The following is a 72,089-nucleotide window of genomic DNA, read 5'->3' on the forward strand; positions in this document are numbered from 1 at the left end:
ACTCCCCTCCCAGAAAAGATTTAGGGCTATCCCTTTAAAAAGAAGTTATTTGGTTTACTCTAAGCTGAAAAGGGGACAGGCCTTCTTAAAAGTTATAGTTATCATTATTTATAGTGTTCCCTGGATTTTTCTTCTGGTTCTTGGAGATTTGTCACTTTTGGTGGTGTTTGTTTTTGTTTTCTAGCCAGAGTGTGTGTGTTTATCTGGCATCCTGTTGTAATTGTCTTTGTGTGGTGTGTTTAGTGGACCCTCTATAATGAGAGCAAGGTGGGGTTTCCCTGGACTTCAGGGGCCTCTCTGGTTTGAAATGCTCTGACTCCATTTATGTTTATATGTGTTTGTTTTAAATTACAGGTAGAAGGAAGATCTCAGCTGTCTCTACATGGTGAAGCCTCCTTTCATGTCTCTGTTTTGATTGGCCAATCTTCTTTCCAGTCTTTCTTTTCAAAATTAGATCTTTTTTTTTCCCAAAAATTTGTAATTTGGCTCCAAAAAAGGAGTTTTTCCTGAAAATCATGTTGTTTTTGGAGGAGAAGGGGTTCTATTATTTTTTCTTATTTTCTATTGTTTCTTTTCTGGTCTGACTGTCTAACAGAATTTTATTTACTGTTTTGGCAAATTATAAATTAAAACTGTCCATAAAAGTATTTTTTTTGACTGGTCTTAATTAGCATGTTAAAAAGAGGGGTTTTTTTTTATTATAATGTTTTATGGCTCCTCCAGAGTCTTAAAGAAAAGGAACTAATGATATGCTAAAATTATTAGGGGCAGAATGACCTTGACAGAGGCTGAGAACCTGCCAAAACCATTGTCAGCACAGACTTCTGAGTCATGTGCTCGTAATCAGGTTTTAAAATTGCTAAAAAGATAATTTTTATATAGATTCAAAATATGCTTATATGCTATAGTTCATATAATAAAAAATTGGGGGGGTGAGTGAGGAATGATTAACAGTAAAGGTAAATAATTAGTGCATACTACCTTGATATCTCAAAATGTGAGGAATCTCCAATTCCCAGAACATCATTTTGTCAATGAGGATAGAAAGCTCTTATAATTTATTATTGAGAAGTTAGAATAGCACTGATACAGATAAGAAGAATTTGCAAACTTTTATATTTTGAAAAGGAAAATAATTTAAAGTAATGTTGAATATGTTTTTGTAAATTATAAGATTATTAAGAGAACTATAAAGAAAATCTTGTAATCATAAAAAGGGATTTTTAGAAATATCTAGTCTCAAGAATTTTTATGTATTGCACAAGTTTTAGGGAGTAAAGGGAATATACATTAAACTGAAATGTGTAACATATAAAATTAGTAAATTTTGTATAAGAACAGATTCAGACAATATTTTTTGAAAATTTAAAATTGTGTTACAATAACAAACAATGAACGAATTGAAGTGTCATCCATCACTTTTGTAAAGATTTGTTATAAGAAAATTAGAGAATACCTTGCCAGCAGGTCTTTTCGTCCAGAGAGTTTGTGAAAAGTTGTGTTCTTCCACCTAGTGTTTCTTAAAGGGAATACTTATATGTAAGATCAAAGTAGCTTACTTAATATCTGTTTTTTAAGAAGAAGAATTTATATATGTATCCTGTAACACTGGCATTGGAAAAAGTTTTACATTGGATTTTTGAAATTATTATATATATATATATATACATATATATGAAACCAAATTCATAGAGAATCTTCTTTTATTTTTGAAAATAGGAGTGTATTTGAACAAGAGAAAAATAAACATAAAACAGAGATGTGAAAGAAATTTGAGTGTAATAGATATTTAGTTATAAGTTTAACCTTAAGAGAATGAGATGTCAGCATGGAAACCTTATGTTTCTTGTAGGTTAAGAATTTAATATTCAATTCTAAAGAAGCAAAAATGGTAAACACAGAAGAAAAGTGTATAAGAGATTGTGAAGTATATCTTAACTGCAGTTATTTCCAATGATATTGAATAAATGTGAGGGGCTTTGAAAAATGATTGGGAAATTGAAAATTATGTAACCCATAATTAGGTAACTTACTGAGGAGCAAGATGTTGAAAAGTTTATGTGACCTAGTTTTGCCACTATAAGCTATTTTACTGTAATGATGTCAAAGACTGGAATTAATGAATGCTCGCTTTGTAGAGGTAATGAGTGAAAATATCTGAAGTTATGACTCTCTAGGTTTCCTGAAACTTTAAACAATGTTAGACCTGTAGGTCCAAGTATGACTGCAATAATCAAAAAGAAATTACAAACTTTTTATATCAACACAAAAGAATGAATTATATGCCCAATTAATGGTATTAAAGAACATCTACAACCCCTTAACATTTTTACAGATAGTAAATATAGTTATCATGTGGTCAGACACATAGAAACAGCTATTATTAAACATAGCACTGATGAACAATTATATCAACTCTTTAAAGAATTACTAGAAGTTATAAGAAATAAATACAATCCATTTTTTATTGAACATATAAATTCCCACACTGGATTGCCTGGGCCTCTATATGAAGGTAATTATAGGGCTAATGAATTAATCCTTCCACTTCTTATAAGCCTAGTAGAAGAGCAAGCTAGACTGTCTCACAACAAATTTCATCAGAATGCCTCTTTACTAAGGAAAGAATTTAAAATCACCAGAGAGTAAATGAGGAATATAGTAATCCTATCAACAATGCATTCCATATTTACCTCCCCCTCCAAATTATTCTAAGAATCCTAGAGGCCAGGCTCCTAATGAATTGTGGTAGATGGATGTGACTCATTATGCACCTTCTGGAAAAATGAAATTTATTAATGTTACTGTAGATATATTTAATTCATATTCAATGGCAACAGCACAAAGTTCAGAGGTTACAAAAGGTGTGATTGATCATTTATTCCATTGTTTTGCTATTGCAGGGATGCCAAAATTCATAAAAACAGATAATGGCCCTGGATATACTTCTATGGCATTTAAACAATTCTGCCTATACTACAATATAAAACATATTACAGGTATTCCCTATAACCCCACTGGTCAAGCTTTAAGTAGAAAGGAAACATAAAGATTAAGAGATTTATGGAAGTACAAAAGAAGGGGGAAATATATGGGGACAAAAGGGAAACAAAAGAGGAGAATAAATCTTGCCTTATATACCATGAATTTTTTAACAACACCTGCTGAAGGATTTTTTTTAAGAATATGCAAGATGAAGAGAAGGGCATGGTCATGTGGAAGGACCCCACGGATGGATAATGGAAAAGACCTGATCAATTATTAATGTGGGGATGAAGGTATGCTTCTGTTTTGTCCACAGATGGAGAAACTGTCTGGATACCAGAAAGGAACATCAGATCATGCAGACAAGATGAATCAAGTAATACAGAAAATGAATAACTTACACTTAAGAAATCAAAAAAGAAAAGAGAAGAAAGTTCAGACCATGCAAAAGGAGAGCATGACATAGACTTATAGAACAATTTATGATGCTTACATTACTCATGAACAATTTGGGGACTGTAAAAGGAACTGAATATTGGATTTTTATTCAAAATCCTCCATTGGTAACTACTCTACAATGGGGAGAGAGTATGGCTGAAATTGTATTAATAGGGGAAGTTGCAGATTATTTTGGATATAACAAAGTTCCTACTGGAGATATCAAAGCAGAAATGCTGAGAAGAGAAGTTAGGCATAATTTTTCTGGTTTAAATAGTATGACATCTTTTTATATACCCTTTGATCCAACAATACCACTACTGGGTCTATACCCTGAAGAGATTATGAAAAAGGGTAAAGTCATCACCTGTACAAAAATGTTCATAGCAGCCCTGTTTGTGGTAGCAAAGAATTGAAAACTGAGGGAATATCCATCAATTAGGGAATGGTTTAACAAACTGTGGTATATGTATGTCATGGAACACTATAATTCTATTAGAACCCAGGAGGGATGGGAATTCAGGGAAGACTGGAAGGATTTGCATGAACTGATGCTGAGTGAGATGAGTAGAACCAGAAGAACACTGTATACCCTAACAGCAACATGGGAGTGATGATCAACCTTAATGGACTTGCTCATACCAACAGGGCAGCAATCAGACACAATTTTGGGGTATCTGTGTTGGAGAATGCCATTTGTATCCTGAGAAAGAATTGTGGAGTTTGAACAAAGACCAAGGACTATAACCTTTAATTAAAAAAAAATGTTGTCTTATTATGTAATTCTGCTATATCTCATAATATATGTTTCTTCCTTAAGGATATGATTTCTCTCATCACATTCAACTTAGATCAATGCATACTATGGGAATGATGTAAAGACTAGCAAACTGCTTTCTGTGGGGGGTTGGGGAGGGAAGTGAGATTGGGGGGAAAATTTTAAAACTCAAGATAAAACATTTCTAAAATTTAAAGAAAAATAAATAGTATGACACCTATATGTTTCTGTAAAATATGTACTGTTGAACCAGGTGTTAAATTAAGTAAAACTAATCATTCAACTCATCCAAATATTTATAGCATGGGAGCATTTAGTACCTTAGAAATGTCAGGAATTCCATTTGTAGAAAGTACTGAAGGTAGAAAATATTTCCCTCAGAACCTTCTTATTTACATTTACATGCTTGGGATTTTAAACATGAATATTTTCTACCCTGATTTGCCTGTCACACCCCCAAAAGAAGAATCTATGATCATTCTACAAGTGTGGAATTTTCCTGGTAGAGTTATTTCATAGGGTATTCCAGGCTGTATTAAACCAATTATATACCCAGAAATAGGGTTAATTAATTCAGAGATGTAGAAGGTTATGGCAGCAATAGATGAGATAAGGTACATACAACGGAATAAGACATTGGGCAAAGTACCATATGCAGAAAAGAAATTATTTGTGACTGCATGCGCAGGATTGCTTTCATGATAGGATCTCTTAAAAACTGTTAATATTACTAGAGAAAAAGAGTATAATGTTAACTGTTACAGTGTTATGCACTATTCAAGCATATGTAAGTAAAGAAATGATGAATGATTATATTATTTTCATGATAAGACAACCAAAATTTGCTACAATACCCACTAAGGTAGAAGGCTGGTCTATGTCTCCTGCTGATGAGTTCTTAGAAAAGATATTAAAGGGGGCGGCTAGGTGGCACAGTGGATAGAGCACTGGCCCTGGAGTCAGGAGTACCTGAGTTCAAATCCGGCCTCAGACACTTAATAATTACCTAGCTGTGTGGCCTTGGGCAAGCCACTTAACCCCCACTGCCTTGCAAAAAAGCTAAAAAAAAAAAAATCCTAACAACAAAAAAAGATATTAAAGAGAATAAGGCAAAAGAGATAGATTAGTTGCATTGTGTTTGGATTATTAAGTATTGTAGCAGCTATTGCAATGGCCACTTCTACAACCATATACATATAAATGATGCCTAAGGAAAAAATAGAAGCAAAATATATTCAAGAATTATCAGAAAATGTTACTAGAGCATTAAAGTCTCAGGAGAGAATTAATGAATATCTTTATCATTTGATTAATGCCTTACAGACCTCTCTAATGAACATAAGGGATCATGTGGATGCAATAGAGATGAGTCTACAATTGCAATGTGATTATAGATTTTCTGCTATTTGTGTTAATCCTTTATAATATAATACTTTGGGCAGTTAGGTGGTACAGTGGATAGAGAGAACTGACCTTGGAGTCAGGAGTACCTGAGTTCAAATCTGGCCTCAGACATTTAATAATTACCCAGCTGTGTGGCCTTGGGCAAGCCACCTAACCCCATTGCCTTTGAAAAATCTAAAAGAAAAATACTTCACTTATTCCATGGGATAATATAAAAGGTTATTTGAATGGAATATGGTATAATGATTCTATAACTATGGCTATGGATCAGTTGCATAAAGTTGCTAATGATATTGCATTGGCACCTAGAATGGAAATGGACTCAGATATTGATAATTTGTTTAATTTTGTTAATAGGTTTCATCCTTTTCATTTTATGAATCTATTAGTGAGCATGCTTCCTGGTATTTTTTTTTTTTTTTTTTTTTTTTTTTTTTTTTTAGCTTTTTTGCAAGGCAGTGGGGGTTAAGTGGCTTGCCCAAGGCCACACAGCTAGGTATGTCAGGCCAGATTTGAACTCAGGTACTTCTGGCTCCAGGGCCAGTGCTCTATCTACTGCGCCACCTAGCTGCCCCTACTTCCTGGTATCTTTGCATTATTATCAATATTGTATATTATTCCCATTTGTCTCAAATGTCTTTTTTCTCTGGGACAAATTTTAATGTCCTAACACACCATATAAAGCTTCAGTATGCTTGAGAAAGGGGTGCTGTTGAGGGCCAGCCCCCTAAGAGTGATTTACATATATTTTTAGTGACCTTTGCCACCAGAAATAATGCATGTATTCTTGCTCATTAAATGGATTTGTTGGCTCACCAGTGAACCCTGACCTAAGACATCTGTGGTGCAAGAGGTGTTTGGGAAGCTTTCTGATAAGGAAGTTTACAGACTTTGAAGGATAAATATCGTAAATTTAACCCAGGAAGCTATACAGAGGGATTTCGTCTGACCTGTCATGTCTGAGATAAATTTTGTTATAAAAGTCTGAGTATCCAAAACAAAGTCAAGAGAGATTGTTTCACAACCTTACATGTTAGTATTTTTCTTTTGTGGGCATCTCTTTTCAACCTGACTCTCCATTCAATGCCAGACCCACACCAGAGCTATGGCAAACGATACAGCAAGAGACAGAAAGAGAAATTCCATTTAAAGTAGCATTAGAAAACCTACAAGTTGCGAGTCTACATGCTAAGACAAACCCAGAAACAATATAAACACAATTATAAACACTTTAAATACAAAATTAGATTTAAATAATTGGAAAAATATTAATTGTTTATGGGTGGGCCAAGTCAATATGATAGATATATTAAAAATTACAATTCTACTTAAATTTCTTAGTGAATGTCATACCAATCAAAATACCAAAAAATACTGAACTAGAAAAAAATAGTAATCAAATTCATCTGGAGGAACAAAAGTCAAGAAATCAAGGGAATTCATTTAAAAAATGCAAAGGAAGGTGGTCTAGTAAAATCAGATTATATTATAGCATAAAGCATCAGTCATCAAAACTATTCTGGCTAGGAAATAGAGTGGTGGATCAATGGGAATAAATTAGGTAGTAGTAAATTACTACAGTAATCTATTGTTGGCATGAGCTGATGCTGAGTGAAATGAGCATAACCAGAAGACATTGTACACATTAACAGAAGTATTGTTTGATGATCAACTATGATGGAATGTTCTTCTAAGTAGTACAATGATCAAAGGACATGTAAAGGAAAATATCTCTATCTAGAGAGGAACTAATGAGTCTGAATTCAGATCAAAGCATACTATTTTCAATTTTTTAAATTTGTTTTATGTCTTTCCCCTTGTTTTTTCCATTTTGTTCCTATTCTTTCACAACATGATTAATATGAAAATATGTTTAACAAAGTTATATATAATCTACCAACATGAGAAGGGAGAGAAAAATGTAGAACTCAAAACTTTATCAAAAAAAATGAATGTTGAAAGCTATCTTTGAATGAAATTGGAAAAATAAATTTATTTTTAAAAATCTATATGACTATAACTAATATGGATCTATGTTTAGCATGATTATACAAGCATAATTTTTCAAGTATGTTTAGCATGATTATAGCCTTTGTTAAATTACTTTCTGTCAAGGGAAGTGTGGAGGAAGGGAGAAAAATGTAAAGCTCAAAAACCTTACAAAAAATGATTGTTGAAAATTACCATTCCATGTGGTTGGAAAAATAAAATAGTTAATTAAAAAAATAAAATTGAACCAAAAAAATCCTGATTATGTCAATATAGAAAATTGTTTTGACAAAATACATTACTCATTCTAACCCATTTCTATTAAAAAACATTAGAAAGTAAGGAATAAATGGAATTTCCCTTAAAATGATGTTAGTTGGTTCTTGTCCATTATTGAAGAAGACTAAAATGACACCACCTATATTAGTGATGAGTTACAGTGTGTCTTACTGTGGCTGATCAGGTCAATATGAGCTGGGAATACTCTTATCACAGGTTGAGCACAAATAGTTCATAGGACCACCTGGGGTATTTATTCTAAACTATGCTTCAATTCTGCCTTGCTCATAGAGCACAACAACCTCTGTGATGAGGGCTCACCATGCTGAACAGTCCTGTACCAGGGTCTCCCGATTCTGTATAATCAATTCTAAAGTCTTAAGAGAGACCTTCAGGCTGTACCAGGCTCACTTCCTCGGATCCCTTTGTAAGCACTTGCCCCTGTGTGAGTTCTCCCTTTTTGGCAAGCTTACATTTGGTATTCTAATAGGGTGGCCAGCCCATTGTAGTTGTACTCTCTGTAGTAACATTTGATTGCTTGGTAGTTTAATTTGAGAAAGAACCTCAGTGTCTGGTATCTTTTCCTGCCAGATCATCTTCAGGAACTTTGCAAGATAATTTAAATGGAAGTGATAAAGTTTCCTGGCTTGGTACTGGTAAACTATCAAGGTTTCATAGGCACAAAGCAATGAGGTCAGCACAATAGCCTTGTAGATCTTCAGTTTGGTAATCAAATACCTCTTCTTTCCCACACTTCTGTTCAGGGCCTCCCAAATACTGAGTTAGCTTTGGCAATGCATGTGTCAACCTCATTGTCAGCGTGTACCCCACTGGAAAGGATACTGTCAAGGTAAGTGAACTTGTCCATAGTACTCCAAATATGGATGATGTGATGCTGGCTGACAGAGCACCTGTGTTTTCTTGGTATTAACTATTAGACCAAAATTAGCACAAGCAGCAGAGAATCAATCCATATCTTGTTGCACCTCAGCTTCAGAGGCTGCATCACATGCACTATCATTTGCAAACAGATCATTCACCAACACTCCCTCTACTTTGGTCTTGGCTTTTGATCTTTTCAAGTTGAAGAATTTTACCATCAGTATGGTAGCTATCCTTAATACTGTATTCATCCTCAGTAAAGGTTTTCAAAAATATGGGAAAATATTATGTTAAAAAGCGTGGCAACCAGGACAAAGACTTGTTTCACTACATTGTTGACTGGGAAATCTCAAGAGCATTGTCCACTATCCAGAATCTGGGCAAGCATGCCATCAAGAAATTGATTTATAATACTGATGAACATCTCTGGGTATCCAAATTTTGACATAATTTTTCATAAGCCCTCATGACTGACACTTTCAAAGGCCTTGGTCAGATCTACAAATGGTGTATACAGACCTCTGTTCTGTTCCTGGCATTTTTTCTGAAGTTGTTGGGCAGCAAACACCATATCAACTGTTATTCAACCCTTTCTGAAGCCACATTGACTCTCGGGGAGGTGACCATATTCCAGGTGGACTCTAGTAACAATCTTACCAGCAGTGATTAAAAAGAAATTGTGATTGTCAAAGGATATTCTATTTTATCTTTATAGAGTGATAGAGGTATTTTTGAATTCTTGAATAGGGATAACCTTAAATTTTTGAAGAGGAATATCATTTTCATGCCATATAACCTGGAAAAATTCAGTCAACTTTTGGACAAGCAATGGAACTTTGTAGATCTCCGCTGGAATAGAATCAGCATCAAGAACTTTGCCACTTGAAAGCAGTCTAATGGCATTCAAAAACCTCTCTTTTTCAGTTGGAACTTCAGCTAGGAATTGACTGGCTTTAATGCAAAATAAGTGGTCAATGGCTTCTGCATTGATTGTCTGTTAACACTATGGAAATGTTCAGTCCATCTCTCTAGGACTATGTCCCTATCGCTAATCAATGTGGTTCCATCAGTACTGAGTAGTTGAGATGCACCATAGGTCACTGGCCCATAAATCCCCTTCAGGGAATCATAAAAGCACTTTGGTTTGTTGAATTGAATTTCATCTACCTTCTTACTGAGCCAAGAGACCTGCATCGCTCTAAGTTTCACTTGTACTTTACTTTTGAAGGAATTAAATGCCTTCTTAGAAATGGATGAACTGGGGCAGCTAGGTGGATAGAGCACCAGCTGTGGAGTCACGGACTTGAGTTCAAATACGGTTTCAGACAATTACCTTGCTGTGTGGCCTTGGGCAAGCCATTTAACCCCATTGCCTTGAATAAATAAAAATGGATGAATTATTCTGCTGATTGAAAAACCCTGTGGAGTTCTCATTTTTTTTCATTTAGCTTTTCTACTTTCCCACTATTTTTATCAAACCAGTCTTGATGTTTCTGTGTGTTCTGACCCAGATGATCAAATGCAGAGCCGTATATCAGATCTCTGAAAGTTGTCCACTCTTTTTCTGCTCCACTACTGCCAACTGTGTGTTGGCTCAGTTTTTCCTCCAAATTAGCAACAACTGTTCCTGCCCAGGGAGACAACTCTAATCTCTTGACATTAATTATAACTTGGGGCTACTCCTTTGGTTGAATATGAAAATTTAGCTTGAAAAGGATGAGTCAGTTACCTAGCTAGAAAAAAAATAGTAACAAAATTCATCTGGAGTAACAAAAGGGCAAGAATAACAAGTGAAATGATGAAAAAAAGTAAAGTGGCCTAGCTCTACCAGATCTAAAACTATATTATCAAGTGGCAGTCATCAAACCTTCCTGGTACTGGTTAGAAAATAGAGTAATAGATCAGTGGATTAGGATAGGTTCCAACTTCAGGAAGCTGGCTTTCATTTGCCAGTCTTGTTTTACTTAGGGCTGTTATTTGGATATGACACCTGCTGAGTTTTCTTGCAATAAAAGCTGTTTGTCTATCAGGTCTATTGGATCTTGTATTGTCTATGAGTGTACACACATTCCATGCTCCAGTGGTGAGTGGAATCTTTTTTGAAGTTTTTGTAGATTTTCTTTTGTCTTGACCCTACTGTGGGATCACTGCCTGCTGAGGTAATCAGGTCAGAATTTGGTAAACAATTTTTAGGGCACCTTTTCTAGACCCTTCCTCACCAGGAGGTGAGCAGTATGATTTTTAAAAGGCTACTCAGACACCCAGGGGGGCTGCCAAATCTTACTGTTGCTTCCAGTGAGGAGACAACTCTATGGCCTGGGCTGCCTGTGTGCAGGGTTGGACTACAGCTCCCACTGTATCTGCACTGCTGCTTCATCACTTGTCTGTTGCCACAGGACTGAGAGAGGAATGGTAAAGTGGTATGGGTGATGTCTTTTGATTTGTATGTAAATTGGATTTAAGTGAGGCAAAGTTGCATGAAGTTGTCAGCCTCACTCTCTCTTCCAAAACTATTATTGTCCAGTGGCAAGACAGAAGCAAGACAACTGGTGATAGCTCTAGATGTTGTGGATGATCTTGGCATCTTTGAAGTCTCATCAAGCTTTAAGAGCTCCACAGGTGCCTTCATGGCCATTGGAATGAACTATTTTCATTCACCCATTCCACCAGTGGAAGATTTCACATGCTTGGGGTAGATACCCCCACCCCTACTCACTGATGGATTTGAGACCCTTCAATTACCCTCAATATGGTTTATCTCAGTTACCCTCAACCTTCAGTTACTCTCAACAATACCAAAATGGTTTATCAGAATGTGGCCACTGTGCATACTTCAGTTTCTTGGAGCCATAGGTAAGAGTTAGGTGGCTCAGGTAGACATAAAAGCAGCCCTAAAAAGGACTTGGCAGCCCTCACACCTGAAGTACTAGTCCTTGAACACACCCTATACTGCCCAAAATAAGTATCTATCTAAAAATCATCAGCAGTAAGGATTACCTGTAATAGAGATAAGCTAGAAGCATTCTCCAAAAGATAAAAGGTAAAATAAGCATTCCCATTAACATCACTATTATTCAGTATTGTACTAGAAATGCTAGCTATAGCAGTAAATGGAGAAAAAGAAAACTAACACTTTACAAAGGATATGACGGTATGCTTAAAGAATGCCAGGAAATCAACTAAAAAAACTAGTTGAGGGGTGGCTAGGTGGCACAGTGAATAGAGCACTGGGGGAGTACCTGAGTTCAAATCTGGCCTCAGACACTTAATAATGACCTAGCTGTGTGGCCTTGGGCAAGCCACTTAACCCCATTGCCTTGCAAAAAAACCCCAACTAGTTGAAATAAAGAATTTCATCAAAGTTGTAGGATATAAAACAAATCCACATATGTCATCAACAGTTCTACAAAGTCTTATCAGCAAGAGATAAAAAAGAGGGGCAGTTAGGTGGCACAGTGAATAGAGCACCAGCTCTGGAGTCAGGAGGACCCAAGTTCAAATCCAGCCTCAGCCATTTAATAATTACCTAGCTGTATGACCTTGGGCAAGTCACTTGACCCCATTGGCTTAGAAAAAAGAGATAAAAAAAGAGAAATTCAATTTTAAAATAATTAAATAAAATACTTAGGAATCTACCTGCCAAATCTAGGAACTACATGAACACAATTATAAAACACTTTTCATGCAAATAAAGTCTGATCTAAACAACCAAAACAATACTGATTGTCATGAGAAGGCTGAGCCAATATGATAAAAATGAAAATTTGGCCTAAATTAACTCATTCAGTGCCATATCAATTAAACTACTAAATAATTTTACAGAAACAGAAAACATGGAAGAAAAAAGGGTCAAAAATATTAAGACAATTGATTTTTTAAAATGTAAGGGAAGTATCAGTATCTCAAACTGCATTAACAGTATAAGATCTCAAACTGAATTACAAACATTCTGGTACTGGCTAAGAAATAAGTGGTAAATCAGTGGAAAGATTAGGTACAAAATACACAGTAGTAAATTATCAACAATTTAGTGTTTAATAAACCTAAAGATTCAAGTTTTAAGGACAAAAATTCACCATTTGACAAAAAACTGCTGGGAAAACTGGAAAGCAATTTGGCAGAAATTAGGTACAGATTAACATCATATATATGTATATTATATATATATATCAATATAAGAACAAAATGGGTACATGATTTAGACATAAAGGGTGATACCATAAACAAATTAGGAGAAAAGGAAATATTTTTTGTCCAATCTGTGGATAAGGGAAGATTTTATGACAAACAAGTTATAGACAGCTCTAAAAACTGTAAATTGATCATTTTGATTCCATAAAATTAAAAAGGTTTTACACAGACAAAATCAATGCAGCCAAGATTCAAGACAACAGAAAACTAATGAAAAAAATTTTATTTTTTTACAGCAACTCTGATAAAGACCTTCTTTCCCAAATATATATATATAGAGAACTGATTTATAAGTTCTCTTATTTATGAGAATTTATAAAAATGCAAGTAATTCCCCATTTCACAAATAATCAAAGGATATGAAGGTTGTTCTCAGATGAATAATCAAAGCTATCTATAGTCATATGAAAATGTCCTAAATCACTATTGATTGGAGAAATCTAAAGTAAAAATAGCTCACACTTAACAGATTGGTTAATAATTGATCTAAGACAATTCTGAAGGACATAATGAAAAATACTATTCATCATCTGAGGATAGACTAAATGAAGATCAAAGCATGCTTTTTTCAACTTTATTTTTCTGTTTTTGTTTTTTTCATAACATGACAGGTGTGACATTAAAATTTTTTTTGATTGCACATGTTTAAGTTAAATAACATTTCTTGCCTTCTCAAGGAGGGGGGATGGAAAGAAGGGAGAGAAATTAGAACTCACAATTTTAAAAATGCTAAAATTGTTTTCACATGTAAATGGAAAAAATAAATATAAAAAATTTTAAAATAAGCATTCCTTGGACAAATTGCTATTCTATAATTCTTTCATAATTAATGTTCTGAGACTCCTTTGCAGTATATAACTGCTTTTTGTAGTTGAATAAAAGAATTAGAATATAAGTAAATTTTCTGTAGGAATTTAACTAAAACCATCTTTGATACAAATCCAGAACTAGATCGGATATCAAGGATGATGTGCAAATAAATTGTTTCTTCTGTTATGTGTCTATTTTTCAAAGATTTTCATTCTACAAAGCTTAGAGATTTTACATATGTTGTATGTTGGCTTCTCTAAACAACCCTGTGGAGACTGAAGCCTTTGACTCCTCAGCTGTCACAGCTACTGAAGACCCAGGAAAGAAAACTTTTACCACTGAAGTCCTTGGTTTAATCAAATGAGAAATAGAAAAGATTTGATTGGAGAAATGATGCTAAAAAAATGCACCACTATCTACTTTTCCATTTAATTTACAGCTGGAACCTTTTCCTAAATGTTGTGTCTTCCCCTCCCCTCAAATTAGGTCGATAGATCCTTAAAAGTTGTGACTATCTTGTTTTTTCTGTGTCCATAGTAGCTAGATACCATGGTAGTTGCACATATAAGGAACTCAACAAATGCCTTTTCATTCATTTACTTAAGATATTGGTCTTTGTGTTCCAGTTCTTGGTCCATTTTATTGGTTCAGTTCCCATGAGTGTCCTTAGTCTATTTTTAGTATGGGGATTTGTCATCTGTGATTCCATAAAAAGATAGTGAATTGCTGATGTCTAAAAGTCTAACCACCATCTCACAACTTGTTATTCAGTTATTAACTAGATGCCTGTTTTTGGCAGTTAGCAGTTATGTCTTGCAAAGATCCCATTATTTTCTTATGTAATCCACAGTGATATCATCATCATCATCATCATCACAGTTCATTCTTGTCATCTTTTTTGGTGTTCAGAGAAAAATGGTCTGAAGACAACTTTCTTCCCTGATATTTTTTTCCATGAGACAATTGAGGATTGTAAAAATGAATAACTTAATTAGCAGTTTGCAAACCTTAAAAGTGCTATATAATCATTACCTGTTTTGATAAATGGGAGGTTTTATTATTGTTATGTTTCATATACTGTGGATCCTTGTCTAGGTGATAAAATAACTGCTTTTCAGGTTAAAATAAAATTATTATTGCAATATATATATAAACATATATATATATATGTGCCAATTTTCTGAAAACTCATCAAAAGCAGTTTCAGGATGTCTTCCATTAGCAGGAAATATGACAGATATGGTTTGTTCATATATGGATTTCATTTATTCCACTTGGTCTCTGTATTTTAAATCTTTTCAATCTATAGAGTTTGGAGATAATGAGAATATCCAGTGATAACCTCAATTTATAAATGTACTTCTTAAATAATTTTGCTATTGTGTATAGGTGGTAGTGGGTGACAGTTTTCTCTCTAGTGATGTTCCTATTCTCCATTATGGAACTTTGCTTGCATTCTTAAGTTTATTGGTGGGTTTGTATTTGTAGTACAAGGCTGTATCATCTCCAAGTTTACAAAGAAGAGTCAGCTTCTAGTGTGTAATTCTAGCCTCCTGTTCATGTCTTTCTAGTAGATGAAAAGTTTTTACAACTCATATTGACATGCTACACAATTTCTACCACTTCACTGTATCTGGCATCCATGTTTGAGTTCCTTAAGGATATTTGTTTTTTAGGTTTTTGCAAGGCAAATGGAGTTAAGTGGCTTGCCCAAGGCCACACAGCTAGATAATTATTAAGTGTCTGAGACCGGATTTGAACCCAGGTACTCCTGACTCCAGGGCTGGTGCTTTATCCATTGCACCACCTAGCCACTCCAAGGATAATCTTTTTGCAACTTCTGTTGGCAATGACCTATCAATCCCCTACCAGATTAGACCTTGAATTGCTATCATAAATCCCCAGAATTTATAAAGAAATTTGTATGTCTTGGCCATTGTGGAAAGCTGTGAGACCTGATCCAGGCTCCACAATTATTCCATGCTCTGTTGTACACATAGCATTGGTTGAACTCATGTGGATATTGTTCATGGAAGCCTTTTCATTCCATGTCTGAATCTTAGCTAGCTGTTTCATAGACTTGAGCTGGATATAAAGCATTTGATTATGTTAAACAAACCTTTGGTGTATATTAGTTGTCAGCCTTCACTTTAGTTTTTGAAAGTGGAGTCCATCTGTCAATCATCTTCCTTTCTTTCCCCCTCCATTTTTCCTCCTAGATATGCCTAGGGATGATAATCTTTGTTTCATTAACTTTGCAGTGGTTTCTTTTGGACACCCTCCAAATCTCTGATCCTTCATTTTATCATGCCAAAAGGAAACTAAAGATTGGTATGTATAGATATTAGTCTGCGTTCTTCCCCTTAACTTGTGAGTGCAGATTGCTGGTCTTCTGATACACAGTTTAAGTTTCTTCTAGTAGTTTCATGCTCAATTTGTATTTTCCCCCTTAAAACCAAGGTACTTATTGCATCACCTTCATCCATTGATTCAATTTGGCTTCTGGATAAACTCCTCTGTGGTGTACATTAAGAATATGACACTTTGGAGCACCAGCCCTTAAGTCAGGAGGACTTGAGTTCAAATTTAGCCTCAGACACTTAATTACCTGGCTGTGTGACCTTGGGCAAGTCACTTAACCCCACTGCCTTGCAAAAATTTTAAAAAAAGAATTTGACACTTGAGTCCAAATGACATTTTAATAAGATTGAAGAATCTTCCCCAAGAGATGAATTAGTTTATATACTTTTCTGCAAAGACATAAATTGGTGAATAATTGAATACTTTGGCAAGGTTCATGGCACCCTCTTTGATTTGAAAGCCATACTTGGTTCTAATTCAGGAGTGTTAATAATGGATTAAGAGAATCATAGAGGCTTTAACATGTTTTCTTGGGAGATGCTACCATTTTGTATTCATTGTACTTGACATGGCATTGCTGGCATATTTTAAATAAAGAAAAGTTTTCCTTGTGAACATCAATTATTCTGCTGTTCTCACTATATTTAGGCAAAGGAAACAACAAAGTACAATGGGAAGGTTGGGAAAAGCAGAGAGGGAAAGATAGATAGCAAGGGTGAAAGTATGCCCATGTTTATTTTATATCCTATACCTGTAAGTCACAGAAGATAGAACTATACAAGGGAAAAGTTTAGGTTAGTTCTAAAGCTAATCTTACATTCCATTCTAAACTCTTATTCATGGAAGACAAGAAAAAGTGAAACTGGGGCAAGGGAAAGAATGGAATGCTACTTTGGCAAACTGAAAGAAAAGCTGACTCTCAAGATTGTCTCCAAATGTATTAAAAGCCAAGTTAGAAAAAGGATATTTTAAAAATTTTAATCTGGAAAGGAAGGAGCCACAATCCACCTAGTAGATGCCAAGTCCCACTTTAATCTTCAGAGTAGACTTGCTTTTTGGTACTGATGAAATCACTTAGACATTTAAGAAGAACAAAAGAAATTAGTTTCTGCAAATAAGAATTTTCAGAGAAAGGAACCAGGGAAGAGCCACAGCAGCTCTATGCTGATGGGTCCTTCTATGTACAGTTCTTAAAAGTTTTCTTCAAACAAGTAGGATAAGGGAAAAGGAAAGTGAGCTGGCAGTGTATCCTGGACAGAGGGACATGCATCCCTATAAGAAAGAAGACAGGGCAGAGGTGGGTCTGAGGCAATGGAGTGTTAGAGGACAAGCAAAAAGAACTAGTGGTGTTCCTTTAAGGGTCAGTCACAGTCATGGTAACTACTTCTTCTTCCTTTGAGTTTTGATTGCCAAAATCCTTGCAGCCCTTTAACATGACAACCAGTTTGGGATGAAAGTGTGCTTCCCAAGTTGATGAAAATATCACCAGGGGAGCTAAGATTCAACTTCCTTCCGTGTTGACCCTTGCCACAGCAGGAATGTGCTAGGCCCTAGATTAGGTCCAACTGGGGCAAAGGAAACTAGAGAAGAGGCAAAATCTTCCTTGAAGAGCCTATAAACTTCCTATCCTTTGGTCGCTGGAGAAACAAATAAAGACTGAAACAATTGATAATAGGATCTATTAGTTGGATTGATATGGTGCTCAGTATGCTGCTCAGAAGCATTTCTAGATGGGATGTTGGCATTTTGGATTTTGTCTAAAACGACTTGCTGCATGTGTTCCTCATTGTTGTTATCATCAGAATCATCAGTATCATTATCACCATCATCTTCATTAGTATCGAGCTGTTTGGTGAAGGGGGAAGACTAGGGACTTAAGGAGAAAGAAAACATTTGAAACAGTCACTGTGGTTAAGCAAGAATTTGTTTCATATTCAGTCTCCTTTTAGTTTGTATTTTTTATTAATACTCAGTAAAGATGATACAGCTAGAGATCTAGCCCTGGAATAGGGAAACTGGAGTTCAAGTCTTGCTTCTGACACATACTAAGTATGTGGCCTAAGTCCATTCAACAAGTATTTATCAAGCAACTACTTTATGTTACATTCCAAAGACAAAAAGAAAGGCAAACAAAACCAAAAACATCCCTATTCTTAAGGAGGGAGACAAGAAGCCAACAACTATGTACAAAAACCACATACAAAATCAATCAGAAATAATCAACAGAGAGAAAGCTCTAGAATTAGGACCAGTAAAATATGGGATTCTAGTTGAGATATAGAGGAAGACAAGATGGAGAGAGAGCATTCCAGGCATGGAGATTGGTCAGAGAAAATGCCTAAAGCTGAGATGGAGATGCTTGTTCATAGAACCTCAGGGACGCCAGAGGTATTGGATCAAAGAGTACATGTTGTGGAGTAAGAAGACTAGAAAGATAGGAGGAATTGTGAAAAGTTTGGAATGCCGAGCAGAACATTTTGTATTTTCTGCTAGAGGTAACAGGAAGCCACTGGAGATCATCAAGTAGAGGGTAACATAATCAGATCTGCATTTTAGGAAGATCAATTTGACAGCTGAGTGGAAGATAGACTGAAGTGAGGAAAGACTTGAGTTAGGGATATGTTAAATTTAAAGTGCCTATGGAACATCTAGTTGAAATGTCTAATGGGTAGTTGGAGACGCAACACTAGAGATGTAGGGAGAGATTGAGGCTAAATTTGAGGATCATCAGCATAGAGATAATTGAATTCATGAAGTGCTTATGAGCTCATCAATTGAAAGGAATATAGTGGGAGAAGAGGTGAGAACCTAGAACAGTCTTGGGAGACACTCAGTGTGAGTGCAACCTAAATGAAGATCTAGGAAAATAGACTAAGAAGGAGCAGTGAGATAGGTAGAAGAAATAGGAGAAAGTAATGTCATGGAACTCTAGAGAGTTTTAAGGAAAAGAGGATGATTAAAGACTACAGAGAGATATTTACTCCTTCAAGAGGTCATTCTATTTGTTTGCTGTCCTTCCTCATCTACCTCGTATCCCTCACTCACCTGCACATCTTCGTCTTGGGCCTTCTCCCTCTGGCATTCAAATGCTTCTCCTTGCTTCAACTAGGAGACCATATCTGGTTTGAACTTGGCAAGTCCTGCTCGTTAGAAATAGGAAAGTGCTGGGATCAGAGCCTAACACTCATCTAACCCTACTTTATTCTATAAACTGTGGCATGATACTAACACCCAGAGGACTCTACAAAAGCTCTTTGGAGACTGATCTTTCCTTGTTCCTAAAAGGAAAGAGTTCACAAAGTGGATTTAAGGTGGGAAAGAAACCCAATCCCTGGAAAGAGGATGGAGACTTTTCTTGTCTTCAGATAACTATTCTGGGGTTGAGAGAAATGAATTCTCACCTGGGAGAATAGACTGGGAGAGGTACAGCCTCAAAGGCAACATGAACAAGCTGCCAGCTTCTAGATGGAAAAAGTAAGCATTGTTCACCTGGGAACAAGTAGCATGCTCACATAAATATGCCACATTATAACTACTCAACCTTGATGACAATGACTAAGCAAAGAAACAAAGACCTTCCAGGAGTCAGGTTCTGAGTCCTAGAGGGAAGCTCTTCTTAGGTAGTTCAGTGGTGCAGTGAATAGAGGAGTGGGAGGATCTGGACACAAGCCCTGATTTCAAATCTGACCTCAGGTCAATCATGAAGGCTTATAGAAAGTGATGTCAACATTCGGTTGCCTAAAGAAGTTCATCAGCATCATGTCACTTTCATAATGGCAGGTCTACCCATCATGGACAATATTCTCAGGTTTTCCCTGTCACCAATGGAGTGAAACAAAGCTGGTGCTTGATTCCATGTTTTCAGCAATGTTGTCAAACACCTTCCATGAGGACGAATACAGCTACAAGGTTAACTATTACACTGATTGGTAAATTATTTAACTTGAAAGGCTACAAGAAGGGAGGGGGAAAGCTGATTCACAATTTTTTTGTTCATAGATGATTGTGCTCTCAATGCAATCTCTGCAGCTGAGATACAGCAAAATATGGATCAATTCTCTACTGCATGTTTTAATTTTGCCTTAACAAGAAACATCAAGAAACACATGTTCTCCATTAGTCAGCACAACACCATTGCTATGTGGAATTTTCATTTACAGCAAATAGAGCAATTTTGAATACTGTAGAAAAGTTCACTTACCTTGACAGGTCCTTTACAGAGATGTCCACATACATAATGAGGTTGACACATGCATTGTCAGAGCCAGTTTAGTGTTTGGGAGGTTCCAAAGGAAAGCGTGAAAGAGAAGAGGAATTAGACTATCTACCAAACTGAAGGTCAAAAGAGATATTGTGCTAACCTCATTGTTGTATACCTGTGAAACCTGGACAGTCTACCAGCAACATGTCAGAAAACTTTAATGTCTCCATTTGAATTATCTTAAGATTCTGAAAACCACCTGGTTAAGGCAAATAATGACTTGGAAGAGGCTGGCAAAGGATTGTACAATATGGTATGCCTGAGCAAAGTGGAATTCAAGTGGTTCAAAAGAAATATGAGATGCACAAATTTAGAAACATCTCCACTCCAAATGTTCAGATGGACCTTTTGTGCCTGACTGGGTCTGAGCAGCCTCTGTTGGACCCAATGTATCTTGATTCCAACATTGTGATGCCATTCTGGTCCTCTTTGAGAATGAAGGACAATAGATTAGGAGGAAGTCACTTTACCTTCATCTCTTTCAGTTTCCTCAACTGTAAAATGGGGATCATAACAGCATGTACATCTCAGGATTTGTCAATATCCTTACTTTACAGTTAGAAGTTAACCAATTTGTCCAAGGTCACACAGCTTGGAAGTATCTGAGGCCAGTATGAATTCAGATCTCTTTGACTTCAGGTCCAGCACTGTATCCACTAGGCCAGTCAGTTACTTATACAGATCCCCCAATATTGCAAAGGGTCTCACCCATGTCACCTCTCTCTCTCCCCCTCTCTATCTCTAAGAGGATGACATTCTGCATCTTGTCAAGTGGTCTTAATCTTTTTGTTTACATTATAGTCATCTCTTATATTATTCATGTTTATCAGTCTTACAGTCATTATATCCCATGACTATATTCATATTATGACCCATCTGTCCCACCCCCATCTGATGCCCAGGGGAACCAGATGCCTCTCTCCTGGGTTGGAAGCAGTCTTCTTTAGATGTCTCCTGAAGCAGCTACCCTCACCAAACACAACTTGACATAAAGACCTTATCTCTCACCATACTCCCAAATACCAACTCACATAATGCATGTAGAGATCTTAGATCTCTTAAGAACAAAAGCACGGGCAGAAGACATAAACAATAAGATACACACACATGAAAATGAGTTGTGGAAAGCATGACAATCTAGGGGCAATCAGAAATTTAAGAAAAAAGGAAAAAGCAATTAGAATTTAAGGAGGGTTATTCTTGAGACTAGAACAACATTAAAACAGTGGGAGATAAAATTGCTTCAGCTAATTAAAAGGGATGGGGAGAAAAGGTGACCTGGAGTGTAAGGGAAATTGTGGATACCTGGTCCCTAGTTTTGAGTTGGGTAGTCATAACTGAGTTGTTTGTTGAGGCACCAGAGAACTGTTACTGTTATAAAAATGCTTGCTATCATTTCTATAGTGCTTTATGGAACGGCAACTTGTCAGATATAGCATAAAAGAGGATTATTTTTGAGGCACACATTGAACTAGATGGGAAGCTATTTAGTGTGCTAGCAGTTAAACATTTACCAGCATACTCTTGAACAACTATAACATTTGCGATTCTATAGAATTTTCTTTCTTCTCTAAGTTAATGGAAAGGGGAGCAGAAAAAAATGATTCTTGAGTCATAAGAGGTGATGTCCTCTAGGCATCTTAAGCTCAACTAAAACTAAACCTATTACAATCTCCTCTTGCCAAAATTTGAGGTGCCCTTCCAGTCACTTAGGCTCAAAACCTAAGAATCATCTTCCATTCCTCCTTTTCTCATCCTCTATATACAATCTATTGTTAAGGTCTGTCAATTTTGCCTTGACATCTCTCACATGCAGCCCTTTTCCTCCTCTGATACTGCCACTACACTGATACAGGCCCTTGTCAGCTCAAGCTTAGTCTATGACAAGTCTTTCAGTTGTCCTCTCTGCCTCCCCTTTTTCCCACTCCAGTCCATCTTCCACTCAGCAAATTAACCTTCCATAAGTGTATGTTATTCTCTTTTATATTCAAGAAACTCCAATGGTTCTTTCTCCCCTCCAGGAACAACTGTAAAATTCTCCGGCATTCAAAGACCTTCACAACTGGCCTTCTTCCCACTTCACCAGCTTCATAGACCTCACTCAAACCCAAGCACTTTTTGATTCAGTGACACTGGCTTTCTTGTTATTCCTTTCACAAGATACTCCCTCTCAAGACTACATACATTTCCATCGGCTTTCCCATACTTAAAATGTTCCATTTCCTGGCTTTCTTGGCTTCTTTCAAATCCCCACTTTCTAGCATTAGCCTTTCCTGTTGACTGCCTACATATTATCCCTTATTTATCTTGTTTTCATGTTGTCTTCCCCTCCCAATTAGACTGTGAGCTCCATAAAGACAGGAACAATCTTTTGCCTTTCTTTGTATCCCCCCAGCACTTAGTATGTGCCTAGCACATGGTGGGCACTTAATAAATGTTTAATGATAAACACTAAAATATCTGGCAGGTGGCAATTTTTGCTTAAAACATCTATTATAATTGTGGTTTTGGGAAAGGGAGGCTTTGAGCTTGGAGACTTGAGAGGAAAATGTTGGAAGAGCTGTCAGAAATTTAGTTGAAACTTTGTTTCACCTATATTTAATATTACTTCTAGAATTTTCAGTAAAATATGTGTTCTGGGTAACTGTCAAAATCTTTTCATTCTTAACACTTAATTTTCAAAAGATTTTACTCAGTATGAATTCTCTGATGAGTTAAGACTTTTGATTCAGGAGGTTTTCCCCTCATTTATTATAAAAGTATAATAAACTTATAATATACTCCAGTATAAAGTTTCTGATGAATAATAAAATATGTGTAGAAGGCTTTCTCACATTCTTTAATTCTCTCCACTTTTGATTCTGCAATGTACACTAAATACTATGCTCCTGTGGAAGGCTTCCCCACTTTTGATACACTTAAAAGTTCTCTAATATAATCCTGTGCTAGAGTAAGAGATAGATTATTGAGAAGCTATCCACATTTATTTCATTTGTAATTAATAATTAATCCTCTGATGTTCAAGAAGTTTTGTTTCTTTTTAATCTGGCAGAAGGTCATTACAACCTAATGTTTCTTTCTAATATGAATTTTCTGATGTCGAGTAAGTCCTGAGCTCTGGCAGAAGGCTTTTCCACACTCATTACATTCATAAGGCTTTTCTCCAGTGTGAATTCTCTGATGTTGAGTAAAATGTACACTGCGGTTGAAAGCCTTCCCACATTCACTGCACTCAAAAGGTTTTTTACCAGTATGAGTTGCCTTATGTTGAGTAAGATGTGTGCTTTGGTTAAAGGTCTTCCCACATTCATTACACACATAAGGCTTTTCTACTGTATGAATTCTCTGATGCTTAGTAAGTTTTGACATCCAATAGAAGGCCTTACCACATTTATTACATTCATAAGGTTTCATCCCACTATGAATCCTGTGATGGGAGGTAAGGGATGACCTACGACTAAAAGTCTTCCCACATTCATTACATTCATACGGTTTCTCTCCACTATGAATTCTCTGATGTTCAGTTAGTCCTGAATTCCACCGGAAGGACATCCCACATTCATTACATTCATAAGGTTTCTCTCCTGTGTGAATTCTCTTATGTTCAGTAAGGAGTGCAATTCGGCCAAAGGCCTTCCCACATTCATTACATTGATAAGGTTTCTCTCCAGTGTGAGTTCTTTGATGCTGAGTAAGGTGTATGCTCTGGTGAAAGGCTTTACCACATTCATTGCATTCGTAAGGTTTCTCTCCAGTATGAATTCTCTGATGCTTAGTAAGTTCTGAGGTCCAGTAGAAGGCCTTGCCACATTCATTACATTCATAAGTTTTTTGCCCTCTATGAATCCTGTAATGGGAAGTTAGGGATGACCTATGACTAAAAGTCTTCCCACATTCATTACACTCATAAGGTTTTTCTCCAGTATGGATTCTCTGATGTTCGGTAAGTCCTGAGGTCCAGCGAAAAACCTTTCCACATTCATTACATTCATAAGGTTTTTCTCCCATATGAATGCTCCAGTGTTCAATTAGTAGTAGGCTATTAAGGAAAGACTTTCCACATTCATTACATTTATGAGGTTTCTCTCCAGTATGGATTGTTTGGAGGAAAATGGATGAGTTCTGGTAAGTTTTTCTACCTTCATTATATTCAGGAAGTTTCTCTTGAGTATTTATTTTATGACATTTGAGAAAGTTTGAATTATAAGTGGAGGATTTCTCACATTCATCAAATTTAGAAAATGTCTTCTTCAAACAGATTCTATTACATTTACTTGAGTCAGAATGAAATCTGGAGCTCTTTCTATGTTTATCATATTGGTGGGAACTCTTTCCAAAATATAGTTTTTGTTGGGAAACACGGGTTGATCCTAGACCAAATATTCTGTCATATTTTTTACTTTTGTGGTGCTTCAGTTTATTGGAAGATTTTCTTTGGAAAGTTCTTACTTGCTTAGAAGGTTTCTTCTCACAGTTCTGCCACTTTTCTAATCCAGCTTCACATTCTACCAATTTAGAGACACAGGGAACATCCCTTTTGAAACTTTCTTGGAACAACTCTTCCATAGAAATGCCTAGTCTTTGAAAAGACTCCTTGGTTTCAGGTCTGTTCTCCCAATCTGAAAGAAAGAAAAAGTAAATATTTTCACATTTTGGGGGGGTAAATTTAGTACTATCATCCATTTCCTCTGTTGAGAAAAATAATTGCTGACCTTTAAAATCTAAAAGACATTAATACTACTATGACAGGGTTATTAATCCATTTAGTTTATAAAAAGCATTCATAATGCTCTCTACCACAACCTTGTGAGGTAGGTAGGTTAGTTATTGCCATTTTTCCAAATAAGGAAATTAACTTAGATTAACTGATTTAACCAAAATCTCACACTAATGATGGGTGTCAAAGCTAATATTTGAAAGGTCACAAAGAATCATGGAATTTTAGACTTGAAAAAGGCCTCAGTGCAACCAATATCCCCAAACACTTCCTATTTTATGCCATCAATACATGGTTCTCTAATCTTTGCTTGAAGATTTCTAGTGACACCAAGGCAATCCATTCTACTTTTGGATTCTACTGTTAAGCTATTCCTTAGAGCAAACATACACTGTCCTTATATTACTTACATTGTAGTTCACCTCCATTCCTCTTAATGCTGCCTTTGGAGGCCAAATAGAACAAATTCAACATTTCTTTCACATGACAGTCTTTTAATTATACAAAGTCAATCAATTTTTATTTTTAGGTTTTTGCAAGGCAAATGGGGTTAAGTGGCTTGCCCAAGGCCACACAGCTAGGTAATTATTAAGTGTCTGAGACTGGATTTGAACCCAGGTACTCCTGACTCCAGGGGCGGTGCTTTATCCACTGCACCACCTAGCCGCCCCTAAATCACTTCTGAGTCTTGTCTTCTTCAGACTGGTTCTTGTGCTTCGTTATCAAATGACATCATTATGTTTGAGAAAAATTAGTGTGTCTGACTGTGACTGATCAACCCAATATTAACTCAGAATGTTCTAATACAGGTTGGGCACAAAAACAGTCCATGTGACCACCTGGGGTGGGTATTCTAAACTTACAAATGTCATATTTCCTTTGAGCTGCTTCAATTCAGTCCTCATAAAGAGCAGCACTCTCACTAATGAGGGCATGCCATGCTGGACAATCCTGTGCCAGTGTCTCTCATGGTACACAATCAATTCTAAAGTTCTTAAGAAAGACCTTCAGAGTGTACCAGTATTGCCTCTTCTGACCCCCTTGTGAGTGCTTGCTCTGTGTGAGTTCTCCATAGAATAGTCTTTTTGGCAATCATACTTCTGGCATTCTCACAAGATGACCAATCCATTGTAGTTGCACTCTCTGTAGTAATGTTGAAATGTTTAGTTCAAGAAAGGACCTCAGTATCTGGTATCTTCTCCTGCCAGGTGATCTTCAGAATCTTCCTAAGACAATTTATATGGAAGTGACATGGTGCCGGTAGACCGTGTCCTGGTTTCTCAGGCATATAGCAATGAGGTAAGCACAAAAGCTCTGTAGACCTTCAATTTGGTAGTTAGTCTAATACCTTTTCTCTTCCACACTTTTTTTCAGAGTCTCCAAAATACTGAGCTAGCTCTGTGAATCTGTCCACAGTACTCAAAACCTCTCCATTTGCTATAATCAATGGTTCCACATATGGATGGTATGATGCTGGCTGATAGAATATTTGTGTTTTCTTGTTAGACCTAAATGAGCATAAGCAGCAGAGAATTGATCCATACTATGTTGCATCTCAGCTTCAGAGGCTGCATTGATTGCACAATCATCTGCAAACAGAAGATCATGCTCCATCACTCCCTACACTTTGGTCTTGGCTTGAGGTCTTTTCAAGTTGAAGAATTTGCCAAAATTGCAGTTGCTGACCTTGAGGTCGTGTTCATACTCAGTGATGGCATTTGATAACTTGGCTGAAAACATCATGCTAAAAAGCATGGCAGCAAAGACACAACCTTACTTCACTGCACTGGTGTGAATCTCAGAAGCATCATCTACTATCTAGAACCTGGGCAAGCATGTAGCAATGAAACTAATGTACAATACTGATGAACTCTGGGTATTTTGACATAAGTTTCCATAAACCTTCATGACTGATGCTATCAAAGGCTTTGGCCAGATCTATAAATCCTGTATAGACCTCTGTTCTGTTCCTGGCATTTTTCCTGGAGTGTTGGGTAGCAACACAACACGGACTATTCCTTAACCCTTTCTGAAGCCACAATGGTTCTCAGGGAAGTGATCATCTTCCAAATGAAGGGTCAGCTTATTGAGAAGGACTCTAGCAAGAATCTTGACAGTAGTGACTAAAAGAGAAATACCCTTTTGATTGTCACAGGACAATCTATTCCCTTTACCTTTATAGAGATGGACAATGGAGGTATCCTTGCACAGAATAATTTCATGTCATATAACCTGGAAAATTGCAGTCAGTTTTTGGATGAGTAATGGACCCCCACACCTCAACTGGAATAGAATCAACAACAGGTACACTTTGCCAATTGAAAGGAACCTAATGGCATTCAAAACCTCTTCTTCAGTTGGAACTTCACTAGGGACTGACTGACTTCAACTTGATGCAAATGGTTAAAGGCTTCTGCACTAATTGATGATGACCTGCTAAGAACACTATGAAAATATTCAGTTCATCTCTCTAGGATCATGTCCCTATTGTTAATCAATGTGGACCCATCAGCACTGAATAGGTGAGATGCACCATAGGCTACTGGCCCATAAATAGCTTTCAGGGCATCATAAAAGGATTTTGCATTGTTACTGTCTGCATAAAACTGAATTTCATTTGTCTTCTTACTGAGTCTGGAGTCCTGCATCTCTCTAAGCTTCACTTGTACTTTACTTTTGATGGAATTAAATGCTGCCTTCTTAGAAATGAAAGAACTATCTGGCTGATAAACCCTGTGAAGTTCTCATTCTTTCATTTAGCAGTTTCTGTATTTTCCCATCATTTTCATCAAACCAGTCTTAATGTTTGCAAGTGTTGTGACCCAGATGAACATCTGCAATGCTATACACCAGATCTCTGAAAGTTGCCCACTCTCTCTCTTCCACCATTGCTAACTGTGTTGGTTTAATTTTCCTTCTAAGTTAGCAACATATTATACCCACTCAGAGAGACACTCTAATCTCTTGACATCAGTTCTTCAGTCATTTTGCCTTGGGGCTGCCGCTTTGATTGAATGTGAATATTTAGCTTAGAGAGGATGAGCCTGTGATCAGTCCAGCACTCCATACCACACATTGCCTTTGTCACTCTCACATCCTGTCTGTCTCTTCTCCTTATGATCACATGGTCTATTAGATGCCAGTGTTTGCTATGAAGGTGCAGCTGGTAAGTTTTACTTGTGTTTAGGTAAACGGAAGACAGTGATTTTGCTGAGGTCATAAGATGCACAAGTCTTCAGTAGTAGGTGACTATTGCTTCTTCAAACTACACAGTTATCACTTAGTGTTATCTCCCTCTTGTATAACAAATAGTCACACAGACTATTTGTGCCAAGACGTAGAGTCTTCCAAGTTTATATTGGTCTGATCAGCCACAGTCAAACACACTGCACATCACCAACATCACCCCAACATCACCATGTCAATTTGGTCCTCTTTGAGCACAAAGGACAAATAACAACAACGATGTCCATTAAATTATCCTGCCTTAAATGATTTTCAAGTGCCATTATATTCATAGGAGTTTATAAATCATGAATCATCTTGGTTAACTTCAAATCAAGTTGATTCAATAAATATTTATTAAGCACCTAATATGTGTGTAAAGCATAATGATAGAAGCAACATATGTAAAAACAAAAAGAAATGTGTATGCTTTCAAAGAGTTTATATTTAATTTATAAATAAAAATCAAGCTATTCAAAGTCATTTCAAGAGGAAGAGCTTAAAAAAAGGGAGAAAATCAGGCAAGGTCTCATGTGCACTTGATATGTATGGTATGTTTTATACAGTTAAAGGACACTAACAATTCTAAGAGACAGAAGTGAGAAAACACATTCCATATTTGGTGTATTACTTGTAAAATAAACAGAAGCTAGGAGGTCAAAAGAATCTTCAAGGAGGCTAGTCTTTTTGGGAAAAAGAATGTGAAATTTATTAACATGAAATAAGACTGAAAAAGGGAAATGGGAGTTGAAATTAAGTGTTAGGCTAAGAATTCTATATTTTATACTAAAGAAATTAAGAAGGTCTTGAATATTTTTTTTTTTAGCAAAGAAGTTCATTTATTTAAATCATAGAAAAACAGAAAGTATACATGGGAGGAAAAAAACTAGAAAATACAGAGTGAAGGAGTTCTTCCATTGGGAACAAAGTACCCCAGATCAAAGGAGATGTTTCCTATGGGGAAAATTATCAGATTCTCTAGTGTACTGTACTGGGGGATAAGGACATGAAAAAGAACGCCCTGGCCTCTCATGCCTTCAGTAACCTGAAGTAGGGTTGGCTTCTTCCACTCTTCTATCAAACTGGGAACCCAGGAGAGTCCAAGTGACTCCATATTAGAAAAAAGACTGAAACTTAACCAATTCCAAAAGGAGGCTGGCCCTGAAAAGTCTTAAAGGGGAACTTCATTTGAAGAGTTTCAAAGAAAGAAAGATTAGTCTTTGGAAAATTCCAAAGAGAACTCTTTTTTTGCCAGGTCCATCCATAAAGGAATAGGCAAACATTCCATTTCTTCTAATCCTCAATAACTCTGTCTCAACTCTTATAAAGGGCAGAGCATTCATGTCCACCAATAGGGTGAGAGTTTCATACCAATGGGCTTTGACACAGAAATTTAAAAAAAAAATTAAAAAGAGTTATTTCTGAAATATTTTTGATCTTGAATATTTTTGAAGTGGTTGGAAGATAGGTTAAATTGAAGTTATCTTAGATCCAAACTATCAATTTAGCAATTTAGCGTGAAGGTACAATTGCAGTGGAAAGACTGGAGAGATCAAATTAAGGAGGCTAATATAATAGTCCAGGCAATAAGACATGAGCCCAAACTAATACATTTGGATAACAGTGGTAGAACAATTATGGATAACGGTCAGATTAAGAGTATAATTACTCTTTTGTGTGGTTGAGTAGGGTGAAGATGGAGATCATGAAAGTTAAGAAGGCTGACAATGAAGTCAGAATGCTTAAGAAGACAAAAACACGAATCAAAACCTCCAAATATGAGAAAGAAGTTGCATTAAATCAGATTGTTCTATATACTGCTAGAGTTCAGTAGTGCCTGGGACACATTAAATTTTAATGGAATGAAAAGAAGAATTACTTTAACATAAATAACTGGCTACAATAGGAATCCAACTAGATATAAAGACCTAAAAAGAAGAGGGGCTACTGAGTGAGAATGAAAAAGTAGTATTTTGGAGGAAATAAGGAACAAGAAATGTACTTGCTCCTCCTGGCAGTCCTTTGGGAGTGGAGAGGGAAAGAAGGAGCATTCAGTGATGGAGAAAGCAATCAAGAATTCGATATCTTCTGTGGCCCGTCAATTTCTGATAGTACAAGGAGATGGAAAGAATGTGAAACAAAGTGCACAAAGATAAAAGGGAGTTTGTTAATAAAAAAAATATGATAGAGGGTATAATGATAAGAAGGAAGAGGAGCAAATGGATTGTGGAGAGATAGGATGACTCAAAAGCTGGAAATAAGATTTCTGGAAGAAATATCAACAATCTCAGATATGCAGACAATACGGCTCTGATGCCAAAAAGTGAAGAGGAATTAAGAAGCCTCTGGAGGAGAGTAAAAGAGGAGAGAGTGAAAGCTGGCTTGAAGCTTAACATCAAAAACATCTAAGATCATGGCAAATGATCCCATTACTTCCTGGAAAACAGAGAGGGAAGAAATGTAAACAGTGTCAGATTTTTTTATTCTTGGGCCCAAAGATCACTGGAGACAGTAATGACAAGCATGGTCTTCGGAAGGAAAACTGGAAAATCTGGATAGCATGCTAAAAAAGCAGAGACATCACCTTGTCAACAAAGGTCTATATATATTCAACTATGTTTTTTCCCAGTAGCTTTATATGGAAGTATAAGGAAAGCTGAGCACTACAGTTTGAGAAGACTGAGAGTCCCTTAAACAGCAAGGAAGTCAAACCAGTTGATACTTAAATTAATTTAGATTATTCACTGGAAGGTCAATTATTGAGGGTGGAGTATTTGCACTTTGACTATATGAGAAAAGGGGATTCATAGGAAAAGTCTCTGATATGGGAAAAGATGAGGGCAAAGGGGATGGCAGATAGATAAGATAGTATGATGGAAACAATGACCAAGCTTGGACAGACTTAGAGAGATAGTGGAGGACAGAATGGTCTGACATGCCATGGTCCCCTGACATGCTACGGTCCATGTGTCACAACGAGTTGGACTCAACTGAACAATAACAAAACAGAACCAAGGTAAATAGTGATAAGCATGAAGATGGAGAAAGTACATTTTCATCTTAGCAGAAATTGACTCTATAACTTGAGGATGAGAGGAACTGGATAGAGAAGCTAGGATTCTCCCTTCCCAAAAATGAAAAAAGAAACACAGAGACACTCAACTTCCAGGGTTCTGTGATGACTAAGCAAAGTCAGCAAGGGTTCTCCTTCTCCCTGAGTCTAAGACCCAGAGTATGAGACCCTTCCAAGGTATAATCCAACTGTGGTATTGACTCTCAGTTCCCAGTCTCTGAATCCTAGAAGCTAAAACCCCTGTGAGACTGTAGATAGAAATTCTAAGACTAAGGTTCTGAGATGGTTTAGAGTGCTGAGTGCCATTGAGGACAGGAATTCTGTGATCTTCAGGACCTAAGGACCAAGGTCTGAAATGATTTCTGGCTCTGCTAAGAGAGAAGCTCAGAGTTAGACCCTTGTGGGTTGAGCTGAAATCACACTCCCAATATATTCAAGAGTCATTCTCCTGCTTATCAATTGTCTTACTAAATAGTGGTGTTTAAAATGGAACAAAATACTCAAGACAGGGCTTGACTATAGTAGAATAGCATTTTCTTATATCTGAAAACTGTATCTATCAAGTCAATATTCACTGAACATATTCACTTCTTGGCTGCCTTTATATATTACTGAATTCCTTATACTAGAATGATCAAAGAGTATAAATAGACAGTTCTCAAGGGAAGAAATCTAGCCATCAATAGCCATATGAAAAAATACACTAAATTATTAATAATTAGTGGCATGTATATTAAAGTAACCCTGAGGTCCACCACACACTTATCAGATTGATGAAGCTGACAAAAAGGGGAAAACACTGGAGGAGCTACTGGAAAACAGGCACATTAACATATTGCTGGTGGACCTGTGAATTGGTCTAGCTATTTAGGAGAACAATTTGGAACTATGCCCCCAAAGTAAACCATACACACCCTTTAATCCACAAATACTACTGCTAAGCCTATACTCCAAAGAGATAAAAAAAAAAAGAGAAGATAGAAATGTAAAATATATAGCAGCTTTCTGTATGGTGGCAAAGAACTAAGAAAGTGAGGAGAGTCTATCAACCACGGCTGAATAAATCATATTATGTGAATATAATGGAACATGACCACATTATAAAAAAAATAAAGGAGACAGTTTTAGAAAAACATGGGAAAAGTTATATGAATCAAGTAAGTTATGAGTCAAGGAAGTATGGCTGAAGTAAGCAAGACAAGAAGAACTATACTTGAGAGAAATTATTACTTTTGCTATATATTAAACAACCAATTATTAAATTAGGATTTATTTTTTTCTTCATTTACTCATCTAAAGACCAGTCCATGTAGGTCAGTCAGCCAGTCTCTGAAGGAACTAGCTGATAGAGGAGACTGCCCCAATCCTTCCAGTACATATCTTGGGTTCGAACCCATCCAATTAGGAGACCTTCCTTCTGTTTAGAGTGGAAACTGAAACTAATCTAAGTGAATTCTTACTCTTAGGGAATAAGCTCTGGTACCTGAAGCCCTTCCCCTGAAGTTTCTCATGAAGGAGAAAACCAACCAGAGTAGTCTGGATAGAAATGGATTCTTCTGTCCAAACTGTTGAAGGCAGCTGAATCTCATGATCAAGCCACATTCTCAGAAGAAGGTGGTGCAAACTCAGTCTATCCCCTCATTAATTGATTTTCACCTGTCAGGGGCATCTCCTTTTCCAAAAGTATATTAAGGCTTCCTGTCTCTTCCCGTCTTTGTCATGGGTTACTGAGAGAAAACAATGACCATTAATTTATTATTAGCTAACCTAATTAATAAATCGATTATCAATTACCAGAAATTCTTTCTGTCAGGTTTTTCGTTTATAACATGCTGTAGTAACACTGTAAAAATATTCAATTTTGAAAGGTTTAAAAAAATCTATCAAATCAATGACGAATCATGATTTTAACATTTTTGGAATGGTTGATATGGGAAAGTTTTTCTTGACTAGATTCATTTGTTACAAAAGAAACTTTTTTTAATCGAATGTATGGAAAGATGGAAGGGAAAATAAGCTTGTTAACTGAAAAAAATAAAGGGTTCGTCAGACTGGTTAATATGATGGAAAAAGGAAAATGATCAATGTTGGAAGAGCTGTGGGAAGAACACTAATGAATGGATGATTGAGCTATGAACTGATCCAACCATTCTGGAAAGCAATTTGGAATTGTGCCTAAAGGTTTACAAAACTATGTATACTTTTGATCCAGTAATACTTACTACTAGGATCTATATCCCAAAGATATCATTTTAAAAAAAAGGAAAAGAATATGTATGTATAAAACTACTTATAGCGTATATGTATATGTACGTATATACGTATGTATAAAACTATATTTTTAATAGCAGCTCCTTAGCTGGAAATTAAGGAGATGGTAGGGGTGGCTAGGTGATGCAGTGGATAGAGCACCAGCCCTGGAGTCAGGAGTACCTGAGTTCAAATACAGCCTCAGACACTTAATTATTACCTAGCTGTGTGGCCTTGGGCAAGCCATTTAACCCCTTGCCTTGCAAAAAAAAGCCCAAAAAACAAAACACTAAAAAAAAAAGAAGAGAGAAATTAAGGAGATGGCAATCAATTGGGGAATGACTGAACAATTTGTGATAGGTGATTGTAATAGAATGTTATTGGACTATAAGAAATGATGAACAAGATACTCTCAGAAAAAACTTGGATTTACAGAAACTAATGCAAAGTGAAATGAGCAGAACCAGGAAAACACAGCACATAGTAACAGCAATACTGTAAAATAATCAGTTCTGAATGATTTGTCTATTCTCAGTAATGCATTTAAATGATCAAGATCATTCCAAGGATTTATAAATGAAAAATGCTATCCATCTTCAAAGAAAAAAACTAATGGATTGTGAATGCAGATTGAAAAAGATTTTTTTGCTTCATTTTTCTTGTGGGTTTTTTATTTTTGGAGTTGGAGTCACAACATGACTAATATGGAAATGTTTTGCATGACTGCCCATATTTTCAAATTGCTTGCCTTCTCAAAGAAAGGGAGGGACAAAGAATATACAACTCAAAATTTTTTTAAGTAAATGTTAAAATTGGGTTTATATGTAATATAGAAAAAATAAAAATGTCTGAAGATTAATTTGAATTTGAGTCTATCTGACTCAGCACGCTCTCTAAACTGCCTTACCTAATAATAGAAGAAATTAAACTACTGATGATGAAAATCATTGGATTTGATTATAAGAAATAAATCTCTTTTGTTCAAGAAAAAAAAAAGCATCCAAATTAAAATGAATAGAAACAGACTGGGGAAAAATTTGCTTCCATGCTTCTGCTGGAAGCTTGGAACTGATTCTATAGGAAGTGATCTATTTCCCTAAAGAAAAATGGGAAAAAAATTATAATATGCAATTCTTAAAAGAAATACAAATTATCAGTAACCTCCTGGAAAAACTATTCAAATTCTCTAGCTAGCAAAGATATAGAAATGAAAAACATTTTGTAATTCCACTTTGCTCCCTTTAGACTGATAAAGGATTAAAACCTAGAAAATTAGAACATTATCAAGTTGAAGAGAAACAAACAAGCTCTTAAACTGTGCATGGGGCCAGGAACTGGAGTCATCATCACTCAGAGAAAATATGGCAACATGTAAAAGAAAAATCAAGAGCCCCGATTTCCACTGCCCCAGAAACCCTGCTAGTAGGATTGTGCTCTCAAGAAGGTAGTGAAAAGAACCAAAATCTGATTATGGACCTATGATCCCTGTTCCTGAGGGAGGCTGAGGATGTTAAATTGGCAGCAGAAGTCTGAGTTGTAATGGTCACTGCACTTCTAATCTGGGCAAGATGGGGTCACTTAGTCTCAAAATAATAACAACAATGATGTTGATGATGACAATGATGACATTATCATTAATAGTAACATCAAAAGGTGAAAAACCTGGTGTCTAGCAACTGTGTTGTAGCTACATTCTGGCATTTAGATGTATTATGACACCTTTAGAATAGTTATGTTTTAAGAATGCAGGGATATATGGAAATTTTTCTAAAAAGTAACAGAAGAAAGCAAAGTCAGGATACACACATCACATTTCTATAAAACTTGACAGTAACATTTCCTAAAAACTACTTAAAATAAAGTGCCTAGAATAGGATGAAGAAACAGGATGTTTGTGTTCTTATTTTGCTAATACTAAAAACATATTTTTAAAAGGAAATGAATGAAAGGGCCAGAAGTAAGGCAATGGGTGCTACAGAAGCCAGTCACTGGTGAGAAGAGATTAAGCTGTGCCTTCTATTAAAAGCATGGTTCCCTTGCCCTTGAAGGTCATGTAAGGGGAAAGATGTCAGGATGGTGAATTGAGGTAATGAAGCTTCAGGAAGGAATTAGTTGGTTCTTGTCCTTTGTTATAGAAAAAGACTAGAATGATATAACTATGATGTCAGATGAATTACAGTGTAGCCGATTGTGACTGATCAGACCAGTGGACCTTGGAACGTCCTACCACATGTTGGACACAAATAGTCCATGTGAACACCTAGAGTATTTACTCCAAACTTACGTATCTCATGTTTCCTCTGGCCTGCTTCTATTCTGCCTTGCTCATAGAGCCTCGTACCGTCTTTGATGAAGGCACACCATGCTGGGTGGTCCTGGTTCAGGGTCTCTAAGGCTGCACAGTCAATAATAAAATTCTGACCTTCAAGATGTCCCTGTATTGCTTCTTCTGACCCCCTTGTGAGTGTTTGCTTTAGCTGTCTTCATGACCAGTGGAATGAAGGGTTCTCATCCACCCATTCTACCTGTGAAAGACTTAGCATTCTTGGGGTAGACACCCCCCTCCCCAACTCACCTATGAGTTTGGGACTCCCTCGGTTACTCTCACCCTGGTTTAGCCTGTTTGTGGAAACAGTTTACTGGGATGTGGCTGTTGTGTAGGCTGTTTGTTGGAGCCACAGGTGAGAGTTAGGTGTCTCAGGTGGGCATCAAAGGTGGAAAGCAGCCCTCAAAGCAGAGGCACTATTCTTCCTTGAACACACCCTACATCTCAGAATGAACTCGTGCCACTGTCTCAGTCCTTCACCAGGGGCCTCAAGGGTATTCTGAAGACAGCTCCCTGGACAGTGTTTTAGAGTTCCCAGCTGGATAAATTGCTTTCCCTGCCTGATTCCCACCCACTCACCTGGACAGGAGCTTGTTAGGATACCAGGTACTCCCTGTTGCTCCAGCTGCTTAATCACATCTGGTTTCCGATCTTCAAGTCCTGTTCAATGAGAAGAGAAAAGTGCTAGGGACAGCATCTGTTCTGAATGCAGGCCTGACCAGTTAAGTAGGATGTGACCGTTATGGTGCCATAGAGGCGTATGGCAAGTAAGCTCTGGACCAAGAAGGCTCCAAAGTGGGTTTGGACTCAGTAAATAAATTAAAAAATTAATCTCAATCACTGCCTAGTAAGAAGAGAAGCCGGTTCAATTCAGTGAATCTCCATGAAGGAGCACCTGACCTTTGTGGAAATGGTGTACCCTATAACCTCAGAGCAACCCAACCAAGCTTCAGTTTCTCGTTCTATCCGTCAGAGACCAATGAAGTAATAATTTGCAGAAATAAGTTATTTCATGGCCACAAAAGGTAGAGGATTTTCAGGTCCCTCCACACCCGATAGCTTAAAAACCTTGATAGTTTAGTAACTGATCAACACTCCAGATATCCCATGGTGTTTCTTAAGACTGGATACGAGCAGATCCTGGAGGGCGCCGTCCTTACCCAGGCACAGCAGGTTGCGGTAGTTCTCCAGCATCACCTCGCGGTACAGCTCCTTCTGGGCAGGGCCCAGGTGCCCCCACTCCTCCCAGGAGAAGTCCACGGCCACGTCCTTAAACGTCACCAAGTCCTGAAACACCAAACGTGAAGCACCTTCACAGAGACGGGCAAGGGATGGGACACTGCCGGGAGCCCAGGGCGTGTCCTCCGTTTCCTGGAGGGTCACGGATTCCCTGAGAATCACTTAGGCTCCATCATCCGCACTAGACACCGAGACAGGTGCAGATTACAGCCCGTATGTGCGCCCCTCCCCGGCACGCCTACAAGATGCCTGCCTCACGAGGCACTGTCACCCCTGGTTCACGAGCAGCACAGCTGAAGCCAACGCATTCCCAGGGCCCGGCCTGGGTGCCCCGGCCAGGAGGGGCCCGAGGCGTCCCGGGCCCAGGCCCTGCACTCACCTGCTGCAGCCCGGCGGGCACCTGGGCACAAGCTCCCCCGCGGGCTCGGGCCGCGTCCGGAGCGGCCGCTCGGTGCCCTCACCGCCGAACTGGCACAGCGGAGCCCCGCACGCGCGGCCAAGGGCCCAGCTGCCCCCCGAGGCGCCGGCGGCATTGCCAGGGCCCCGCCGCCATCTCATCCGCACCGGGGGCGCCGGGCCCCGGGGCGCCTCCTCTCTCCCGCCCCCCAAAGCTGCCACTCACCGGGCGGGTCCGGCCGGTCCGCGGCGGGGGGCCCATCCCCCTGGGGGGCGGCTCTCCGCGTGGGGGCAGGGCTGCGGGGGCGCCGGGCGCGGCCGTGACGTCACGGGCCCGGCCTCGCGCTCCGGGGCCGGCGGCGCCGCCTGAGCACGGGGTCGCCCAGCCTAAGGCCACAGGGGCGGGCCCCGGGGCCCGGCGAGGCGGAGGGGCGGGGCGGAGCGCAGCATCCGGGCCTCGCGATGGGTCGGCCTTGCAGCCGCACCTCCAATGACGCGCGGCGGGCCTCTGCGCCGGGCGACGGCGCACGCGCAGCCCCGGGGCTGCCCGCGAAGGTGGGAAGGGGCCCGGCTGGGCCGGGGCGGCGCAGGGAGGGCGCCCAGGAAGGCGGAAGCCGGCCCACCGTGGGCGGCGCCGCGCGGGGGGTGGGGGGCAGGCCGGGAGCGGAAGCCGCTGTCTGGTCTCCATGGCAACCGTTTCCGGGCTACGCGAGGCCCCGGAGAGCGGAAGCCGCTGCGCATGCCCGGCGCTGCCCCAGCCGGCCCGGCCCCCCCCAGGATGGAGGCCCGGCCCCCCCAGGATGGAGGCCCGGCCCCCCCCAGGATGGAGGCCCGGCCCCCCCAGGATGGAGGCCCGGCCCCCCCCAGGATGGAGGCCCGGCCCCCCCCGGATGGAGGCCCGGCCCCCCCCCGGATGGAGGCCCGGCCCCCCCCGGATGGAGGCCCGGCCCCCCCAGGATGGAGGCCCGGCCCCCCCCAGAAGCTGCCCGGCCCGGCGCAGGGTCGCCCCGCCGGTGACCCGGGGCCCCTCAGCGCTTCCCTCGCGCCCGCCCCCCCGGAGCCCGGAGCCCCCCGGCGGTGACCCGCGGCTCCGCCGGGCACAAGCCTGGCCGCCCCGCCCTCCCCATCCCTCCACGCGGGGCCCCTGCCCACGCACTGGCACTGGATGTGGGGGACCCCCTGGACTGGGCCCCACAGAGCCTTGCCACGGAAGCCCCCAGGCAGCCCCCGCCCACTGCAGAGGCTCCAACGGGCGCCCATGGGTGGCCGTGAGCCCGGGCCCCACCCCCACCCCCCACCCAGGGTCTGTGCCATTTGCCCGTTCTATGGCAAAGGCCGCTGCCTGTGCACGCGGAGGGCGTGGGCAGTGGGCGCACAGCTTACATGCCCTGCCAGGGGAGGTGCCCCTGAGGGTGGCACTCCACCAGCTGGTTAACTGAATGACGGGGGCGGCCGGGGGGTGCAGTGGACGGGGCACGGGCCCTGGAGTCAGGGGACCTGAGTTCAAATCCAGCCCCAGACACTTACTAATGACCCAGCCGATTGGCCTTGGGGCAAGCCACTTAACCTCACTGCCTAGCAAAAATAAAAAACCTACCCCCCCCCCCCAATGAATGACAAATTTTTAGAGTGAAAGGCCCGGCAGCATTACCATGAGGATCTCAGGGAATGTCATTTGGAAAAATCCAAAGGTTGATGAGAGACTTAAGGACTTCCAAAAGGGAGAAGCAGCACTTTCCCAGATCTGTCTGAGCAAACACAATAAGCAGGACTCCACTTATTAGACAAACTTAGATCTTTTATTTGTCTTGGCCTGGGTAACCTCTGCCTAAGATTTTCCATACTGGTTGAATCTGGATGAGGAAGTAGAAATCAGGAAAACCCTTAATTCTAACAATAATTATTAAATACAAGAAAAGAGACTCATTTTTCACACATCCCAGCTCAGACCTCCTATGGCTTCTCCCCTCCCTACTATCAGCTGACAACCTTGCTTCATATTTTGCAAAAACAAAACAAAACAAGTCATTCACCACGAATTCCTTATCTCTTATCACCCTGGTACCCTTCTCCTTCCCTGACTTACATGATAATGTGACTTTACTCTTACCAAAATTAATCCTGTCTGTCTCATCCAATAGATAGCCCTTTCTGTCATTCCCACTCATATACTCAATCCCTTCCTCTCCACTGGGTGATTCACATGTTTCCCTTATCCTGAAAACATGACATTACATATACAAGACTCAAGAACTTTAATTCAACTTTTTTCCCCTTCAGTCTTTTTTTTTTTTTGTTCTAAAATACATATTTAACATTTCATGCAATGCAACATTTCAGTGGTTCTTTGGATTGTCTAAAGACAATTTTGCTGTCTTTGAGTCAAAACCCTATTGGCAAGGTCATCCACTGGATCCTCAGCCATGACCAGTTGTCTTGATTTTTGTCTTCCCACTGGACTCCAAAGACCTTGGAAGAGATGAGAATGATGACTTTGTGTCAACTCTGCCTCATTTAAACCCAGTTCAGGGGCAAGTCTTCACCCAGGATGTCATTGGTAGTAATCTTTGAAAATGAAGAGTGAACAACTTTGTAAGTCAGTAGTTGGTTCATCTTCCTTTGGAAAGCCAGTTCACTCTTGAGGAGTGTGATTCCTCCACCTAAACCCTTTATTCCATTACTGTTTATTGCCTCATGGCAGCTGTTGCTGCTGTTGCTAATCTCTCTCTTCTTTAGCTATTGCTAAGCACAATAATACTTAAACCATTTTGATCCTTAAAAAAGGGTCAATAGTTATATGTATAACAGAAAATTTCCAGTGTCATACTATTTGGTAATAAATCAGTTATATATTACTTTGCAAAAGAATTTTTTTCCTGAAACCCTACTGTGTAAAGATTTTACAAGTGCTCTTCTCATTTTATAATTATAACTACAGCTGTAGTTACATTGTTAGAACCATTACTCAAATGGGGACTGTTCTAATAACAAGCCTGGTTCCCTTCTGTTCCATAAATGTCTCTGTATATCTCTAAATTTCTTTCTGCCTATATAGTTGTACAAAGTTTCTAAAAAAACAGCATGGATATAAAGGTGATAGTCATTTGAAAATTGATTGTAAAAACAAAGTTCCCACCATAAATTTCTTCATTTCTTTTCATTGGAATAACAGATCTTTTCTATTAGTCAGATCTCTGTAATGATATTCTGCTAGTAAGAGCAGCATTTCAATATCATTATTCAAAATATCAGATCCTTTTTGAAAGTACATAATTATTTCCCAGGGAAATTTATTGTTATTCAGTTAAAAGAGAAATATACAAGTAATCATTGATGTTTGTGGTGAAGATGAAATAAAACATTTTAATGTCTGGATTTGTTCTTTTGCAGAGGGAATAGTAAACTTAAAAGTAATTTAGAAGCAATAGTTTTGCTTGTAGTTACATAGCCATGGAAATAATTATATGCTGCCAACTTAACATCTAATAGCTTTTGGATATAAGTTCCAAATTGTTTTCCAGAATGACTGGACCGGTTCAAAGTTCTGCTGATAGCACTTGTTTTGTATAATTCTTCCAAAATTTGTCCTTTTCCCTTTTCACTACCTTTGCCAATCTGATATCAGGTGGTAACTCAGAGTTCTTTTGATTTGCATTTCTCTAGTGATTTAGAATATTTTTTCATGGGGCTATTGATAACGGGTTCCTCTTGAACTGCCTATTCATATCCATTGAGATTTATTGATTGACAAATGATGTGTCTTCCTATACATTTGAATCAATTCCCTACTTATCTTGGAAATGAGTCCTTTATCAGGGATCTTCTCCCCCACCTTGCTTTCCCCAGTTTCCTACTTGTTATAATTCTGGCTGGATTAATTTTGCTTATGCAAAAACTTTCAAATATTATGTAATTAAAACTCTCTTACCTCTTGTTAGCCTTGCTACCTTTTTTGCTCATGATCTCTTGCCCTATCCATAACTGTGACAGGTAATTTCTTTTTTGCCCCCTATTTTTGCAAGGCAATAGGGTTAAGTGACTTGCCTAAGGTCACACAGCTAGGTAATTATCAAGTGTCTGAGGCCGAATTTGAACTAAGGTCGTCCTGATTCCACTGTGCCACCTAGCTGCCCCAACAGGTAATTTCTTGCATGCACCTCTAATTTATTTGTGGCATCATCATCCTCTAAATCTAAATCAGGACTGGATTTGGAGTCAGAGAATCTGGGTTTTCACCCTGGATCAGCTAGTCTCCCTAGCTAGAAACTCCATTACAAGAGAGCACTCAGGTCAGTCACCTCTTCATTCTTCACTGGTGTATACTCCTCTGCCCTTTCCCACCATACCACAATGTTGCCCCAGCTGGCACCTTTCTCCTTTATCCCTTTTTGCTTTCTTTTGTGTTGTCTTCTATATTAGAATTGTCTGATCTGATATTCTTTAATTTGGAATTAATACTTCTGATCTACATATTTCTGATAAAAAAAATTAGTCACTTAACCTTCAATTCAATTCTAGTATTTGTAAACATTTACTCTCCCGCTTAAATGAGATTCTTGTCAATAGGAATTTTAAGCAAATATTAAGGTATATGGGAGGATCATATTGTAAAACCACATCATCTGTGTGAAATCTCATTGGATACTTAACTGAGTTTTTATTGTTCTTTGTGCTTTTGTATGAAATGGCCCCAGAATTTTGTAGTAGGGTTGGCATTCGTAAGGATGCCATTCACCTATGGGTTTTTGGTAAGATCCCAGAGAATAAAACATTTATAAAACCATCTGGCATCCTGATTCATATCTGTCCATTGGATCCAGATGGCTCTGGAAGAGAAAGTGAGGTAGCAAATTAGCACAGCATCCCCTCACTCAAATCCAATTCATGTGCTTGTCATCTGATGTCATGGGCTTCTTTGAAAATGAAGGACAAACATCTGTGGAAACAGATTATTTCCATTTACTACCTAAACAGTATGGGCTTCTTTGAGAATGAAGGACAAACATCTGTGGAAACATTATTTCCATTTACTACCTAAACAGTTTATGTCTTTATAATTACCAGCCCGGAAACAGTCTCACTCTTTTTCCAACTGTGTCCAGAAGGGATAAAGATCCTGTTCACCTAAAGATGGGCACTGTAGTCCAAGCTGTGTGGGAAGAGGACCCTTCTCCTTTCTGCCTTTACCCCTGGGAATAAGGGGTTGGAGTTTGGCTCACTTTTGTTTATTCTTTTCAGATGGTGGGCATGTTTCATTTCTGTCTTTGTATCCTCATCAAAGCATGTTAATACATGCTTGTTCATTGGTTGGTTAGTCATCTAACCTTTGTTAGCAAGCTCCCACCAAGATCCCATTCCATTTCTGAACAGCTCTGACTGTCTGCTATTAGCCTAAGGTGCATTTCTACAACTTGCACTCAGTTTAGCCACTTCTAAAGAATTAATTCAATCTCTCAGCCCCCTGTCATTCTTTCAAGTGTTTGAAAGGTGAGTACAGTGTTCCCACAAAGTCTTCTCTAAACTGGCAAACCCCGCCCCCCAGTTCCTTCAGCTGTTCCTCACAGATGGCAATCACTAAGCATTGATTATAGTATGGTAGACATCCAGGTTGCCCTTCAATGAATGTGTTCCAGGTGGTCAGCATTCATCCTAAATATGACACCCAGATCTGAAAAAATATTCTAGATGCAGGAGAAAGCTTTCATCATCTTCCTTCAGAATCTTATTACATGTCAAGAATTATGATTTTTATATGACATGTAAAATGAATTTAATAATTTAGTTTCTAGAGCTTCTTTTCACAGGCACCTCTGAGCCTGGGAAACTGAAAACAAAATAACACAAGTCATTTGTCAGTCAAGACAGGTGCTGCCCTGAACTGAGCTTGCCTGAATTAAGTATATCACCATAGCTTGTACTGTACTTGAACTCCCCAAACTAAACAATCAACCCAGCTGTTCCCACAGGACTCCTACTTGGATGGTCACAAGTGATGTAATCATTGTATTGCCCTGAATAGTGGCCTCAAATCTGATGGCTCTATGGTCCACCTGCCAACCTATGACAATGTATCATGAAAATTTAATTATTTGGGGCCTAAAATAAAACAATGGAAATTAAGATTACACTTAAGTTCATTATTTAAGATTTATAAAAAATCAGTGGGGCAGCTAGGTGGCACAGTGCATAGAGCACTAGATGTGGAATCAGGAGGACTTAAGTTCAAATCCAGCCTCACTCTTAATATTTACTTAGCTGTGTGACCTTGGGTAAGTCACTTAACCCCATTGTCCTTCCAAAAAAAAAGATTTACAGAAAATCTATAGGTAGTGGCCACTAAAAAATGTATACCTTGAGTGAGATGAGAAGAGAGTATAAATAGGAAACACAGAGAATTATAAACTTTTGGCAGCCAACCACTGATGTATAAAGGTATCAGATTACTTTAATGATCTTCTTCCCCATCCACAAGGTCTATGTCAAAACTAACAAAGATGTATCTAAGCAGCAGGACAAGTGTCTTTTTGACTTGGTATTTTCCATTTTTTTATCAGGTGTTAGAGACAGTACAAAACATGGGATTTCTCACTTTCTGAAATGTAATAAGTATACAGAGATAACCAGACAACTTTCCTGCTTTCTTAGAATGATCTCTAATGGGGAAAGAAAGACTGTTTATAGATGCAATTAGGACCTGACTAATTTAGAGTCACATTTAGATTTCTAGCTGGAGAGAAAGTGACCTCAACAGAAGAGAATATTTACACTTACAAACCTTAGAGGCTGAGAAATCAATTTTTGTTAAGGATATACATTTTAAAAACTTATTAACCTTGACAACATAAAATATCTGGCTCTACAACAGCAATGTGGAGCTCCAAGGAATGGAATAATTCCATGATTTGCAAATTGGTTCCTTGTAAAGAAAGTAATTCATAAAAATCTGATTTATTGGCATTCTGTCTCTGACCTGCTTAGTCACACTCAGATTAGTCAGCTCAGTAAAAACTCAGTTGGCACATATTATACCATGCAATTTTGGGAAGACCCAGACCATTCCTTTTCCCTGCTCTCCTTCTGACTCTGACATTTTGGTTTTGCTCTCCTCCCTAGCCCATCAGGTTTCTCCCCTTCTCCCCCTTTGTGTTCCCCAGGCCTTATCCATCAATGTCTTTCTATATAGATCCATTGGTTGGTCTTTTTGTCTTTGTACTTGTAGGGCTACCTCAGTTCTCTGTAATCATGACCTGTTTTCTGGAAGCTTCTGCTTCACTCCTTCAGTGGGTTGGATTGGGGTGGGCGGAGGAAGTCAGTTCAACATCCATCAGACAGTGAGCTCCTCAAGAATAGGCCTTGGGTTTTTGGTTTTGCTCTTTTTTTTTTTTTTTTTAAATCTCCAGTGCTTAGCGTTTCTGGTAGTATGTATATTCACTGGGATCCAGGCTGGGCCTGAAGGAGATCACACCTTCATAATGAGGGGGGAAGCCAACACCAGGTCCCTCATCACTTGTTCCCTTGGACTTTGCCTGGTAACAGAGACCCCACATGTCCCCTCTCTATCCCTAGCTGGTTGAGCAAACCAAATCTCTGCCCTGGCTTGGGGCTGGAGCTGAGCTGCCTGCTGCCCACTGGGAAGGAGGTGAAACCCATGTCGAGCAGGGTGAGACGTTTGTAAGGGACCTTAAAAGGAAAACACCAACTCTCGAAGCCACAAACTTGTCTAGTCTGAGAAAAGCAGAACTGTTTACTCCGACTTGAATGTCAGGGGCTGCAGTGGAAGCAATGATGGGATTTGTAGAGAAATTGGTCATCTCTGGTTTGGGTTTTGATTGTGGCTTATTTTTTAAATTAACGTTTTCAATTATCCGTAAAGATGGCTTTCCACGTTCATTTCTGAAGTTTTTCCCTTCTTTTCCTTGCCCGCAAGATAGCAACCTGCCACGCGGGATTATTTGTGGACCGTTATGTTACACCCATCTGCAGGTGAGTCTTGCTGTGAAAGAGGAATCAGACAACAGGAAAAATCATGAGAAAGTAAAAGCAAAAAACATTTTAAAAAGTGAAACAAGTACACGTGGAGGGCGCCTTTTAGACCTGTCCGAGTGCTGAGAAGGGCTGCGGCTGCGCCGGCGGGCACCGGCTCTGGTTCCCACTTCACCCAGCCGCAGGTTGTCAGGAGAAGGACGGCTTTTACTGCTTACTGGTGCAAAGCCTTTAGCGTAAGGAGTGTCTAGGGGGCCCAGAAAACAGTGAAGAAAGGGAGTGATTTTTCCTCTTTCAGGTTTTGGCAAGGCAATGGGGCTGACTCACCCAGGGCCACAGGGCTAGGTCATTATCAAGTGTCTGAGGCCGCATTTGAACCCAGGTCCTCCTGACTCCAGGGCCGGGGCTCTACCCACTGCGCCCCCGATAGGTTTTAATCGTGACAAGTGGGCTGTTGGGCCGCAGCCCAGCACAATAACGGGGTGCCCAGGTGCGGTCGCTGCGGCCTGGCCTGGGCCCCTCCCCCTCGCTTTCCGGCTCAGCAGCAGCAGGGGGTGCCGAGGGCCTGCCAGGGGCGCCCCGCGGAGAGCGCGGGGGGCCGCCCGCGTGGCGGGGTGCCGGGCGGGGCTGACTCGGGGCCGCTTCCTCCGGCCCCCGGGGTTGCGCCCCCTTCTCGGCCCCCCCCCGGGCCCTGTTGTGGAGGATGGGGAAACTGAGGCAAGAGGCTGGGGGCAGCAAGCACGCGCCGCTGCCCGCCTCCGGCCCCGGCCCCGGCCCCGGCCCCGCTCCCTTTTGGCCGAACTACGTTTCCCAGAAGTCCTCGCCGAGGCGGCCCGAGGCTTTCCGGCGAGTGGCCACGGAGACACCGACGCTCAGAGGTCAAAACGGAAACGGCCGGAAAAGGGCGTCTCCCACCACTTCGCGACGTCACTTCCGTTCCCTCTTCCGTTCCTCGCCGCGTGGAGCCTCGGGCCCGTCCCGGTGGGTCCGGCCTCCGCCTCCGCCCTGCGCCGGGGCGGGCGGGCGGAAGGGCCGGGCCTCGGCTCCCGGGCGGGGGGGGGGGGATCCGCGCGTGCGCGGTTCCCCTGCCCCGCCTCCTCGGCCAGCGGACGCACTCATTGGCCAGCCATCCGGAGCCCCGCCCCCTCCCCTCCCCGGGCCCTTTCCTTCCCCGGGGTCCCCGGGCTCCGGGCTCTCCTGGCTCTCCGGCCTCTCCGGGCTCCCCGGGCGCTCCGGCCTCCGGCCTCTCCGGGCCCCGGGCCCCGGGGGCCCCGGGCTCCCCGGGCTCCCCGGGCCCCGGGCTTCGGGCTCCTGGCTCTCCGGCCTCTCCGGGCCCCGGGCTCCGGGCTCCCCGGGCTCCGGGGGCCTGGCTGGGCCGGGGTGACGCGGGGCCTCCTCTCCTCGGGGCGCTGCTGCCTCCCGGGGGGCGGGGGGCGCTCCCTCTCCTCGCCGGGCCCCGCCTCCCCTCCCCCGAGGCCCCCAGCTTGTCGGGGCACCCCGCACCCCACCCCGAGGAGGAGCCCGGGGCGAGGCCCGGCCCAGGCCTGCGCGCAGCGGGGGGTGGCGAAGGGCCCCCGGGACCCTTAGGGTGGGGTTGGGGGGCCCTAGATGCTGGAGCAACGCCCTGACCCTGACCCTGACCCGGGTAAGAACCGCCCCCTCCGGCGCCGCCCCGCTTGGTCCAGAGCACTCTCCTGCCTGACTTGGATTCGAATCCTGCCCGGAATCCTCGAGGTTTTGAGGGAAGTCTCTGACAGCAGAGCGGCCGTGGCCATGGACTTTACCCCGTAAACAGGAGCCGCCAAGCAGGGCCCGGCCGCCGCCTCCCAGCCGGACTCTCACCTGGGGCTCCGGCCCGGCCCCGGCCCCGCCGCGGGCGCTGCCTGGCCCACAGGGCTTCTAGCTCGCACACGTCAGCGCTTCTGGCCCTGTTGCTGCATAGATTTCTGGGGCAAAAACTCGACAGCAGGGCAAGTGCCTGTCACCCGGGGCTGTGGCCACCCAAGTTGTGTGGAAAGCACGCTACCAAACCCACGCGGCTGGCGCTTGGCACTCTCCCCGCCGCCCTTTCTATAGCTAATTTCTCCTCTACGTCCCGTCTTCTCCGATCTTGGCCGCCTTCACATCTTGCGGCATCCCTTTCTACGTCTCCCATCTTCTTTCTCCTTCAGCTGCAATAGCCCAGCACCCTTGACTCTAGTCGCCCCCTTCTCTAGTCACCAAAACAGCCTTTCTGAGCTCTGAGCAGTCACTAGTCTCAAAAGCCGTCAGTTGCTTGTGGCCTCCAGCAAATCATCCAGACTTCTGGTTCTCAGCCTCCTCAGGAGAGCTGCAATCTGCCCTCCAGGGAGACCGTAGGACTTGCTCCCACCTCCCTGCCTTTGCCAGCATCGGCTCAGTCAAGAATGTCTTTCTTGTCACGGCCTGTCTCAAAATCCTCCTTTGTAGGCCTGGCTGCTCGGCATCTCCGATGGTCCCTGGCCACTCCTCTACCCTCCTGTTCCACTCATTCCTCTTCTTCCTCAGTTCTTTTCTTGTTTCCTATCTGGGTCTGTGTGGTATCTCCTGGTAGAATGGAAGTGTTGAGAGGACAGGCATGTCTGTATCCCCAAGAAGAGTCTGAGCCTGGCACGTGGCACTTCGTGAATTTTCATTTGATTGAATTGAGTCATACAAATGGCTCATGAATGTCCGTCATCCTCCACATCAGCAGAGAGACATCTGGGGATTTCTAATTTAGGGATTTGGAAGCACAAGACAGGGCCAGTCCTTTTCCTCAGACTTTTTTCCTTCCTGTCTTTTTTTTTAATCAGCCAAAACCAGCCTTCTCTTCTTCCTTCTCAAGTGGTAGGAACAAAAGAAAAACAAAACTCCTGTTACAAACACATATACCAGATTTCTGGGTGATGTCTAGGTCTCCTGCAATCTGAGTCAGTCCTTCATGTCTCTATTAGGAAGTGGGCAGCATGTTTCATTATCAGTCCTCTGGAATTGTGGCTAAGCAAGTTCTCAAGACTTTCCAAGTTGTTTGTCTCTGCCTTATGTGAATTATTCTGCTTTTGCTCATTTCCCCTCTGAATTAGTTAATTTGGTCTCCCCAAGTTTCTCAAGAACCATCATTCCCTTTATCACCTGGTGGCCCATTGGATAGAGCATTGGCCCTGGGTCTGCAATCAGGAAGACCTGCATTCAGATGTGGCCTTGACAGCTAGTAGTAGTAGGATAATCCTGGATGAGCCACTTAACCTCTGTTGCCTCAGTTTCCATGCCTGTAAAATGGGAATAAAAATAGCCCCTAGCTATTGTGAGATAATATTTGTAAAAAAACCTTTGCATTTTTAAGTGACAAGAGAAATGCTTTTTCCATTCACCTTCCCTATTTCTTAGAATAAAGTAGCATTAATCACATTACATAATATTCCATCACATCCATCTTTTCAGTCATTCTATAATTTATGGGCAACCCCTCAGATTCCCATTTTTACTAAGTATTTGCACATTTTTAGTTTCTAATTCCCTCGCTTAACCTCCCTTCTTCTCCCTTCTCACATTCTCCCTTTTTCTCTTCTTTTCCTGTTGACTGAGATACGTTTCTCTTCCATCTCTGTTCTAAGGACACTACCCTTGCCCAAGAAGAGAGCCTGTGCTCCTGCCAGCCCCTGTCCACCTGGTGGGTGCAACTATCTTCTTTCTCAAGAGACATCAAGGTTCTTAGCAGGAGCTTCTTTTCCTCTCCCTAACCCTGGGGGAGTCTGGATCTAGAATCCGAATCACTGGATTTGACCTCAGATGTGGACTGAGGAGCGAGATGGAGATAGCAGCCATCCCTCAGAGGGGGGAAGTAACTAAGAGCAGAGGCTCACAGATTTAAACCTGGGCAATTCCTGCCCAATCCAGCTGCTTCCACCGGCCCATGCAGTCCTTTCTTGTTCATCCCAGGGAAGCAGAGAAAGACAAAAGAGAGCCCCTGCTCCCAAGTCCAATGGGGGAAGACAACATGCAATCATTTCTGGAGAGAGTGACCTTTGGGAAGGAGTGGTAGGAAGGGACCTTTCTTGGCTTGTTGCTGAAGGAGAGTGAGCTAGGAATGAAGGAAACTTCAGAAAGGAAGAGAGGAGATGGAGATTATGGTAGGAGGACATGGGGTCAGCCAGTAAAAATGCCTGCATCTGAGGACGGTCAGGGAGGTCAATGAATGACTGAAACAGAATTATGAAGGCATGGTAGGATCGCTGTCTCCACTTTGTAGTCAAGATGAGATGAGAATAGGCCATCAGTCCAGCCTCCCTCCGGGGTCTCAGGGGCTCCTCCTCTGGGCAGTTTCTCCTTGGTGCTGTGTCTCTTTCTTCCCCTGGGCTCCCAGCATGACTGTTTTGGGGAGTGGTTCCCTCTACCTTCATCCTGGCGATACTAAGCATGCACCCTCACTTTGCGTGTCAGACAGCACATGAGAAGAAGTAGGAATGGCAGGAGCTTTCAGGGAGGTTGTTTCTGTTTTCTTAACAGACTTGGGATTTCTTGAGGCCAGGCAGCTCCAGACTCGGGGTGCTCCCTTCCCCAACATGGGCCAGCACCCCTCTGCAGCTGACAGTCCAGGTCACAAGCCTCCCAAGGAAGGTTACCAAAGTGCAAACTTCAGGTTGGCAGGGAACTACTACTACTACTACACACTGATGGTTCTTAGCAGGAAAGGAAAGTGGTTTTTTTTTTCTATAAGACTTTGTCAGACTTAGAGAGCCTTTGGACTTTAGTGACAGCCTTCCAGAACTCAGCTTCCCTGATGAGAAGCCTGACTAGAGCAAGACTTCCTGACGTGGACCCAGATTTAGGGATCTGAATTCGATTGGGCAAATATTTTTGATAACTTTATTTCCACATGATTGGTCTCTTCTGCAGTCTTGTTTTTCAGGTGTTACTCTGAGTAGTGCTTCTTTGGCCAAACTACCAAAGGGGAATAACCGTCGGCCTGGACATTCCTCAGGTTCCCCCTGGCCCCGCCATGTTGAGTCTCAGGGCCTGCCATTGAGGGATGAGACAGGAGACAAAAGGTAGTAAGCATCCTGGATTCTGAGCAGGTTCTTCTTGAACCCAAGTCCTCTCATCCCGGTCCTCCATTGGTTGCTTAGCATGTAGCCAAGGTTGTCTCTCCTCTCCTGGCTTCATCACATGGAGCTTGCTAGGCTGAGCTCTTGTGGTTTTGTGGGTCTTGGCAGTTTCCACACAATGCCATCTCCTAACAGGAGCTTCTGGAAGGCCCTTCCAGCTTCTCTGTTCTTAGAATAGCTCTTCCAATTTGGGGGTGGGGTGGGGTTTTGAAGGCAATGGGGTTAAGTGTCTGAGCTTGAATTTGAACTCAGGTTCTTCTGACTCCAGGACCAGAGCTCTATCCACAGCAGTATGTACATAGCTGCCTTTACCTCTTCCATTTTCACACTGGCCCAGAAATCCTGGAGGGTCCTAGCAGAGCCCCCTGGAAGACATGTGTTTCCCTCTAGAGGTGGTGAGGTGGCACCAAAGCATAGAGAGCTGGGTCTGGAGTGAGGAAAGCCACCTCCTAGCTGTATGACCCTGGGCTAGTCACTTCTCCCTGTTGGCTTCAGTTTCCTCCTCTATAAAATGTGGTAATAAGGGCACCCATCTTGCAGGGTTGTTGTGATGGTAAGAACTGGAAAGTGCTTAGCCCAGCCCTGTAACAAGCACCGTATAAATGTTGGCTGTCACTATCATCAAAATCATTAATCATCAGGTTATAAAATGACGTTGTCTGCTTCATTTTTAAGGAATCTCACATAGGATAGAATGAGCAGCAATAATTTATGGAGCTTGAGGGGTCCTCTAATCATTAGACCCTGTAGGAGTCCAAGTGAAATGAAACCAACCCACTGGAGGCTTCTATAAATGGGGAAATGTGGGGAAGGAAGTCAAGGGGGCCTGGGCTGAGCATCTGGACAGAGCCAGCAGCCTCAGGAGAAAACAAAGCACCAAGGAAAATACCAGCCATGTTAGATGATCATAGTCAGGTGAGAAGGATGGAGTCAGTGCTAGGGTTGAGCCCTTCCCCTCTCTGAGGACAGCCATGGTCCTCGGAAGTCTAACTGCGGGTCAGCTGAACTACCTGAGGGAGGGGGCTTTCCGAGGACTTTTCCAAGGGGCTGGGCAGACCTAAGTGTCTTTAGTGCTGGGGATAGCTCCAGATGAGAGGCACTTTTTATGGGAGGGATATCTAAGAGTGATCTTGAGGTCAGAGGCAGAGGGCAGTCAGGCCTGGAGTTGGAAGACCTAGGCCCAAGACACAGCCCAGATCACTAGCTCTGGGCCTTTTCTTGTACAGTTGTACAGAGATGGTCATAAGGTTCATATTCACTCTATCCTTGACTCAAACACGCTCAATGTTAACTTTGAGACCAAACTGTCTGCCATTCCTTCCAGGTTCCTGGGAAGGAGGGGCCCTGGCTGAGCACATGTGTATTTGTTGTTTCAGGACATGAAGACCTTCAAGGATGTGGAACACCTGCCCAGAAAGAACTGTAGGAACTACCAGAACCTGGTCGGCCTGGGTGAAGACAGCTCCCCACTTCTCCACCTCCCTACCGCCCTACCTCTTCACCCTCCCTCAGGATCTCCTCCAGAGGCCCTTTGCATTCAAACTTAGTGAATGATTCAATGTATATGGCATGTTTAGCATTTATGCAACTGGTTAGCAACAGCTCATGTTGCCCTTAAGTGTTCCCTCAGATCCTGGATTTTCTCTTAAGATCCAGTGCAAGTGGGGCGGCTAGGTGGCACAGTGGATAGAGCACCAGCCCTGGAGTCCGGAGCACCTGAGTTCAAATCGGGTCTCAGACACTAAAATAATTACCTAGCTGTGTGGCCTTGGGCAAGCCACTTAACCCCACTGCCTTGCAAAAATCTAAAAAAAAAAAAGATCCAGTGCAAGTGCTCCAGACATCATAGGGCCCCAACTTTCCATGGGGGTTGGTCAAATGAAATGATTTTTGTTCTGAGTTCAAATGGACTCATTTACCACCCCCACCCCCGATAAGAACATCCTCTAGAGATCCATCCTGTCATATCATCCTAAGCACCTTTTTTAACATTCTCCTCTTCCCCCCCACCCCACCCCCCAAACTGCATGTTTCTAAAGATGAAGGCTCCTCTGGGCAGGACTTGCAGTTTCCAGATGTGATCTACCTGCTAGAATGAGGGGAAGCACTGTGGAATCTGGAGAAAGACATCCTAGCAAGCACCTGTCCAGGTGAGTGATGGAGAGCCTGGCTGATGAATCCTATGGAGCACCTTTCAAATGCTAGACAAGACCTTCTGTAAACTTATTAAGTCTCTGGCAGGTGCTCAGAGCAACCTCCTTCAGTGAGTCTCATTTTCATCTCAGCAAATAATTTATCATACATTTTCCCTTTTTTTGGCCTTTTCTACCTCAGAGAAAGTAGTGCCCTTAAGAGGAAATCAGAAATTCTTGAAGCCAGGTCAGGTCTTTCAGGTTCTGCTGAAATCATAGGGTTTTTTTTTTTCACTATTTATTGAATGGGTACTGATCCAGGTGTGGTCAGCCAAGAACAGAGCAGACCCGTGCTCTTACCTCTCTAGTACTGAAAGTTATGGCTCTTAATGTAGTTTATACTTGTATCAGCTTTCTTTGTTGCTGAAGGATAATATGGAGTCTTATTAATCTGCTAATCCACTAAATCCCCCAGACCTTTATTTAGACAAACTCTTTTCTAACCATGCTTCCCTCATCTTGATAAAAATGTAAAGCATAGACTAAGTATACATCCCCAGAGTAACCTACTTCCAAACTGTTAATAACTATTGCTATTGTCTTACCATTCTAGTAATTTTGCATTTAATTCCTTGCTTTTGCCTAGATAAGATCTCCATCTTTCTTGCAAGAACAATCTTTAGGAACTGTTGCACTGACATCTAGATAAATTGTCCATTGGAGAGGCAACATAATATAGGGTTAAAAACAATGGACTTCAAGTTAAAAGATTGGGGTTCAAATCTCAGCTACTCTTTCCTATCTTTGTGACCTTAAGCAAGTCACTTAACTTCACTTTTCTCAGTTGTACACATTGAGGGAATTGGACTAGATGAACTCCAAGGTCTCTTATTCCCTTCACTAAACTTATTTGCTCCCTAATCCATCGTCCTCACAGCTGCCAAAGTCATCTTCCTAAAGTACAAGTCTGACCTTGTCATTCCCCTGCTTTTCTTCATCCTCCTTATTGTCAGGGCTTTTCAGCCTTTGAAATGATTTTGACTTTATATTTACTCATTTATACCTCTTCCTCAGTAGAACATAAGCTTCGTGAGAATAGACATTGTTCTATTTCATATGCATCCTCATCACCTGCCAAAATGATAATACCACATCGAAACTACTTAACTAAGAAACTGAGTCTTCTGCCTTTTGTAGAAAAAAGCAATTTAGGGCATAGAGGAAGGAATACTGTACTTATTAGCAATGTGAACATGAGTACACCCCTAAATTACTCTCAGACTTTCTCCATGTGGAAAACAATCATTGATCTGGATCATTCACAAAAAGCATTTATAGAAGTAGAAATGACTATAAAAAACAAAGTTACTTCTACTTTTTAAAATTTGAGAGTAGTTTTTCCAGATGGAGAAGATAGGAGTGCTGGGCAAAGGAATACTTTTTTTTAAAGGTTTTTGCTAGGCAGTCGGTTAAGTGGCTTGCCCAAGGCCACACAGCTAGGTAATTCTTAACTGTCTGAGGCCACATTTGAACTCAGGTCCTCCCTGACTCCAGGGCTGGTGCTCTATCCACTGCATCACCTAGCTGCCCCCAAAGGAATACTTTTTAAATTTTCTTTCAGATGTTAAATTTGATTGTACACCTACAATCTATATTAGATTGTTTGCTGTCAATGGGAAGGGGGTTAGAAGGGGGGGGCAGAAAAATGTGGAACTTGAGAGCTTGCAAAAGAATAAATGTTAACAACCAACTTTGCATATAATTGGGAAAAAATGTTTGGAGTAATTAAAAAAAATAATAAATTTTTTTTTTTTAGATTTTTTTTCAAGGCAATGGGGTTAAGTGGCTTGCCCAAGGCCACACGGCTAGGTAATTATTAAGTGTCTGAGGTTGGATTTGAACCCAGTTATTCCTGACTCCAAGGCCAGTGCTTTGTCCACTGTGCCACCTAGCCACCCCTAAAAATAATAATTTTTTTAAAAAATAAAATAAAGTTTCTTTCAGATTGGGAGACTAGACCTGAAACCAAAGAGATCCAGAAGTTATCAGGGCATCACCCCAGAAAAAAGGCTTACAAGGAATGGTCTCTTTGTCACCAATTTGAGAATCTATAATGCTACTTTATGGAGGCAGCAAAGCAATAAGAAGGAATATTCTATGCAAAAATAGATTCTCAAAGGGAAAACTTCCAATAAATTGAGATGTCCTGAGCATAAGCAATATGACAGACTTTCAGTTTAGGCCCATTTCTTTTTCCATAACAGAGAATATCCATAAGAAAGAGAATTGATCCACGTGAGATGCACAGAAAGAAGTTCAGAATGTATTCAGACTTAAGTAAATGTAACTGAATCTGCTCAAAGAAAATATTTACTAATTATATTGAAAGTAGGAAATCCTTCCATTATAATTCCATTATTACTATCATAGAATACAGACTGGAGAAAAACTTGTAAATATAATGATCATGAGAAAACTTTTAACCAGAGATCATGTGTTACTTTCCTTCAGACAATCCACAGTGAAGAGCATCCTCAGAAATGTAATAAAACTATGAGAAATCACACTGAAGGGAAGCCCTATGAATGTAATAAATGTGGAAAGTCCTTCCACAGGAATTTGGGACTTAAATGAACATCATTAGAATTCAAACAAGGGAGAAACCCTATGCATACAATGAATGCGGAAAAACTTTCAGTCATAGATCATCCCTTAGGTCACATCAGAGAATTCATAGTGGGGAACAACTTTATGAATGCAATAAATCTGGCAAGCCTTTCTGCCAAAGCACATTCTCCTGAACATCAGAGAATTTACACTGGAGAAAAGCCTTATGAATGTAACAATTGTGGGAAGGCCTTTCCCTTGAGAGCAGAGCTTACTCAACAGCAGAAAAATTCATACTGGAGAGAAACCTTATGAATGTAATGAGTGAGAGAAGACTTTCTATCGAAGCACAGGGCTTACTCTGCAGCAGAGAATTCATACAGGAGAGAAACCCTATGAATTTTATGAAGGTGGGAAGTCCTTTAGCCAATACATACTTCTTACTGAAAATCAGAGAATTCATACTGGAGAGAAACCTTGGGAATGTAATGACTGTGGGAAGACTTTCACTCACAGGGCATCCCTTATTTTCCATCTTACAGCTCAAACTGGAGCAAAACCTTATAAATGTAATGAATGTGGGAAAACTTTCTGCCAGAGCATACAACTTATAGACCATCACAGGACTCATACTGGAAAGAAACCTAAAGAATGTAATACATATGGGAAGGGGCATCCTTTACTTCTCATCATAGGATTCATACTGGCGAGAAATCTTATGAATGCAATGAATGTGGAAAAGCATTCTACTGTAGTGCAGCTCTTATTCAACACCAGAAAGTTTGTGCTGGCTTTATAAACATTGAGTCTTAAGAATTTAATAAATATTAGACAAATTTTAGCCAACCATACACTTTCCAGAAAATTACAGACTTCAAATTTGAATAGGAAATAGCAATAGAAAGGCTTTTTTTTCCTTCCATAGCAGTTTTTCTAAACATTGTCTTCTTTCCTCGTTTCCTTAGAGACCTCCCTTTTCCAAACTGAATCTGAATGGAGAGAACTGGAAATATTATGTTATGCCAGCAGTCACTAAAAAATTGTCAGAATCTTAATCCACTCCACTTCCTTTTGTGTTATTCATAAAAAGGGAAGAAGACTTTCTTTTTGCCTAGTTCCTTCCCAAATATTTCAGGATCTTATCACAGCAATTATTTATTCTCATGCATCTCTTTTATTCAACAACTACCTAAAAGAACACTCGGGTCTTTCCCTTGCTTTACTTTTGGTCCTTTATTCTGTCTGACTATCCTCAGCATCTTTCTTCACTCAGTTTATCTCTTTGAAAAAGCCATCTCCATGAAATTCCTATTGTTCATCATCAACCACTATCTCCTCACTGTCTCATAATCTGATTTCTGCCATAATTTACTTTTATCTCTCAAGTTATAAATGAACTTCAAACGATCAAATATTGTATCACCTTTTCCCTAGTTTTATATTTCTTTACTAAATGTACTTGTGACTTTAACAAAATGGGAGTTCCTTCCTGTGGTGCAGTTTGTAATCTATTCTTGCCTTCCCATTTTGTGCAGTTTGAATCCATGCCCTCCTGAAAATTTCATTTGGGGTGGGCAGAGGTCTTCATTTCTTCTAATATTTCAATGATACCAATGGAGCACTGGCCATCCACCTGTCATCCTTTTACTTTTAATGTAATCAACCCATTTTCTTCGTCATTCAGTTCTTCAATAACTTACTTTAATCCTGTTCTTTTTAGTTCCTTATTAGATATGCTGCAGCCAGCTCATGGACTTTTCCATTCTCCTCTATGGCTTGCTCTTTATCTCTTTAAAGGCAGCAGTGGTCCAGACCTTGCTGCTTTATTATAACATCAGTAAAATGTACTGAAACAAAGGACCTTGTTATGGGAAGCTTGGAGTTGGTAAAGGTGCTTTACAATCTCTACAAAGCAGGATCTAGCCTACCCTTTTTTTTTCCAACTTTGACCTTAATTTGTTGTCCTTCTCTTTTGTCTGTCCCAGGTATTCATACTGTTAACTATATTTGTTCCAGATCTATCTATCTATCTATCTATCTATCTATCTATCTATCTATCTATCTATCTATCTTTCTTTCTATCTATCTTTCTATCTATCTATATACACTCTTAGGTGTCTGTCCCACCCATATATATGGACAGGTGTCTGGATGGCATAGTGGAGAGAGCTCTGGATGTGACGTTCAGAGACTCTTACTAGCTGTGTCACCTTCTGCCAGTCTCTTAATATCTCTGTCCCAGATCTCTTCCAGGCTCTGCAGAATATTGCGGCTTGATACAGATCTTGGGACAGTGTCATTCACCAACACCAACATCAGGAGGACTTCACAATCAGAGGGAATATCTTCTCTACTTGCAGGACCTCCTCCATCATAGGGCAAATGTGTGCCAAGCACACAACTCCTCTTTGATAGATCTACTAGTATTTATTTTCAGAGGGTTAGAGAACAGGGTTATTCTGCCATTATATCTTCCTAGGAATCTTGAATGATCCTAACAGATAGATGGAAGACATTTGGTCATAAAAGACCTCATAATAGCTGGCATTTATGTAGAACTTCGCTCTTGTGAAGTGGGTGCTATTACCCCTAGTTTGCAAATGAGGAAACTAAGGTTGAAATGATTGCACAGCTAGTGTTTGAGTTAGGATTCAAACTCAGGTCTTCTTGCCATTAAGATCAACAGGGAGGAAAAGAACGTTTTAGATCAGAGGATGTCAGAACTCAGAGGGACTTTATTTTACAGATGAAGAAATAACCAAGAAAATATTAAAAAATATCCATTTAAAAGAGTTATCTATGATTTCATATGCTTCGCTGGGGCAATCTCCAATAAGAATATGAGAACAGGTTTTTGCAATTAATTGAGATGCTTAAGCTCACAAAGAACAAGTCAGGATTGAAACCTAGATCTCTTACAAGGTTAGGCACTCTATCCTCTGCAGTACTGCTTTATGGCATTTTAATCTACCAAATAAAATGCTTTCTTCATAATCAACAAATAAGAAGCACAATGAACAGGTTCATTTGCATCTCATAGTCATGAGATGACCAAGATATGGTGCATTGTTGGAGTGTGAGTGTGTATGTGTATGTGCAAAAACCTGTTCTTATATTCTTATTGGGGATTGTCCTAGTGAAGGCATAGATTGATACTTTTAAATTGGTACTTTTTAAAAATGTTTTCTTGGTTATGTTTTTTTATTATTACTAAGTAAAGTACCTTTAATCTCTTGTCCTCATTGAGATAACTTGTAAATTGGACCCTGAATATCCTCAAAATTATCACTTCCAGCAGTGGATTTCCTCTCTGTTTGATCTGGTCTGGTTGCATTGACTATCTTTCTTCTCTTTTTAGTGCCATCTCTCCTTTCTCTGTAAGCACTTTTAGGGACTGTGATTTAAGAATCCAAGTGTGGTGGTTCCATTATCCTCGATTAAGAAAATAGTCATAATGATTTTTGCAAATCATGTATATATATATATATATATATATATATATATATATATATATATATATACATATATATGTATATGTTTTTTCATTTTCATTTTTGAGTGCCCTTCAGTTGAGTTTGTCTAACTGAATATACCATTGAGCTTTCTTTAGACTGGCTTTACTTTCCCATGCTTATCTCTTGTTTTATGAGACAAACTATCCATAATTCTCCATTATCCATTTTTATAAGATTTAAAAATTTTTTTTTCATTTTTATAAGAGATGACAGACAGGTTCATATTGGCAGCTATTTTTCTCCATTTAACAATTAAGTCAAATGTTTGCAGATTAAGTGTTTTCTAGGCTCTTTTTGTCTCCTTGTTATAGTAATTTATGCAGCTTCTAGATATATTGTATGCTCTGCTGATATCATTTCTGTTATCCATTTTCAAGTGCAATAGCTTGTTTACATAATTCAGGATAATACTTTAATTATCCACCACATCTTTTTCTTACTAGTAATAGATTTATTATAAATTATGATCATAGCTCTGATAAATCAGTTCTGATAATAAGCCTCTCCTGTCAATATTTTTACTTTATTCTTTAATTACATTTATTATTTGATCTTTCCTATGCATAGTGACTCAATTATTTTCTTGAGGAAAAGTGTTCATGACAGTGGTGTGAGGTTTCTGTGTAATCTACAGCCTCTGACTTCTCTCATTTCTCACTCTTGAACCCTACTTTTCTATATGTTCTTCCCTATCTTTACCTTTTCCCACTTTGGCCAGCGAGTGGATAGAGCACTGGGCTGAGAATTAGGAAGACTTCTCTTCCAGAATTCAAATCAAGCTTCAGACATTTACTAGTTTTGTGATCCTGAGCAAGTCACTTAACCATGTTTTCTTAAGTTCCTCATCTGTAAAATGAGCTGGAGAAGGAAATGGCAAACCATTCTAGTATCTCTGACAAGAAATCCCTAAATGTGGGGTGGCTAGGTGGTGTAGTGGATAAAGCACCAGCCTTGGAGCCAGGAGTACCTGGGTTCAAATCTGGTCTTAGACACTTAATAATGACCTAGCTGTGTGGCCTTGGGCAAGCCACTTAACCCCATTTTCCTTGCAAAAACCTAAAAAAAAAAAAAAAGAAATCCCCAAATGTGTCACAAAGAATTGGATACTAAACTGAAAAAACAAAACAAAACACTGAACTGATAGAATTCCCATCTTTCCCCCCCAAATATTAGAGGATGAGTAGATTTTACATAGAGAATCTTATCAAGATCTTCATAGAATTTCTTTTCCATTTTATTATTTTCATGGTGGCCTTTTTGCAAATGTTAATACAATGATATATGATGAACAAATGTTCCTTGAAATAATGTTTCTTGTAGCATTTGGTATAAGATGAAACCTACTCCACCAACTCCTTGCAGTATCTTTCCAATGAGCCATCAATGAGTATCGATGAGCTACCACTGAATTTCCTTCTGACTTCACTTATAACAAGAATGCCAAGATTGAAAGGAGTCAGCTTCACTGCTTTTGGACAAGCCTCTTACTTTTAAAGCAGCAATCATCAAATTAAAAGTCTGTTGATGATCTAAAACTTGTGATGCCTAGTAGCCCCCATCCCCTTTGCTGTCACTTTGCCACCATTACCGTAGAAGCAGAAGGGGGCCATACAGGACTAAAGCCTTTTTAATCTTTGCTTCATAGATTGCTGTAGCCCCCTCCTTTGTCCCCTCAAAAAAATTATTACCAGGGGGCAGCTAGGTGATGGAGAGGATAGAGCACTGGTCCTGGAGTCAGGAGGACCTAAATTCAAATCTTGTTTCAAACACTTAAAACTTACTTAACTGTGTAACCTTGGAGAAGTCACTTAACCCCATTGCCCTGCAAAAAAAAAAATCATTACCAGAAAGCCAGTCTTCTTGTGCTGTGCTGGTCCTTGGAAAACATGCTAGGTGTGCTGTAAGTCACATCTGGTGCCTTTTCAGTCTGCTAGTACCTACCAGGAATTGTGTTCTGCTGGCATAGCCTTCAGCAACCCAAGGGCACCTCTATGTCACAACGGGGCACCAGAAGATAACTTCATGGAGAATTAAGAATTCCTTCCTTTTTTGAAATATCATGAAGAGAAATGTATTTATTGTAATTTAATATATGATATTCTAGCCAGCTAGAATGGGAAAAGGGAGAAATAGGAATCTGTGTTTGCAAAATAATTCTGTTGCTATCCATTTATTATTTTTTTAATGGAAAGTGGCAACATTCACTTACTTCTTCCTTAAGAAGTCACTTCTGGGGGTGGCTAGTGTAGTAGATAAAGCACCGGCCTTGGAGTCAGGAGTACCTGGGTTCAAATCCGGTCTCAGACACTTAATAATTACCTAGCTGTATGGCCTTGGGCACCCCATCTACCTTGCCAAAAAAAAAACCTAAAAAAAAAAAGTCGCTTCTGAAGATAGGCCCAATAATTTCCCCCTAACCAAACTAATCCCTGATAATTGCACAATTTTCCACATTTTCAGAAAAAAAAATTATTTTTTTATGAGCTTGGGGGCCAACATTTTTATTCAGTTACATAATTAATAATATCCACCCATGCAATATACCATCAAATAGTAAATGTGAATGAATAATAGCAGCATAATGACTTATCCCATAACCATTTCAGAACCAAAATGAGAATGAACACAAATGGCATTATATAACAGTATAGCACTTTCATCACAACCACCCCATGAGAGGATTATATAAGTAGTAGTATTTTCATTTTACAAAAAGACAGTAATTCAGGAAGCTGATTGAATTTGTTGCATAGCTTGTAAGTTTCAGAGCCAGAATTTGAACTCAAGTCCCTCGACTTCAGGACTCTTCTCTGATTTTACGTCAAGGATTTCATAAGGAAAGTATGAGAAGAAAAAGCAGTTCAGTACAATTGGCCAAAATATCAACTGACCCTGACAGTATATGTGGTGTTCCTGACCTATAACCTTGTCCCACCCTTTCCAAAACAGGAATGTAAGTACATTATTTAAAATTTTCATCTTAAGCTTGACTATTTTTCCCCCTTTCACTTGCTTTTTTATCCTAATTCCATAGTATAATGTTTTCCTGGTTCTCAATTTCCAGTATCTGAAATGGCTTTGCAAAAGAAGGTAGATGGAAGAAAGGAAGGAAACAAGATTTATTCTCCAAGTGTTTTGCAAATATCTCATTTGATCCTCACAACAATCCAGGATGTAACTGCTAATACTATTCCCATTGGAGAGAAGTTTAGGAAAGTGAAAGAGACAGAAGTTGTATCTTGATCAGGGATTCAGGCAGGTATTTGAGGCTATGTTTGAACTTGGGTCTTTCTGATTTCAGGACCAGCACTCTAGGATGCTATCTAATTGCCTCAACTTAACACTTAACTAAGAAAAAAGAAACTGCAAAAGGGAGAATCATATAACTAAGAGGAGGAAAGAAAAAATTAAAATAGTGAAACTAAGGAAAGGATTGATAATTGGGAGATGGGAAGGAAATAGAAAGGAGAGCTAATGAAATAAATTTGCCTTAAAGTACATTAAACAATTATAGGGATAAAATATTGTTTTATAAGAGGGTAGAAGGAAACATGCAAAATTCGGAAAAAACAATACTACAGACATAAATGAAAGAAAATATGAACCTAATTCAGTGCTTTAAATGTGACTAGATTAAACAAGTCAGTTAAATGAAAGTAATAGATGGGATAAGAAAACAAAACTATATAATCTGTTGCTTATTAAAAAAACTCAACCTCTAAAGTAAAGATATGCACAGAATAAAAATGAGAGGCTGCAACAAAATTACAATCCTATCAGGTGAATTCAAAGCAGTAGAATCACCATCATACTTTCAAAAAAAAAAATCACAACATAAATATATTAACAAGGAAATTACACTGTGCTAAAAGGAACTATAGGCAACCATCCAATATCAATATTAAAGTTAAATGCTTCAAATTCCTTAGCATTTAAATTCATAAATGAAAAATTAACTAAATTATAGGAAGACATAGAAAGTAAGGGAAAAGATGCAGATATTACTGTCCCTCATTTAAGACATTACTCGCAGAGTAAGACACACTAAAGATAAAAAGGAAAATACAGAATTGGAAAAAAAATCAAGCCTTGTGGCATCTTGTCTTTTAAACACAAATTTGTTTTAATCAGTCAAAATTCTGTCCTTTCACTCTCCCATCCCCTCCTCCACTTCCCCATTATTGAGAACAACAAAAACTATTTGTTATAAACATATATAGTCAAAACAAATTTTTACATTATTATGATGACATCCCAAAAGGAACACTAAAGAATATTTTTAAAATACTACATGGAACTTTTCTTTTAGGTTTTTTGCAAGGCAATGGGGTTAAGTGGCTTGCCCAGGGCCACACAGCTAGATAATTATTAAGTGTCTGAGGCTGGATTTGAACTCAGGGACTCCTGACTCCAGGGCCGGTGCTCTATCCTCTGCACCACTAGCCACCCTTCACTACATGGCACTTTATTTATTTATTTATTTATTTATTTAGGTTTTTTACAAGGCAAACGGGGTTGGGGTTAAGTGGCTTGCCCAAAGCCACACAGCTAGGTAATTATTAAATGTTTGAGACCGGATTTGAACCCAGGTACTCCTGACTCCAGGGCCGGTGCTTTATCCACTGTTCCACCTAGCCGCCCCTACATGGAACTTTAAAAAAAAATATTTCTGGGCCTAGAGATAATGAAAATAAATGCAATAAAGGAGAAATACAAAACATCATTTATAGACCAGAATAAATTAAAAATAGCAATCAGTTAAGGAAACACAAAAAAGACATAGGTTTAAATGGAAATACAATAACATCCAGAATAATGAGTGTACCAAACAACAAGAATAAACAGTTGCATGAAAGATAGGGTTAATGACAAAATTATTAAACCAAAATTTCTGGATGGAGCTAAAATTAATGCTCAGGAAAAATTATATCCCTAAGACTTATGTTAACAAAATAGAAAAGGAATGATTTGATGAACTAAATATTTATTTTAAAAATTAGAAATAAACTCAAAAGAAGCACAAAAGAAGAAATACTTAAAAATATACATGAAACCTAATTAAATTTTTTTTCTTGGTTTTTGCAAGGCAATAGAATCAAGTGACTTAACCAAGATCACACAGCTTGGTCTAAACAATTAAGAAGGTAGAAACTACAGAGAGGTAAAAGTCAAGTCAAGAAGCATTTATTAATACCTATTCTGTGCCAGGGACTGTGCTAAGGAGATCAAAAAACAAACAAAACCAGAAAAAAAAACAGTTCTTACTTTCAAGTAGCTCACAGTCAAATAGGGAGATAAGAGCATGTTGTGTGAGGAAGAGCAAGGAGGCCAGTGTTATTGGATATAGCATATATGGAGGGTAGGAAGGTGCACAAAGACTGGAAAGTTGTGCAAGGGTCAGGGTATAAGGTGTTTTAAAAACACAAAGATTTTATATTTGAATAAGAAGTCACTGAAGTTTAATGAGGAAGGGTTCAGGAGGGTTACATGGTCAGATATTTTAGAAAGGTTAATTTGATGGCTCAATGGACAATGGATTAGAGGGGAGATGAGGCAGGGAGACCCACTGAAAGAAATGCCATAGTCCAGGCATTGGAGGATGAGTGCTTGCAGAAGCTGACAGCAAGGTCTGAGGAGATAAGGGGCCTTATATAAGAGATGTTCAGAAGGTAAACATGGTAAGACCTGATGATTGATTGGATATGGGAAACTGTCAAGAATGACACTTAAGTTTTAAACCTATGTGACGGAAAGATGATGGTAAGAAGACCTTGGAATCCTTTCCTTCCTCATCTCTACCTACTGATTTCCTTGGCTTCCTTTATAAAAATACCAAGTAAAATCTGATGTTCTACAAGAAGTCTTTTCTAACAGCTCTTAATTCTAATGCCTTCACAATTTAAATGAAATGGAATACTTTAATAACCTTAATTTTGAAAAAAGAAATTGAACAAGCTATAAATGAACTCCATAAGGGAAAAAACCAACCAACCAAATCCAGGAACAGATGGAGTTACAAGTAAATTGTATCAAACATTTTTTTAAGGTTTTTTTGCAAGGCAATGGGGTAAGTGGCTTGCCCAAGGCCAAATGGCTCGGTAATTAAGTGTCTGAGACCAGATTTGAACCCAGGTACTCCTGACTCCAGGGCCGGTGCTTTATCCACTGCGCCACCTAGCCGCCCCCACTTGTTTTTTTTTTTTTTTTTGGTTTGTTTTTTCTATCAAACATTTAAAGAAAAATTAATTCCAACATTATGCAAACTGTTTGAAAAAATAGGTAAAAATAGCATCCTACCCAATATGGTTTGGAGATCTAAACCAGGGAGAGCAAAAACAGAGAAACAAAACTCTAGACCAATTTTTTTAATATTGGTGCAAAATTTTTAAATAAATTCTAGCAAGATTACAGCAATATATCAAAAAGATCATATACAATGAGTATATTTATACCAGGAATGCAGGACTGATCTGATATTAGAAAAATTAGATGCATGATTGACCATATAAATATCAAAAACAAAAAAACATGATTTTATCAATAGCTTCAGAAAAAGCTACTGACAAAATATAACATTCCTATTAAAAAAAAACAACACTAGAAAGCACAGGAATAAATGAATCTTTTCTTAAAATGATAACTATGGTCTATCTAAAACCAAGTGGAAGCCTTTTCCATAGTGTGGATAAACTAGACACTTTTCCAACAATATTTGGAGAGAAGCACAGCTGCCTATTGTCACCACTATTATTCAATACTGTGACATGTAACTGTGACAGGTGTTCACATGAACTATTTGGGCCTGACCTGTGGTAGAGCATTCTGAGCTCCTGTTGGTCTGATCAGCCACAGTCAGATACACTATAATCTGTCTCAAACATAGTGATGTCATTTTGGTTTTCTTTGATAACGAAGGACAAGAACCAACCATTCAATACTGTACTACAAATGCTAGCCATATTAATAAGATAAGAAAAAGAAATTAACCTAGAGAATCCTGGAGAGTGAACTAAACAATTAATCAAAGCAATGAACAACTTTGGCAAAGCTGCAGTATATAAAATAAACCTACACAAATCATCAACCTTTCTATAAATTACTAACAGAACCAAGGAGGAAAAGACAGCAATTCCATTTAAATTAATGGTAGATAGTGTAAAATACTTGGAAGTCTAACTGCAAAGACACACAATTATAAAACTGTGTTCATTCATTCTTCACACTAATAAAGACAACTAAATTCATTAACTATTAACCGCTCATGAATAGGCCAAGCAAATATAATAAAAATGACAATACTACCTAAATTTATTTACTTATTCAGTAGAAAAATTAATAACTAATTTCATATGAAGGAAAAAAATGTCAGGACTCTCAAGGGAATCAGTGGAAAAAATGTGAAGTGGGATAGCAGTACAGGATCTCAAATTATATTATAAATCAGTAATCATAAGAATTTGATACAGGATAAGAAATAGACAATGATCAATGGGCACAATTTACAAAAGCAAATGAGCACAGTAGCCTACTGTTTAAATCACAACTACTGGCACAAGAATTCACTATTTGACAAAATTTGCAGGAACAAGGCATAGACCAATATCTCACACTGTACCAAAATAAACTCAAAATGGGTACAAGATTTATACATAAAGTAATTTAGGGAGCCATGCTATATATTACCTATCAGATCTACATACAGGGAAAGAGTTCGTGACCAAAGGACAGAGAGGTTCATTTTGATTACATAAAATTTTTTTAAAAATTATATAAACAAAACTAATGCAAAGAAAAGTAGGAAACTGGGGAGGGGGGAATTTTACAGCAAATTTCTCCAATAATCATTTCATTCCTGAAATATATTAAGAACTGAGCCAAATTTCTAAGAATAAACTATTCCCTAATTCATAAATGGTCAAAGGACATGAATAGGCAGTTTTGAAAGGAAGAAATAAAAACTATTAATAGTTATATGAAAAAATGCTCTAAATCATTACTGATTAAAGAAATGCAAATTGAAGCAACTTTGAGGTATTACCTTGCATCCAGTAGATTAGCTAAGATAACAGAAAAGGAAAATGAATACTGGAGGGGATGTGGGATAAACAGTATACTGAAGCACTGCTGGTGGAGTTGTGAACAGTTCTGAGCATTCTGGAGAACAACTTGGCATTGTGTCCAAAGGGCCATAAAACACTGCATACTCATTGACCCAGTAATACTATAACTAGGTCTATATCTCACAGAGATCAAAGAAAAACAAAAAGGACTCATGTACAAAAATATTTATAATAGCTTTTTATTGTAGGGGAATTGGAAACTGAGAGGGCACCCATCAATTAGGGAGGGGCTGCAGAAGTTGTGGTATATGATTGTGATGGAATACTATTGGGTTGTAAGAAATCATGAAGAGGATGGTTTCAGAAAACTGAAGATTTATATAAACTGATACAAAATCAAGTGAGCATAATCAGGAAAACAATAGCAGCAATACTGTAAAGCTAACTGTGAAAAACTTAATAACTGAACAATATAGTCATCTACCATATCTCCAAAGGATTAAAGACGTAAAACTACTTTCTGCTTCCAAATGGAAAACTCATCGACCCAGAATGCATAATGAAGCTTCTTTCCCATACCCCCCTTCTTTATTTTTCTTGTCTTTCCCCATGAGAACATGGTTAATACAGAAATAAACATTTTGTGTGATTTCATATGAATAAGGATTCAGTATTTCTGTTCTTCTCAATTGGTAGGAAAGAGCTAGAAGGAATTTGAAACTGAAAATAAAACTAAAATTAAAAAATAACTTTATAAACTCTAATATCTTTCCTCTTTAATTACTTCCTAATCATACTTGTACCTAACATGTATTTCTTTTTTTGTTTTCCCAATTAGACAATCTAATTGAGTTCTTTGAGGGTGGAGATGATCTTTTTGTATCCCCAGGGTTTATCACACTGCCTGGAATATTAGAGGTACTTTGTGGGAACACAGGCTATTCTAATGGCCCCACCACCTGGACACAATCTCAGGAGCTGGCATGCTGCCTTGAGAGATAAGGTGTGCTGGAGTCGTTGGGAGCTGGTCTTTCTGCCCCACAGCCCAAGGGCACAAAGCACAGCTGTGTTTTACCACCTCCCCCCCCATGTACCCCCTTATCCTGTAATGCAAGTGCTGCATGTAGACTGCTTGCACATCCCCCCATTTCCTCATTTTCTTTGTTCTACCCCAGAAGACCTAACAGTATATATGTTAGAAGCTAAGCAGTAATAAATTTGAGCTTGAGGCATAAAGCAGTGTGGCTTGACTCCTTATTCTCAGTGCCCGTCCAGGAGGGAGGTCGTCCCTGAAAGGGCCACAAGGTGAAGCAAGCTGCAACAGTACTTGACAACTTTTTAGTGATTGATTAACAGAGGGATAACTCATAAAATAATAACAGACAATAAAGTACTTACATATTCCCATAAAATAATGACAGAATAAAATACTTACATGTTCCCATCATCATCTCCCTCTCAGTCCATTCAGGATTCTGGTGCAACAAGCACAAGCAACTCCCAGGCTTATGTTATGATCCAGGTTCAGGTTGTAGGGTATCTAAACCCCAGAGCAGCACTTAGGCTGAACACATCCCAGCCCCACTCCACAGTCCATTAGACATGGGAGACATTGACTTAGCCTAGTCAGATGAAAGGGAAGCAGGATGGGGGACAGAAGACAAAGACAGAAGCACAGAGTCAAGAGTTGCTCTTATATCAAGGGCAAACGGGATTAGAAACCTACCTAGGTCATTCATTTCTCCAGAGAATCAACTCTTGGTTGGGATCTCATGCTTAGAAGTACAAAGCATGGAATGGTAAAATTTGAGATTTCCAAGACCAAAACTTAAAAAATGAGAAGAATCCAAGAGAAAGACCTGAGCTGTGAAGGAAGATTATGTTTAAAAATTCAAAATTATTCCCAAATCATTTGAATTCACAGAGAAGAATAGAAGAGGCTATTTCCACAAAGAACTCAAACTGTAAGTCAAATCACCTTGGCCTTGAAGAAAGAAAGACATTTGAGGCATTTACTACAAAAATTGAAGTGAGTAGGACATTGCACTTGCATATACCCCAGTAAGAGAAACACAAGATGGATAAATAGGTTTAACAATTAAGAAAACAATAAATATTATTTCTCTTCTATGACTAATCAAATCAACATGAGCTCAGAAGGCCCTATCATGGGTAGAACATTAATAGTCCATATGAACATTTGGAGTGACAGTGTCTCTAAATTTACCCATGCCACATTTCTTTTGAACTACTACAGTTTTGCTTTGTTCCCAAAGCACAGCACCTTCTTTAAATCAGTGATGCCTCAATGGAAGGTTTCTGTGCCAGTGACTCTCATGTCAAACAATCAGCTCTACAGTTCTTCAGAGAGGCCTTGAAAGAATCTCTGTACAGCTGCTTCTGACCTCACTGTGAGCACTTGCCTTGTCTGACTTCTGTAAAATAGTCTTTTAGAGAAATAAACTTTTGGCATTCAAATGTGGCCTCTCCACTGGAGTTGTGCTCCCTACAGGAGAGTTTGAACAGCTCAGCAGTTTAGCTGAGAAAGGACCTCAGGGTCTGGTGACTTCCCCAGCCAGGTGATCTTCAGATTCTTCCTAAGACAATGCAAATGGAAGACATTTGGGCGAGCCAGCACTGATATCCTGTCCAGGTTAAACAGAGAGGTTGTAAAAGGAAATTCTTTGTTCAGGCTTTCACTCTGATTAATGAGGTAAACCCAGGAAAAAGAACATTAAAAGGAATGTATTAAAAAAAAAATACATGTTAAGGTGGTTAGTTCTTGTCCTTCATTATCGAACAAAATGACATCCCTATGTTAGGGGCAAGTTACAATGTGTCAGACTGGCTGAGCAGACCCATTCGAGTTCGGAAAGCTCCGTCACAGGTCCAACAAACACCCGGGCTGTTCAAAATGTGTGCATCCCTTTGAACTGCTTCCATTTTGCCTTGTTCATGGAGCCCAGGGCACCCTGATGAGGGCACACCATGCTGACCATCCTGTGCCAGGATCTCCCATGCTAAATTCACATCAATTCCAAAGTTCTTAAGAGAGACCTTCAGGGGGACCTGGTATCAGTTTTTCTGAACCCTCCATGTAATCACTAGAGATTAACCAGGGATTCAAGATAGCAGCCAGGCTCTTTTATTCATAAGGAGATAAAGACAATTCAGATCAAATCAGCCAAAGGGGATGAGCCATTGTGTCTCAGCTTCTCCCCAACTGCCCATACCTGTAGGTCAAAAGATTGGTGCTGACCTGCCACCTGCTAAGCAGAAAGTAATAAAAACACCTTCACTGTAGATGAACATGGACTCAGGGTCAGCTACGACACTGATAGACAATTCTTCAACTTGCAGAGACTACAAGCCAAGACCAAGTAGAGGGAGTATTGGTGCAAGATCTTCTGTTTGCAGATGATTGTGCTCTCAATGCAGCCTCTGAGGCTGAGATGCAACAAAGCATGGATCGATTCTCTGCTGCTTGTGCTCATTTTGGTCTAACAAGAAAACACAAGTGTTCCATCAGCCAGCACCATACCATCCATATGTGGAACCACTGATTATAAGAAATGGAGAAGTTTTGAGGACTGTAGACAAGTTCACTTCCCTTGGCAGTGTCCTTTCCAGGGAGGTACACATTGACAATGAGGTTGACACTTGCAATGCCAGAGCTATCTTGGTATTTGGGAGCTCCAAAAGAAAGGGTGGGAGAGAACTGAAGGTCCACAGAGCTGTTGTACTGAACTCATTGCTGTATGCCTGTGACACTGGACAGTCTACCAGTGCCATGTCAGTAAACTGAATCACTTCCATTTAAATTGTCTTTAGGAGATTCTGAACATCACCTGGCAGGAGAAGATACAAAACACTGAGATCCTTTCTGGAGCTAAACTGCCTAGCATTCCAACATTACTACAGAGAGTCCAATTACAACAGGCTAGACACATGGTTAGAATGCCAGATGTATGCTTGTAAAAAAAAACCCAAACTATTTTATGTAGAACTCAGGGCAAGCGCCCACAAGGGGGTCAGTAGAAGTGATGCCGAGACACCCTGAAGGTCTCATTGAAGAATTTTTACATTGATTGTTCAGCATGGGAGATACTGGCACAGGACTGCCCAGCATGGTGTGCCCTCATCAGAGAGGGGGCTGTGCTCTATGAGGAGGCAGAATGGAAGCAGCTCAGAGGAACGATGACATCCATAAGTTTAGAGTACCCACCCCAGGTGTTCATATGGACTTTGTGCCCCACTTGTGGTACAGCATTCTGAGCTTGTATTAGTCTGATCATCAGTCAGACACACTGTCATTTGTCTCAAATATAAAGCTGTCATTTTGGTCTTCTTCAATGACAAAGGACAAGACCCAATCAACCAGCAGATGATACAGAACCACAGACTGGGGACTGACACCTATCCCAAAATGGATTTAGGAGTAGGACTGAGAATAAAGATAATCTCAATAGAGGTTATCAAGGGGGATTATCAAATGCATTTATGAGTTGAAAGATCTGACAAACTTAAAGAATTAGGAATCTTGTAGCATTCAAGGAGAGAGACCAGTATAAGGAAGAAAACAGAAATAGATCCTGCCCTTAAGGGGCTATGAGAAGCTAGGTGGCACAGTGGCTAGAATGCCTGTCTGGAAATCTTCAGACCTTTACTATCTCAGCCCCCCTCATTCGAATCTAATTCAGGTGCTTGTCATGGCATCACCTCCCTGATTTCTTGGTTTTCTTCAAGAATGAAGGATAGTAGGGGCGGCTAGGTGGTGCAGTGGATAGAGCACCGGCCTTGGAGTCAGGAGTACTTGGGTTCAAATCCAACCTCAGACACTTAATAATTACCTAGCCGTGTGGCCTTGGGCAAGCCACTTAACCCCATTGCCTTGAAAAATCTAAAAAAAAAAAAAAAAAAGAATGAAGGATAATGTCTACTCTCATATCCTTAAATAGTTTATTAATATTTCTTGATCTTTACAGTTCTGATTAAAAACAAAATAATTCTGTTAGCTTTAGGTTCAGAAATGTTTATCTCTGTCTCCCCACAGGGCCTGTCCTTTTTAACAGATCAAAGGGAA

General features: G+C 39.8%; 1 protein-coding gene and 1 long non-coding RNA gene across 2 annotated transcripts; one reads left to right on the forward strand and one right to left on the reverse strand.

Moving 5' to 3' along the window:
- Positions 1–13,261: 13,261 nt before the first annotated feature.
- LOC141497122 (uncharacterized) lies at positions 13,262–38,001 on the reverse strand. The gene is made up of 4 exons (XM_074199732.1): positions 37,831–38,001; positions 37,130–37,256; positions 36,549–36,629; positions 13,262–24,997 (listed from the first exon to the last, which is right to left on the reverse strand). Exons 1-4 carry the CDS (start codon positions 37,864–37,866, stop codon positions 23,445–23,447), a joined length of 1,797 nt encoding a protein of 598 aa, XP_074055833.1. The 5' UTR covers positions 37,867–38,001; the 3' UTR covers positions 13,262–23,444.
- A 9,244-nt stretch (positions 38,002–47,245) lies between these two features.
- On the forward strand, positions 47,246–68,332 carry LOC141497232 (uncharacterized). Its single transcript, XR_012471250.1, has 3 exons — positions 47,246–52,144; positions 52,732–52,842; positions 60,267–68,332. It is a non-coding gene; the product is annotated as an uncharacterized LOC141497232 (long non-coding RNA).
- The last annotated feature ends 3,757 nt before the right edge of the window (positions 68,333–72,089 follow it).

The sequence above is a fragment of the Macrotis lagotis genome, chromosome X, assembly GCF_037893015.1.
Source record: "Macrotis lagotis isolate mMagLag1 chromosome X, bilby.v1.9.chrom.fasta, whole genome shotgun sequence".
Taxonomy (NCBI): Eukaryota; Metazoa; Chordata; class Mammalia; order Peramelemorphia; family Peramelidae; genus Macrotis; species Macrotis lagotis.

Bases quoted from the DNA above. Each gene is read 5' to 3' on its own strand.
- LOC141497122 (XM_074199732.1), bottom strand. From the start codon at position 37,866: ATGGGCCCCCCGCCGCGGACCGGCCGGACCCGCCCG. The intron at 36,630-37,129 runs GTAAGGACGGCG...CTCATTGAACAG, and splicing joins CCGCAACCTGCTGTGCCTGG to GACTTGAAGATCGGAAACCA. The intron at 24,998-36,548 runs GTGAGTGGGTGG...TCTTTCTTTCAG, and splicing joins CCTAACAAGCTCCTGTCCAG to ATTGGGAGAACAGACCTGAA.